This window comes from Bos grunniens, chromosome 7 (assembly GCF_055505025.1).
Source record: "Bos grunniens cultivar Pamir isolate PY7600 chromosome 7, Bosgru_T2T1.0, whole genome shotgun sequence".
NCBI classification, from domain to species: Eukaryota; Metazoa; Chordata; class Mammalia; order Artiodactyla; family Bovidae; genus Bos; species Bos grunniens.
Window position 1 is genome coordinate 11,044,460 of NC_141171.1, and position 72,089 is coordinate 11,116,548.

Sequence of the window (72,089 nt, forward strand, 5' to 3'; positions counted from 1 at the left end):
TTCCAAGTGCAGCTCAATACTAAAATAAAAGAAAACAAAAATGGGCAGAAGATCTACATAGATATTTCTCCAAAGAAGATATGTGTAGGTGTGTGCTCAGTCACTTCAGTTATGTAGGACTCTTTGCACCCCCATGGACTGCAGCCCACCAAGCTTCCTCTATCCATGGAATTCTCCAGGCAAGAATACTGCAATGGAATGCCCTCCTCCAGGGGATCTTCCCAAATCAGGGAGTGAACCTGGGTCGCCTGCATTGCAGGAGCATTCTTTTCCCACTGAGCCACCTGGGAAGCCTACCCCAAATACCCCACATCAGATCAGATCAGATCAGATGAGTCGCTCAGTCGTGTCCGACTCTTTGCGACCCCATGAATCGCAGCACGCCAGACCTCCCTGTCTATCACCAACTCCCGGAGTTCACTGAGACCCACATCCATCGAGTCAGTGATGCCATCCAGCCATCTCATCATCTGTCATCCCCTTCTCCTCCTACCCCCAATCCCTCCCAGCATCAGACTCTTTTCCAATGAGTCAACTCTTCGCATGAGGTGGCCAAAGTACTGGAGTTTCATGTTTAGCATCATTCCTTCCAAAGAAATCCCAGGGCTGATCTCTTTCAGAATGGCCTGGTGGGATCTCCTTGCAGTCCAAGGGACTCTCAAGAGTCTTCTCCAACACCACAGTTCAAAAGCATCAATTCTTCGGTGCTCAGCCTTCTTTACAGTCCAACTCTCAAATCCATATATGACCACAGGAAAAACCACAGCCTTGACTAGACGGACCTTTGTTGGCAAAGTAATGTCTCTGCCTTTGAATATGCTATCTAGGTTGGTCATAACTTTCCTTCCAAGGAGTAAGCGTCTTTTAATTTCATGGTTGCAGTCACCATCTGTAGAGATGGGCAAAAAGGATATGAATGATGCTCAACATCACTAATTATTAGAGACATGCAAATCAAAACTGTAAAGAAGTATCACCTCACACTGGTCAGGATGGCCATCACCAAAATTCTACAAACAACAAGTGCTGGGAGGATGTGGGGAAAAGGGACCCCTCCTACATGTTGGTGGGAATGTAAACTGGTACAGCCACTATGGACAACAGTATGGAGATTTTGCGGTGTCAGTGACACTAAGGAGCAGCACAGAAGCACTTCATCAGGGGAATGGAGGCCAAGGGAAGAGTGAGGGAATAGGACACCGGTGTTGTCATGTCCAAGAGATGTAGCACGAAGAGCTCAAGCTTTAGAACTAGAGGACACCAGTGATCACTGCCTTTCCACATAGATGGGAAAGGGTCATATGAGGACACAGTGAGAACAGGGCCAGGTACAAGCCCAGAGAGGGCTTTCATCAGAAACCAAGCCTACCAGCACTTGATCTTGGGCATCCAGCCCCAGAATTGTGAGAAAATAAATTTCAGCTCTTTGAGACACTCATTCTATATTTTGCTGTGGCAGCTCTAGCAGAACTGATAATCATAGCCACATAGAAAACAGTAAAAGTTTAAAAATGCAAACAAAGAAAATTATCATAATTCCATTACACAGACTTCCAGAAAATTTGAGGGATATATTTTTCTTATCTTTAAAAACATACCAGGAATATTTTCTTTCATCATCAAATATGAATCTCAGACTCTGTTGAGCTTTGTTGAAGAATAAAATCCTGAGTTTTAGACCTGCCAAGGTTTAGGGATGCTGGGGTGGCATGAGGGAAATCTTTGTGGTGATGGAATATTGATGGATCTTGATTGTGTGACAATTGCAGGAATCTACATATGTGATAAAACGACATGGAGTTACACACACACATCGTACCAATGTCAGTTTCTTCATTTAAATATTGGACTATCATTATATAAAAATATCATCTTTGTGGGAAAATGACTGAAGATTACACAAGACTGCTTGGTACTCTTTTGCAACTTCCTCTTAATCTATATTTCAAAATAAAAATTAAAAAGTCTGAGTTCTCTGAGCTTGCAGTACCGCTCTCCTCCCCTGGGAGGATTCTTGGCTTCTTTTTTTTTTTTTTTCCCAGCATGGCCATCAAACACCAGTCTTCACTTCCACCCCAAGCGAAGAAACCAAAGAAAGCGAGGCCGACTCCTGCCTCCAGGCCAGACCAGGCATGTGCTTCTTCAACTTTGCTGAAGGAAGAAAAAGAATAGCAAGAAGCAATTGAACATATTGATGAAGTGCAAAATGAGATAGACTTAATGAACAAGCCAGTGAGGAGATTTTAAAAGTAGAATAGAAATATAACAAAATTCACCAACCATTTTTTCAAAAGAGGTCAGAATTGATGGCAAAAATCCCAAAATTTGGGGTAACAATATTTGATAACCACCCACAAGTGTCTGCACAGCTTGGGGAGGAGGATGAAGACACACTACATTATTTGACAAGGGTCAAAGTGACAGAATTTGAAAACATTCAATCAGGCTTCAGAATAGATTTTTACTTTAATGAAAACCCTTACTTTGAAAACAAAATTCTCTCCAACCAATTTCATCTGAATGAGAGTGGTGACCCATCTTCAAAGTCCACTGAAATCAAATGGAAATCTGAAAAGGATTTGATGAAATAATCAGATCAAACACAGAATAAAGCCAGCAGGAAGAGACAGCATCAGGAACCAGAAAGCTTCTTCACCTGGTTTACTGATCATTCTGATGCAGGTGCAGATGAGTTAGGAGAGGTCATCAAAGATGATATTTGCCAAATCCATTACAGTACTACTTGGTTCCTGACATGGATGATGAGGAAGGGGAAGGAGACGAAGACAACAATGATAAAGAGGATGAAGGATTGGAAGATACTGATGAAAAAGGGAATGAGAATGAAGGTGAAGAAGATGAGGGGGAGGAAGGAGAGGAAGATGAAGGAGATAGATGACTAATGAAAGGAACGATGATGGATTCCAACCTTTTTTTAATTTTCTCCAGTCCCTGAGAGCAAGTAGCAGTCTTTTTTGTTCTCTCCTCTTGTTCTCCGTAGCCCTGCTTTTGAAGTCTCTTTTCTCTTTATACCATGGTTCAAACTTATTTGGGGGGTGGGGGGGGAATACCTTGAGCAGAATTCAGTGATGCTAGAAGAATACTAGATTCTTCAGTAAAGAATCTCTACCCATTTCTGTTCCAAATTCATTTTTATCCTTTCCTGTCTCAACAAAAATTTTATGGAATCAATACCACCATGCTCTGCGAGAAAAAAAAGAAAAACCTTCTGCTCTCTTAGCTCTGCTGGAAACTGGACGTTGCTAGGCCCCTGTGTAGTAGTGCATAGAATTCTAGCTTTTTTCCTCTCTTCTCTGTATATTGGGCTCAGAGAGTACACTGTGTCTCTATATGAATGTGGACAGTTAACATTTACCAACATGTATCTGTCCACTTTCTCTTGTTTAAAAAAAAAGAAAAAATACTTTTAAAATGGGGTTTATAGAAGGTTAGCAAAGGGTGGGTTTCAGATGTTTGAGTGGTTTAAGTGGGCATTTTGACAACATGGCTTCTCCTTTGGCATGTTTAATTGTGATGTTTAATGGAAATCCTTGCAGTTTAAGATGACATTTTAAAATAAAATTCTCTCCTAATGATGACTTGAGCCCTGCCGCTTGCTGGGAGAATCAGCAGAACCTGTAAGATCTTATTTGCTATCAAAGTTCTCTATTGTAATTTTGCTCCTGTTTATTCTTAAACTTTTCTTTTTGTTTCACTGGAAAGGAAAGATAATGCTCAGTTTTAAACGTTAAAAGTGTACAAGTTGCTTGGTTACAATAAAACTAAATGTGTACACAAAAATATTTTTTAATCTGTTAATATATAGCAAATAAATAATTCTATTCACTCTGAACCAAGGTCCTCATACATGCAAAAAGACCAGTAAAATGAGTCTTCATGTTTGATATAGGAGGTCTTCATATATCAAAACAATATAAAGACCACTTTTGAAGAGTCTTGCACTATAAATACCAGTAATGTTATGCAAATGCTTAGAAATTTCAGAGACGTAATCATCAGGCAAAACAGGAGGAAGAAACATCCAGACCAGTGATTTCCTGTTAAGTAATGAAAAGCAGCATGCATGTGCGCTAAGTCGCTTCAGTCATCTCTGACTCTTTGTGACCCTATGGGCCGTAGCCTGCCAGGCTCCTCTGTCCACAAGATTCTCCAGGCAAGAATACTGGAGTGGATCACCATGCCCTCGTCCAGGGGATCTTCCCAACACAGCTATCAAACCCATGTCTCTTCAGTCTCCTGTATTGGCAGATAGGTTCTTTACCACTAGCGCCACGTGGATGAGCCCCATGAAAAGCAGAAGTCATACTGAAAGCCAGAAGTCCCTCCCCGACACACAGAGAAAGATAAGACATCTTCTGTGGCTGGGCTTTCTGCACTCTGCACCATGAGAAAAAAGTATCTAAGTTTGCTTCCAGGTAAGTAGAATTATAACGATGGATTTAGACAACTAAAGCTGTCCGAGACTCATTGTCCAGTTTGAGAATTTCCTCTATTCTTTACTTTTAAAAGCTTTTGCTTTATTTCTGGTTTTCCCACTATCTTTACAAAGGAAAGCAGGGAAGGAAATTTAAGAGGGTATTAACTCAATTATGTTAAGTTCTCAAAGGAGAAGTTTGGTGAAACTTTTAATTAGTTAGTTAATTTATATTTTTGGTTGTGCTGGGTCCTGCTGTTGTATGTGGGCTTTCTCTGTTTGCCGTGCATGGGGGCTCCTCTTGGTTGCAGTGCAAGGGCTTCTCATTTTTTTGGCAACTCCCTCTTTTATTTTTTTAATATAAATTTATTTATATTAATTGGAGGCTAATTAATTTACAATATTATAGTGGTTTTGCCATACATTGACATGAATCCACCATGGGTGTACATGTGTTCCACATCCTGAACACGCCTCCCACCTCCCTCCCCATCCCATCCCTCTGGGTCATCCCAGTACACCAGCCCCGAGCACCTTGTCTCATGCATTGAACCTGGACTGGCGATCCATTTCACATATGATAATATACATGTTTCAATGCCATTCTCGCAAATGATCCCACCCTCAACCTCTCCCACAGAGTCCAAAAGACTGCTCTATACATCTATGTCTCTTCTTCTGTCTCGCATACCGGGTTATCGTTACCACCTTTCTAAATTCCATTTATATGCATTAGTATACTGTATTGGTGTTTTTCTTTCTGCCTTACTTCACTCTGTATAATAGGCTCCAGTTTCATCCACCTCATTAGAACTGATTCAAATGTATTCTTTTTAATGGCTGAGTAATATTGCATTGTGTATATGTACCACAGTTTTCTTATCCATTCATCTGCTGATGAACATCTAGGTTGCCTCCTTATCCTGGCTATTATGAACAGTGCTGTGATGAACATTGTGGTACATGTGCCTCTTTCAATTCTGGTTTCCTCAGTGTGTGTGCCCAGCAGTGGGATTGCTGGGTCATATGGCAGTTCTATTTCTAGTTTTTTAAGGAATCTCCACACTGTTCTCCATACTAGCCGTACTAGTCTGGATTCCCACCAACAGTGTAAGAGGGTTCCCTTTTCTCCACTCCCTCTCCAGCATTATTGCTCGTAGACTTTTGGATAGCAGCCATTCTGACTGGCATGAAATGGTACCTCATTGTGGTTTTGATTTGCATTTCTCTGATAATGAGTGATGTTGAGCATCTTCTCATGTGTTTGTTAGTCATCTGTATTTCTTCTTTGGAGAGATGTCTGTTTAGTTCTTTGGCCCATTTTTTGATTGGATCATTTATTTTTCTGGAATTGAGCTACAGGAGTTGCTTGTATATTTTTGAGATTAATTCTTTGTCCTGCAGAAGCTTTTAAGTTTAATTAGGTCCCATTTGTTTATTTTTGCTTTTATTTCCAATATTCTGGGAGGTGGGTCATAGAGGATCCTGCTGTGATGTATGTCGGAGAGTGTTTTGCCTATGTTCTCCTCTAGGAGTTGTATATTTTCTGATCTTACATTCATATCTTTAATCCATTTTGAGTTTATTTTTGTGTATGGTGTTAGAAAGTCTTCTAGTTTCATTCTTTTACAAGTGGTTGACCAGTTTTCCCAGCACCACCTGTTAAAGAGATTGTCTTTAATCCATTGTATATTCTTGCCTCCTTTGTCAAAGATAAGGTGTCCATAGGTGTGTGGATTTATCTCTGGGCTTTCTATTTTGTTCCATTGATCTATATTTCTGTCTTTGTGCCAGTACCATAGTGTCTTGATGACTGTGGCTTTGAAGTCAGGCAAGTTGATTCCTCCAGTTCCATTCTTCTTTCTCAAGATTGCTTTGGCTATTCGAGGTTTCTTGTATTTACATACAAATTGTGAAATTATTTGTTCTAGTTCTCTGAAAAATACCATTTGTAGCTTGATAAGGATTGCATAGAATCTACAGATTGCTTTGGGTAATATACTCATTTTCACTATGTTGATTCTTCTGATCCATGAACATGGTCTATTTCTCGATCTATTTATGTCCTATTTGATTTCTTTCACCAGTGTTTTATAGTTTTCTATATATAGATCTTTTATTTCTATAGATAGATATATTCCTAAGTATTTAATTCTTTTTGTTGCAATGGTGAATGGAATTGTTTCCTTAATTTCTCTTTCTGTTGTCTCATTGTTAGTGTATAGGAATGCAAGGGATTTTTGTGTGTTAGTTTTATATCCTGCAACTTTACTATATTCATTGATTAGCTCTAGTAATTTTCTGGTGGAGTCTTCAGGGTTCTCTATGTAAAGGATCATGTCATCTGAAAACAGTGAGTTTTACTTCTTCTTTTCCAATTTGGATTCCTTCCATTTCTCTTTCTGCTCTGATTGCTGTGGCCAAAACTTCCAAAACTATGTTGAATAGTAGTGGTGAGAGTGGGCACCCTTGTTGTTTTCCTAACTTTAGGGGAAATGCTTACAGTTTTTCACCATTGAGGATAATGTTTGCTGTGGGTTTGTCACATATAGCTTTTATTATGTTGAGGTATGTTCTTTCTATTCCTGTTTTCTGGGGAGTTTTTATCATAAATGGATGTTGAATTTTGTCAAAGGCTTTCTTTGCATCTATTGAGATAATCATATGATTTTTATCTTACAATTAGTTAATGTGGTGTATTACATTCATTGATTTGCGGATATTAAACAATCCTTGTATCCCTGGGATAAAGCCCACTGGTCATGATGTATGATCTTTTTCATATGTTGTTGAATTCTGATTGCTAGAATTTTGTTAAGGATTTTTGAATCTATGATCATCAGTGATATTGGCCTGTAGTTTTCTTTTTTGTGGCATCTTTGTCAAGTTTTGGTATTAGGGTGATGGTGGCCTAATAGAATGAGTTTGGAAGTGTACATTCCCCTGCAATTTTCTGGAAGAGTTTGAGTAGGATAGGTGTTCAGTTCAATTCAGTTCAGTTGCTCAGTCATGTCCGACTCTGCGATCCCATGAATCGCAACAAGCCAGGCCTCCCTGTCCATCACCAACTCCCGGAGTTCACTCAAACTCATGTCCATTGAGTCGGTAATGCCATCCAGCTATCTCATCCTCTGTCGTCCCCTTCTCTTCTTGCCCCCAATCCCTCCCAGCATCAGAGTCTTTTCCAATGAGTCAATTCTTTGCATGAGGTGGCCAAAGTATTGGAGTTTCAGCTTTAGCATCAGTCCTTCCAATGAACACCCAGGACTGATCTCCTTTAGAATGGACTGGTTGGATCTCCTTGCAGTCCCAGGGACTCTCAAGAGTCTTCTCCAGCACCACAGTTCAAAAGAATTAATTCTTTGGCCCTCAGCTTTCTTCACAATCCAACTCTCACATCCACACATGACCACTGGAAAAACCATAGCCTTGACTAGATGGACCTTTGTTGGCAAAGTAATGTCTCTGCATTTTAATATGCTATCTAGTTTGGTCATGACTTTCCTTCCAAGGAGTAAGCGTCTTTTAATTTCATGGCTGCAATCACCATCTGGAGTGATTTTGGAGCCCAAAAATTAAAGTCTGACACTGTTTCTTCTGTTTCCCCATCTATTTGCCATGAAGTGATGGGACCAGATGCCATGATCTTAGTTTTCTGAATGTTGAGCTTTAAGCCGACTTTTTCACTCTCCTCTTTCACTTTCATCAAGAGGCTTTTTAGTTCCTCTTCACTTTAACCCTTCCCTAAATTTTTGGTAAAATTCAGCTGTGAAGCCGTCTGGTCCTGGGCTTTTGTTTGCTGGAAGATTTCTGATTACAGTTTCAATTTCCGTGCTTGTGGTGCATCTGTTAAGATTTTTCTATTTCTTCCTGTTTCAGTTTTGGAAAGTTGTGCTTTTCTAAGAATTTGTCTATTTCTTCCAAGTTTTCCATTTTATTGGTATATAGTTGCTGATAGTATTCTCTTATGATCCTTTGTATTTTTTGTGTTGTCTGTTATGATCTCTCCATTTTCATTTCTAATTTAGTTGATTTCACTCTTCTCCCTTTGTTTCTTGATGAGTCTGTCTAATGGTTTGTCAACTGTATTTATCCTCTCAAAAAACCAGCTTCAGATCAGATCAGTCGCTCAGTCGTGTCCAACTCTTTGCGACCCCATGAATCGCAGCACGCCAGGCCTCCCTGTCCATCACCAACTCCCGGAGTTCACTCAGACTCACGTCCATCGAGTCAGTGATGCCATCCAGCCATCTCATCCTCTGTTGTCCCCTTCTCCTCCTGCCCCAATCCCTCCCAGCATCAGAGTCTTTTCCAATGAGTCAACTCTTCGCATGAGGTGGCCAAAGTACTGGAGTTTCAGCTTTAGCATCATTCCTTCCAAAGAAATCCCAGGGCTGATCTCCTTCAGAATGGACTGGTTGGATCTCCTTGCAGTCCAAGGGACTCTCAAGACTCTTCTCCAACAGCACAGTTTAAAAGCATCAATTTCTGCGCTCAGCCTTCTTCACAGTCCAACTGTCACATCCATACATGACCACAGGAAAAACCATAGCCTTGACTAGATGAACCTTTGTTGGCAAAGTAATGTCTCTGATTTTGAATATGCTGTCTAAGTTGGTCATAATTTTCCTTCCAAGGAGTAAGCGTCTTTTAATTTCTGGCTGCAGTCACCATCTGTAGTGATTTTGGAGCCCAGAAAAATAAAATCTGACCAGCTTGGCTTTGTTGGTTTTTGCTGTGGTCTCCTTTGTTTCTTTTGCATTTATTTCTACCTTAGTTTTTAAGATTTCTTTCCTTCTACTAACCCTGGGGTTCTTCATTTCTTCCTTTTCTAATTACTTTAGGTGTAGAGCTAGGTTATTTGTTTGACTTTTTTCTTGTTTATTGAGGTAAGCTTGTATTGCTATGAACCTTCCCCTTAGCACTGCTTTTACAGTGTCCCATAGGTTTTGAGTTGTTGTGTTTTCGTTTTCATTCATTTTTATCCATGTTTTGATTTCTCTTTTATTTCTTCTGTGATTTGTTGGTTATTCAGCAGCGTGTTGTTCAGCCTCCATATGTTGGAATTTTTAATAACTTTTCCCCTGTAATTGACATTTAATCTTACTGCATTGTGGTCAGAAAAGATGCTTGGAATGATTGAATTTTTTAAATTTACCAAGGCTAGATTTATGGCCCAGGATGTCATCAATCCTGGAGAAGGTTCCATGTGCACTTAAGAAAAAGGTGAAATTCACTGTCTTGGGGTAAAATGTCCTATAGATATCAATTATGTCTAACTGGCTATTGTATCATTTAAAGTTTGTGTTTCCTTGTTAATTTTCTGTTCAGTTGATCTATCCATAGGTGTGAGTGGTGTATTAAAGTCTCCCACTATTATTGTGTTACTGTTAATTTCCCCCTTTTTACTTGTTAGCATTTCCCTTACATATGTGATGCTCCTATGTTGGGTGCATATATATTTATAATTGTTATATATTCTTCTTGGATTGACCCTTTGATCATTATGTAGTATCCTTCTCTGTCTCTTTTCACAGCCTTTATTTCAAAGAGTATTTTATCTGACATGAGTGTTGCTGTTCCTGCTTTTTTTTTTTTTTTTTTTTTTTGGTCTCCAATTGCATGAAATATCTTTTTTCAGCCTTTCACTTTCAGTCTGTATGTTTCCCTTGTTTTGAGGTGGGTCTCTTGTAGACAGCATATATAGGGGTCTTGTTTTTGTATCCATTCAGCCAGTCTTTGTCTTTTGGTTGGGGCATTCAACCACTTTATGTTTAAGGTAATTATTGATAAGTATGATCCAGTTGCCATTTACTTTATTGTTTTGGGTTCGAGTTTATCCACTTTTCTGTGTTTTCTGTCTAGAGAAGATCCTTTAACATTTGTTGGAGAGCTGGTTTGGTGGTGCTGAATTCTCTCAGCTTCTGCTTGTCTGTAAAGCTTTTGATTTCTCCTTCATATTTGAATGAGATCCTTGCTGGGTACAGTAATTTGGGTTGTAGGTTTTTCTCTTTCATCACTTTAAGTATGTCCTGCCATTCCCTTCTGGCCTGAAGAGTTTCTATTGAAAGATCAGCTGTTATCCTTATGGGAATCCCCTTGTGTGTTATTTGTTGTTTTTCCCTTGCTGCTTTTAATATTTGTTCTTTATGTTTGATCTTTGTTAATTTGATTAACATGTGTTTTGGGATGTTTCGTCTTGGGTTTATCCTGTTTGGGACTCTGGGTTTTTTGGACTTAGGTGATTATTTCCTTCCCCATTTTAGGGAGGTTTTCAACTATTATCTCCTCAAGCATTTTCTCATGGTCTTTCTTTTCATCTTCTTCTTCTGGGACTCCTATGATTCGAATGTTGGGGCATTTAACATTGTCCTCGAGGTCTCTGAGATTGTCCTCATTTCTTTTAATTCTTTTTTCTTTTTTCCTCTCTGATTCATTTATTTCTCCCATTCTGTCTTCTACCTCATTTATCCTATCTTCTGCCTCTGTTATTCTACTTTTGGTTCCCACCAGAGTGTTTTTGGTCTCATTATTGCATTATTCATTATATATTGACTCTTTTTTATTTCTTCTAAGCCCTTGTTAAACATTTCTTGCACCTTTTCAATCCTTGTCTCCAGGCTATTTATCTGTAACTACATTTTGTTTTCAAGATTTTGAATCATTTTTACTATCATCATTCGGAATTCTTTGTCAGGTAGATATCCTATCTCTTCCTCTTTTGTTTGGTTTGGTGGGCATTTATCCTGTTCCTTTACTTGCTGAGTATTTCTCTGCCTTTGCATCTTGTTTATATTGCTCTGTTTTGGGTGGCCTTTCCATATTCTGGCAGTTTGTGGTTCCTCTTTATTGTGGAAGTTTCTTGCTGCGGGTGGGGCTGGAAGGGTGGCTTGTCAAGGTTTCTAGGTTAGGAAATCTTGTGTCGGTGTTCTGGTGGATGGAGCTGGATCTCTTCTCTCTGGAGTGCAATGAAGTGCCCAGTAATGAGTTTTGAGATATCTATGGGTTTGGTGTGACTTTGGGCAGCCTGTATATTGAAGTTCAGGGCTATGTCCCTGTGTTGCTGGAGAGTTTGCTTGGTATGTCTTGCTCTGGAACTGGTTGGCTCTTGGGTGATGCTTGGTTTCAGTGTAGGTATGGAGGCTTTTGATGAGCTGTTATCGATTAATGTTCCCTGGAGTCAGGAGTTCTCTGGTGTTCTCAGGTTTTGGACTTAAGCCTCCTGCCTCTGGTTTTCAGTCTTATTCTTACAGTAGCCTCAAGACTTCTCCATCTCTATAGCACCAATGATAAAACATCTTGGTTAATGATGAAAAGTTTCTCCACAGTGAGGGCCACCCAGAGAGGTTCACAGTGTTACATGGAGAAGAGAAGAGGGAGGAGGGAGATAAAGGTGACCAGGAGAAGAAGATGGGGGATCAAAAGAGGAGACAGCAATCTAGCTAGTAATCATTTCCCTATGTGCTCTCCACAGTCTGGGCTGCTTAGAGATGTTCATGGAGTTACACAGAGAAGAGACGAGGGAGAAAGGAGACAGAGGTGGCCAGGAGGATAAAAGGGAGAATCAAAAGGAGAGAGATCCAGCCAGTAATCAGTTCCCTAAGTGTTCTCCACAGCCTGGAACACACAAAGAGATTCACAGAGTTGGGTAGAGAAGAGAAGTGGGAGGGAGGAGATAGAGGCAACCTAGTGGAGAAAACGGAGAGTCAAAAGGGGGAGAGATCAGTCAAGCTAGTAATCTTGCTCCCAAGTAAAACTGGGTACTGAAGATTGGGTTCTTAAAGTTACAAAATTGATAACAAATACCGAAAAGCAAAGATTAAACATCTAGGGTAGAGGCTAGACTCTCAAAAATACAATATTAAAAAAAAACAGAACAAAGTCACAAATATAATAAAATATATATGTGAAGTTTGCTTAAAAATAGGGTCTTTTTTTTTTTCAAGGTAATAGTAGGTTATAAAAATGAAAATTAAAGGAGCAATAGAGACTTAAAATTTTTTAACATTTTTAATCTAAAAAATGATAATAGTAAAAATATATCTAGGAATTTCTCTGGAGCTGTTGCAGACAGTGTGGGGTCAATTCGTTTTCAGATAGTTCCTTGATCCAGCTTATACTTCTCAAGATCTATAGGCACCTTCCTATGTAGTCGGTGCTAACTACAGGGTTTTAACCTTTTGCACCTGTCACTTCCAAAGTGGTTCCCTCTGTTTATTTTAGCTTTTTCTGTTTGCTGGCCTCTTCAGTGTCTAATTTCTGCCCTGACACAAGGGGGCGATGGTGGTCACTTTTTTAGGCTCACTTGTTCAGTTGTGCTGTGGGGAGGGAGGAACACTGCAAACAAATATCACTGGCATGTGTGGGGAGTGCTCGCAGTGTCTCGGCCACACTGGGTTTGCCCCTGCTCACAGCGTGTGTGCTTTCATGGTCTACACTTCTCAGGCTCTAGATTTCTCTGCCGGGACTGTCTGAGGCGGGCCCTGGGTTGTGTGCACTTCCCAGGCTTAAGCCGCTCAGGTTCAGGTTCTCAGGTACTCCACAAAGGCACAGACTGGGTTGGGCCTGCATTCTGTGCCCTTCCCATGTCCAAGCAGCTCAGATGATCAGGTGCTTGGCAAGCACAGTCACACCTAGGTGGGGGGTGCGTCTTATCCCCTCCCCCATCCCAGCCACTCAGTTTTCTGGGTGCACAATGGGTGCACCTTCTCAGGTGTGCCGTGTGTCTCTTCTGGGGAGCTGATCTCTGGCTATGACCCTCCTGGTGAATGTCAACCATCCAGAATCCCAAGAAGTCTTGGCTAGCAATGAAGCCTGCTTTCAGTTTGGTAGAGATGCCTCTTTGGAGCCAGGATTGCCCCCTTCCAGCTCTGGCTGCTCCCGCCTGCCTGTCTCCTGCGGGGGATGGGCCAGTCCACAGCTGGCTAGCTCTGCTCAGTCCTTTGTTCTGTGAGCAGGCCTGGCAGTGTCTTAGGTTAGAGCTTTTCATGGGATAGTTCTCTCTCTCTCTCTCTCTCTCTCTCTCTCTCTGGCTATCCCCCAGTCTGGGTTGATATCTCATGTTAGTTCCCTCAGATTGTCCTTGGGGCATTCAGGCCAAGTCCTTACCCTAAGCAATGCAGTCCTCGCCTCCCTGCCCAGCCCCCGCTTGCTAGCGGTGGATGCTAGCATCTGGGCTGCTTTTCCGCTGGAAGTTGCTATTAGGCACGGAATCTGTGGGGTTTAATTAGGTATTTATTTAGTTTTCCTTCCACTTATGTTGCCCTCTGAGATTCCAAGACTTGCCACAGACCCGCAGGTGAGAGTGTTTCCTGGTGTTTGGAAATTTCTCTCTTTTTTAAGACTCCCTTCCTGGGACAGATCTCCGTCCCTACCTCTCTTGTCTCTCATATCTTTTATATTTCATCCCATCTCCTTTCAAAGACAATGGGCTGCCTTTCTGGTGCCTGATGTCCTCTACAAGCATTCAGAAGTTGTTTTGTGGAACTTGCTCAGTCTTCAAATGTTCTTTCCATGAATTTGTGGGGGGGAAAGTGGTCTCCCTGTCCTATTCCTCCACCATCTTAGGACCGCCCCCAACTCTCTCTTTTAAAAAAAACTTTGTGTTACATATTGGCATATAGGTGATTAAGGGATAGGCTAGCTACTCCAATATTCTTGGGCTTCCATTGTGGTTCAGCTGGTAAAGAATCGCAAGCAATGTGGGAGACCTGGGTTTGATCCCTAGGTTGGGAAGATTCCCGGGAGAAGGGAAAGGCTACCCACTCTACTATTCTGGCCTGAACAATTCCATGGACTGTATAGTCCATGGGGTCCAAAGAGCTGGACACAACTGAGCGACTTTCACTTTTACTTTTCATAGCCGATTAACAATGTTATGATAGTTTCAGATGGGCAGCAAAGGGACTCAGCCATACATCTATATGAACCCATTCTCCTCCAAACTCTGGTGGCTTCTCATTGCAGAGCATGGGCTCTATGTGTGTGGCTGTGGCTCATGGGGTTAAGTTGTTCTGCAGCATGTGGGACCATCCGGACCAGGAATTGAATTTGTGTCCCCTGCATTGGCAGGCAGATTCTTGCCCACTGGACTACCAGGAAAGTCCCAAGTTGGTGAAATACATTCCTAGTGAAACTTAACTAAGATTTCTCATTTTACCACCTATATTAGCCCAGGTTCTCAAGAGGAACAGAACCAATAGGATGAATCAATAGAGGTGAGAAAGGATTTTATTTAAGAAACTGATTCATGAAGTTGTGGAGGTTGGAAAGTCCAAAAATCTCAAGAACCAGCAGCACACTGGAAACCCAGGATGATCTGATGTTGCATCTCACATTCGAGGGTCACCAGAAGCTTTTTTTTCTTCTTCAAGGAGGTCCATTTTCTTTTTCCTCTTAGGCCTTCAACTGATTGGATGAGGTTCACCTAAATTATGGAGGGTAATGTGGTTTATTCAGAGTCTACTGATGTAAATCTTAAATCAGAAACAGACTCACTGACTTAGAAAATAAGCTTATGATTACAGGGGGGAAGTGAGGGATGAGAGATAGATTGGGAGTTTGGGATTCACATGTACCCACTTCTATATTTAAAATAGATAATCAACAAGCACCTATTGCATAGCACAGGGAACTCTATTCAATATCCTGTAATAACCTAAATGCAAAAACAATTTGGAAAAGAATAGATATATGTATATGTATAAAGAAGAGAAGCGAAAAGCAAAGGAGAAAAGGAAAGATATAAACATCTGAATGCAGAGTTCCAAAGAATAGCAGTAAGAGATAAGAAAGCCTTCTTCAGCGATCAATGCAAAGAAATAGAGGAAAACAACACAATGGGAAAGACTAGAGATCTCTTCAAGAAAATCAGAGATACCAAAGGAACATTTCATGTAAAGATGAGCTCGATAAACAACAGGAAATGGTATGTACCTAACAGAAGCAGAAGATATTAAGAAGAGATGGCAAGAATACACAGAAGAACTGTACAAAAAGACCTTCATGACCCAGATAATCATGATGGTGTGATCACTGACCTAGAGCCAGACATTCTGGAATGTGAAGTCAAGTGGGCCTTAGAAAGCATCACTACGAACAAAGCTAGTGGAGGTGATGGAATTCCAGTTGAGCTATTCCAAATCCTGAAAGATGATGCTATGAAAGTCCTGCACTCACTATGCCAGCAAATTTGGGAAACTCAGTAGTGGCCACAGGACTGGAAAAGGTCAGTTTGCATTCCAATCCCAAAGGCAATGCCAAAGAATGCTCAAACTACCGCACAATTGCACTCATCTCACATGCTAGTAAAGTAATGCTCAAAATTCTCCAAGCCAGGCTTCAGCAATATATGCACCGTGAACTTCCTGATGTTCAAGCTGGTTTTAGAAAAGGCTGAGGAACCAGAGATCAAATTGCCAACATCTGCTGGATCATGGAAAAAGCAAGAAAGTTCCAGAAAAACATCCATTTCTGCTTTATTGACTATGCCAAAGCCTTTGACTGTGTGGATCACAATAAACTGTGGAAAATTCTGAAAGAGATGGGAATACCAGACCACCTGATCGGGCCTGTTGAGCAATTTGTATGCAGGTCAGGAAGCAACAGTTAGAACTGGACATGGAACAACAGACTGGTTCCAATAGGAAAAGGAGTTCGTCAAGGCTGTATATTGTCCCCTGTTTATTTAACTTATATGCAGAGTACATCATGAGAAATGCTGGACTGGAAGAAACACAAGCTGGAATCAAGATTGCCGGGAGAAATATCAATAACCTCAGATATGCAGATGACACTACCCTTATGACAGAAAGTGAAGAGGAACTAAAAAGCCTCTTGAGAAAATGAAAGTGGAGAGTGAAAAAGTTTGCTTAAAGCTCACATTCAGAAAACGAAGATCATCGCATCCGGTCCCATCACTTCATGGGAAATAGATGGGGAAACAGTGAAAACAGTGTCAGATTTCATTTTTCTGGGCTCCAAAATCACTGCAGATGGTGATTGCAGCCATGAAATTAAAAGACGCTTACTCCTTGGAAGGAAAGTTATGACCAACCTAGATAGCATATTCAAAAGCAGAGACATTACTTTGCCAACAAAGGTTCGTCTAGTCAAGGCTATGGTTTTTCCTGTGGTCATGTATGGATGTGAGAGTTGGACTGTGAAGAAGGCTGAGCGCTGAAGAATTGATGCTTTTGAACTGTGGTGTTGGAGAAGACTCTTGAGAGTCCCTTGGACTGCAAGGAGATCCAACCAGTCCATTCTGAAGGAGATCAGCCCTGGGATTTCTTTGGAAGGAATGATGCTAAAGCTGAAACTCCAGTACTTTGGCCACCTCATGCAAAGAGTTGACTCATTGGAAAAGACTCTGATGCTGGGAGGGATTGAGGGCAGGAGAAGGGGACGACAGAGGATGAGATGGCTGGATGGCATCACTGACTCGATAGACGTAAGTCTGAGTGAACTCCAGGAGTTGATGATGGACAGGAAGGCCTGGCGTGCTGCGATTCATGAGGTCGCAGAGAGTCGGACACGACTGAGCGACTGATCTGATCTGATCTAATCCGATAATTGAATCTCTTTGCTATACACCTGAAACTAACACAAAATTGTTAATCAACTATGATCCACTATAAGATAAAGATGAAAGAAATTATTTTTCCTGCCAAACAATGCTAGTTCATGTAAAACCTTCACAGCAATATCTGGAATAGTGTGAGACCAAATATGTGGGTACAGTGGCCCAGCCACATTGCTACATAAAATTAACCATAATATCAACTAAACCTTATTAGTCTTCAGTCATCTACAACTGAAATAAAGCTCATGCTATTATGCTATTACTACCATTGCACTCATTTGATCAAACCAGTCAGTTCTAAAGAATATCAACTCTGAATATTCTTTGAAAGGACTGATGCTGAAGCTGAAGCTCCAATACTTAGGCTACCTGATGCAAAGAGCTGACACACTGGGAAAAAAAGTGCTGATGCTGGGAAAAGTCGAGGGCATGAGGAGAAGGCGGCAATAGAAGAAGAGATGTTTGGATAGCATCATTGACTCAAGGGACATGAGCTTGAGCAAAATCTGGGAGGTAGTGGAGGACAGAGGAGCCTGATGTGCTGCAGTCTATGGGGCCACAAAGAGTTGGACACGACTTAACAACTGAAGAACAACTCATTTTGCATTGGGGAAATTGTGCTTCAAAGGACAGGTGACATTTCCAAAGACAAGTGGCCACCAAGCGAAAGTTTGTATGCAGACTTGGGTCTTCAAATCCATTCTCCACCAGGATCCTCTGTCACATAACAGTGTTGAAGTGGCAGTACAGCCTGGAGGAGGAATTCTTTTTTATCTTTCCTAAGAAGAAAGATCCTGTAGGGCACACAGCTCTGAAAAGATTTTCTTAGGGTTCAATTTCTCACTTGGATGGGATGACAGACTGGGTACTGTTTGTAGGGAGACTTGATCCCTTTACACCCACAGTGGTTTCATATCACAAAGCCTACTGCTGTCAGTGATTCATTTCAGGCCTGGACTGAGATCAAGGAGAGGAGCTGTGACCTCAGTGCACTACAGAAAGGCTAGGAGCTCATCTGCAGGGAACCATAGCAGCCACAGCTGCTGAACCTAGAGAGGCCACTTATCCAGGGCAGACTGGATCTACCCGCAGATACCTTAGTTCTCATATCTACCTGTCCTCACCCTCTCCTGATCCCAGGGTTCCATGTCCTGCTGACATCATCATGAGGTAGGGCTTGGACTGTGTAACTCCAAACTTGGACCGCAATATCCATGCTCTTCCTATGTGTCCTGAAACATGTAATTTCAACAGAAGAAACCATCCTGGAGAGAAATCCAGAGAGATTTCGGCCACTGCCAGAGGACCAAGAACCTGAGTATGGGCAAAGGCACCAATCTGAGGACTTTCTTCCTCCTTCAAATATGCCCCCTCATCTGGGAGAGGTTGGGGTTTCTAAGATGTGTCCTTGTCATCAGCTCTCTGTGTATACTCTGTCCCTTTACATCTAGCACCTGAGGTTCCATGAGGGCTGTGCCTGTCAGTAACTGATTCCTTGGGGAGTCCCAGGAGATGCAGGGGAAAGGCAGAGTCCTCAGTTCTGTGCAAAGCACAGGAACCTTGGGGAGGCTGCTGGAAAGTGGTCGGCAGCGGAGACACCACCATCTCCCCAGGAGGCAGGGGCCACATGGAAAGGCTTGAAATTGAAGCTCCATTTTCCTATGTTTGTCATCTCTGTCTTTCTGCCCCAGGACTCTTGGTGCTGCTGCTGTTTCCAATGGGACCTACAGCCCAGAACAGTAAAGGTGAGTCTAGGAAAAACGGAGAATGCATGCCAGGGTCTGGGTTCTCTCACCGACAAGGGAGAGAAGGAGACTTATTTTTCAAGTGAGGTTCAGAAATGGTTTTCTGGGAACAAGAGAAGTTGTTTCTTCTACCCAAATGCCCAGAGTGTTCTGAGCTCTTCCCCTTGGATAGCATTGTCTCTTCCCCTTCCTCCCTCCCTTCCTCCCATTCATGCTTCCTTCCATTCTGCCCATGGACCCCCAGATGATAGCTTTCTTTCATTCTCTGGAACTTCTGATGATGGTCTCCATCCCCACTTCTTCCCCCCACAGCCTGCGCTCTGCAATGCCCTCCAAACTCCTCATGTGTCAATGGTACCGCCTGCAGCTGCACTCCAGGATTCATTTCTGTTTCTGGGGAGATCTTCACGGACCCCTTGGAGAGCTGTTATGGTATGAAGACTTGGGGTGGTGGCAGGACATGCGGAGAATGTGGGGTACAGCCCAGTACCCATGGGAGACATGGATATTTGGTGGGTGCCTCAGGCTTTGTCCTCAGAACTGTCAAGCACAGAAAAAAGAAAAACAAAATGATACAAAGGTGGAGAGATGAGACATGAATAATCCTGGCTTCCTGGAGAGGAGCTGGGTCTTCAGGAGTCTGGAATCTGAGCCTCAGTTTGTCCTTTCAGGACTGAGGAGGGAGATGCAGAACATCTACCCACTCCCCACTTCAGCACTGCCCACTGTGTCCCTATCTGGGCTGCCAGTCAGAGGGCTAGGAAGATCAGAGCTGACTGCACAAGCTTCAGGGATGGCTTGTTCCAGCTGCATCCTAGACTCAGCAGTATTGACCAAGAGTCTAAATTGTTCCAAAAAGACATGGATTACATATCAGGCCTAGTGCTGCCGAGTCAGGTAGGGGATCGGGATCTCTGTCTTGAGGGGACACACATCTTTGGGAGGTGACCCTTTGCCCTGTTGTGTTCCAGACATCAATGAGTGTGGACCGCCCTCACCAGTGTACTGTGGAATTTCAGCAGACTGCCAGAACCTGGAAGGAGGCTACTACTGCACATGCAGCCCAGGATATGAGCCTGTTTCTGGGGCAACAATCTTCAGGAATCAGAGTGAGAACACATGTCGAGGTAAGAATGAGGCTGCATTTCCTGCCTCTCATTTTTGACGTTTCAGGGCCGAAATGCTGAGTCATTTCTGAAGCATCCAGGGGACAGGACCTTGGTTACAGGTGTAGCACCCAGGTCTGAGTTGGGACAGTTTATGGGTACCTGTCCCACCCGCACAGAGAGGCAGATGGTACGAGCCAGGGACCCAGGTCCCGGCTTTGCCACCTGAGAGCTGCATGTGTGACACTGGCCAGGACTCTTTTTCAGAAATCACTGTTAACATGGGAGATGTGATAATATTATTGTGATTTTCTGTTTTCTTTTTTAAGTACCCCTATCTTGCACAAATAAAAACAAAAGCAACTTTGCCAAGATCACTACGTGACCTTGGACAAGTTAATTCACCTATCTCTGTGCCCCAGCTTACCTAACTATAAAAAATGGGGGCAGGAGGAATTATGATGTTTACCTCATAGAATTGCTGGAAAGGTATATGAGGTCAAAAAGCACAAAACACTGATGGCTGTTTGGATTTTAAATTATAGTCATCATGATCTAACATACCCTCTCCATGATGGACATCCTTGGGGGCTCTGCCCCAGGGTGGGTGCTCAGGAGCAGCTGTCCTGCCCACTCCCTCACCAGGACCAGGAGGAGCATGGCCTCCACACATCACCAGGCTTTGCCCCACTTCCAGGGGGAGCAGGCAGGTAGGGAAAGGGGCAAGAGGCCAGCAGTGGGTCAGACAGGACTCCAGAGAGGGGTCCATGAAGAGGGATAGACCTGAATACTGAGGGTGAGGAGGGGAGGAGAGAGAAGGTGGGAGGTGAGAAGAATGCTGAGCTCAGGGTACAGAGGACTCTGAAGAGGGTTCTTTGACCACCCTGCTACAGGGAGAAGAGCCAGCAACTGTGGGCCCAGTCCCTTCCCTCCTGCACTGCAGACAGAGGGCAGAAGAGCCTCCCCAGTGGGAGGGAAGAGGGGACCTGCATCTGTGTGGAGTCCCTGCTAGCCTATAGCAGCCTCGGTGGGTGGCTGTTGTGCTTGAACTCATGACCTGGTCAGAAGACAGAGCCTTCAGTAAATTAGTAATGGTCCCTCATCTCCAGGCCTACTGTGTGTTTGGGGAATGGAGACTGAGTTGACTTTCCACCCCCAATTTGCCTCATTGGCCAGATACTCTTGTGCAGTAAGCAACCTGCACAACTGCACATGGTGATCATTGATCCCACTCAGTGTGTCTGCACTAAGGGGGCTGCTCACTCATTGTTGTGAGACCCTCCAGAGACATAGATGTAGAAGACTGATGTGGGAGGGGACCTCAACAGACCTCAAGGTGGATGACAGGGAGAGAGCCACCTGCTGGTTTGCATCAAAACCTTCTGCCTGAAGACCTAGATCTGTGACAGGCTCAGCTGGATTGTCTTACACTCCCCACCTCAGCATTCCAGCCCTCACTGCACCCAAGTACATCTCCATCCATGTTCAGGCCATGAGGTCTGCCATGAGAAGAAGACCTGGGCTGGGTCCCTGGGCTCCTTGTTCAACTTTTCCAGGCATCAGATGGCTGCCCTGTGTGCCTATCTAGTCTCCCAACCCTCTCTGACCCCCAAGACTCAGAACCTCTGCAGAGGGTCTCTTCTGGATGTTCAGAACATCCCACTGTCACATGGCCTCTTATCTTCTTAAAACAAAAGAGGGAGTGACATTCAAGATACTCAGTGTGGTCACAGCACCGTGTGTTCCATAACACTATCTGTCCTCATTGCCACTGTTAGTGCTGTCTGGGAGAAGACCTGCCCCCACTGGGGCTTCTGAGACCCTGGGTCATGGTGGACTCTGGGGCCCCATCCAGAAATGTGAGAGGAGGAAGACTCAAGGAATGCTCCCCATTCCTTGAGTCCCCACCCATCACTGACCCTGCCGGCAAACTGCCTGGAGAAGATGTCTCCTGGCACCCTGATGCAACATCTCAACTGCTCAGCTTCCATTTATTTCCCCACACAAGGTTCCACCTGACCCTCTCCCGTAATTTCAGTTCATGGGCCTGAGGTAGCTCTGATGACTGCAGCCTGGGAGGATGTTGTGTCAGGGGTGTGGCAGGGTGACATCAACCCCCAACTCACTGGAAGAATCAGGTAAATGAAGAGGTTTCCATCTGGTCTCAGTGATAAGCTGTCACCAGGGACCATTTCCTCTGATCTGACCCTCTACTAAGGAGGTCAACCCAGACTGCACAATGACCCAGACCATGTGAGGAGAGAAGGTGGAGGCTGAGCCCCACCCAGCAGTGTGCACATGTCCACATCTCTAGTGGGAGGCCAAGTGTCAAGATGGCAGAAACACCTGCCACCCTTCGCCCATGAGCACCTTCTCCCTGCTCCAGCCACCCAGGCCTCGCCCATCATGAGCCTTGCTCAGCTGTGGATTCTCATCACTTCCTGCCAGTTTGGGGTATGCCTTCATGGGAATCAGATAAAGGCACCTTCACAGCCCTAAAGCTGACTAGCCAGACAACAAACCCAATGTCCAGCACAGCCTGGTGCCCACTGAGCTTCCCTGGTAGCTCAGAGGTTAAAGCGTCTGCCTGCAATGCAGGAGACCTGGGTTCGATCCCTGGGTCGGGAAAATCCCCTGGAGAAGGAAATGGCAACCCACTCCAGTATTCTTGCCTGGAGAATCCCATGGACAGAGGAGCCTGGTGGGCTACAGTCCACAGGGTCGAAAAGAGTCGGACACGACTGAACGACTTCACTTTCACTTTCATTTTCTGTGCAACTGCCCACAAGCCTCATCCTTGAGCTGCATGACTCAGGGGTGGATCTTCATCCATGTCCACAGAGCTGGAGTCTCAGAGTTAGCATGAAAGGAAAAGCGCTGTCCTGCCAGGGTCAGCAGGATCCAAGGAGAACTCAGTGGCAGCATTGCCCTGGGGAAGTCAGGACAAAGTGCATCACTGGGAACCAAGATGGGCCCTGCTCAAGGAACAAAGCTGTACTCAGTCACGAAGAAGACCCACCCAGGCCTTTGTCCAAATCTTTAGCCTTGGACACGGGCACCTGTGATGCCCCTATCCCAGCTGGGTTATTCCCCGGGAGGCTCACGAAGTCAGAGATAGCAGATTGGGTAACTGGGCCACTTACGGTCACTTCTAGACAACAGAACTTCCGGGTCACCATGCTCATCCATAGCATAATTCAATCTGAATGAGGAGAGGCCCCCACTCACCAAGGAAGAGAGAGCAGGCCCTTCTAGATGCTTCTATGCTGAGAAACGTGGCTGACATCCAGACCAGAAGGCTGTCCACAGCAGCAGGTATCCATCACACTCTCCTTCCCCTGCAGACGTGGACGAATGTCAGCACAGACCCCGAGTCTGTAAAGGCCTCAGCGTCTGCATCAACACCGAGGGCAGCTACACCTGCCAGTGCCCACCCGGCTTGGAGTTCACCCCAGAGGACCAGAGGCATTGCACATGTAGACCCTCGGAAGACAGTGTGAGGCAGGCCTGGAGCTGGGGAAGGAGCTGAGGTGGTTCAGGGACCCCAAGAATGAGGGAGATGAGACTCAGGCTCCTGTGACACCAAGGGCCTGCTGGGGCCCTGCCCAAGGATCACCTCCTCAAATGGTCCCACCACAGACCAGGGAGACAGCAGAGCCTTCTGGGCCTGGGGTTTCTTTGCAGAGTTCCCTGCCCCCCAAGAACATCCCCAGACCTCACCCCTTCCGCATCTGCTACATTCGAGCAGAGGGAGGTGTCACCTCTGGCTTTTAGAGGGGGAACCTTGGTCCAGGACTAAAGAGAACGTGAGTAAGAGCCTTGATGGGGAAGTCGAGCTTCCATGACTCAGTTTCTATCTTCGCCTCATTTTTCTTCTTAAAAATAGGAACAATGTCCCAGCTGGAGTCATCTTAAGGGAAGCTGCCATGACAAACTTTGGCAATGAAGAGGCAGCAGCACTATGAGGAGAGCTGTGTCCTCAGCACAGTGAGGAGCTAGGAGACCTGGGCTGCACAGGACTGGTCCTCTGGGTTCTGTTCTAATAAAGGCAGGGATGCAGCTCCAGATGGCAGTGGTGCCTCCCCCTCACCCACCACATCACACGTGGTCATGATCAGTGCTACAACCTCCCTGGTTAGAAGCCCACAGAGCCTCCTGCACCAGACGTGAAAGGATTCAGCTTGGTCTGAGATTACACCTGCACCCACAAAGTTGTCCCCATCCACCCTGCAGGGAGGATCTGAGCTTATGGAACTTTTGCATTAGAAAATGCTATCACACATTTGTAACCCAGCAGGCCAAGTAACTTGCAGACAGAGGGTGTCCTCAGAGCGCAGTGCTAAGAAATCTGAGAAGGGGCTTGAAGAATGGGTGCAGTGAGTGAAGGGGGGTAGCTCTGATCTTCTGGCTTTTTCCTCAGATGTGAATGAATGCACCTCTGGGAGAAACCCATGCCACAGCTCCGCCCACTGCCTCAACTCCGTGGGCAGCTTTGAGTGCTGCTGTCACACTGGCTGGAAGCCGATCCAATGGCCCAAACAGCACAGTCTGGTTTAGATTGTTTAAAGGTTTAGAGCTCAGGGGCTACACTCTTGGAGACCCTCACTCAAAACATCTAATTATATACTCACTGGTACCCACACAAATCAAACAGAAAGATCACTGGGGGTCCCCTGCTGTGTAAGGTGTTACACATTTTGAGGCTAAATGTGAAAAGATCTTGGAGGGGTGGGGGGTCCTAGAGAAGGAGCTGGGATACCAAGCAGAAGGCTCCCAGGGACCCCAGGCAACAGCGAATTACCAACTGGAAAGAGGATATTTCAGTATTTTCACAAGCTGTACTTGTCTCATCTGCTGTCTGTCAGAACTCTACACACTTCCTATATATATTTTCACAGCATCCACTACTCAAGGATGTGCTGTCCTTGATTCTAGGAGGTGGGGTCACCTACTGGGAAATTAATATGGGGAAAAAGAGGGGCACAAGGAGGACAGGGGCCTCACAGGACTGAGGCAGAGTCTGACCCCCTCCTTCTTGTCCCCAGATGTGGATGAGTGCAGCTCCCGGCAGCATCAGTGTCACAACTCCACCGTCTGTGTCAACACTGTGGGTTCATACAGGTGCCACTGCCGCCAAGGTTGGGAGCCTAAACCTGGATTATGGTATAAGCAAATGAACACCATCTGTAAAGGTACCTGTCCTACCCTGATCTAAGACCCACCCACAGCAAACACAGACACTGCCACACCTAATGAGTTGCTCACCTGTCCCCTGCAGAGATCTCCTTCCCCACCTGGACTGCTCCCTCTGGAATCAAGAGCCAGGTGAGTGGCCCCAAAGGGACAGGCAGCAGGAAATCTCTTCGCAAAGCCCGTTCATTTCCCCCAAGCTCCCACACTCACATGAGGCTCTGACCACCTTGTCTTCTCCCCTAGGCGCTCTCTCACTTCTTGAACAGAATCCAGGATCTGGGCAGAAACTTCAGTTCGGCCTCTGTCCTAAACACTGTTCGGGTAAGGGCCGGACCCAAGGGAGGCAGGCAGAAGCATCCCATAGAAGCCTTGGGAAAATTTGATCTGGAAAGGGACACCCCAACAACAATGGTGCACTCTCCCACAGGGTGGGTGGGAACAGTGGACACGTGTAGTGACTACTGAACACCATGGCACATCTACTAATGCCCTTTCCTTTCCCTATTTCTGGATATTGGGTTTACATCATCCTTGACACTAATGAAAAAGTTTGACCTCTGAGTGGCTGGATTGAAGGGGCAAAAATCACCCAGGGAATCCCATCCAGTACCATCTGTATCACCCAGACAGTCTCTTTAGTCTGTTCTCTGTGACTGGGTCATAACTTCATACGGCCTCTCAGATGCATGGGCTATTGGCTTTGTGTCCCAATCCCCCCAGGACCTCGTACAGGAGACGGGTGATTTGCTGGAGACCCCCGGGGACCTGAAAACCCTGCCCTTCTCAGAGCAGCACTTTGTGGTCCCTAACCTGCTCTTTGGCCTGGAAAATGTCCTGAGAGGGGTGAGCAAGGCACTGCCTAAAGGGTCGTTTACCTTCAATTCATCTGCAGGCATAGGTAAGTCAGTACCTGACTCTGACCGCAGGTTCCTGCTTCGCTTGTTCCCTGCCTCCTTGCTCTTCCAATCCCACTAGAGCAAAGTGACCATGCCTATATCTCCCTTTAATGTCATAAACAAATTAAAATAAAAGGTTAAGGGCAAAATCGTTGAGAGGGATTAATAGGTACAAACTTGTAGTTGTGAAATAAATAAAAGGATGTAAGGTACAGAATCTGGGGAAGGAAATGGCAACCTGCTCCAGTATTCTTGCGTGGGGAATCCATGGACAGAAGACCCTGGAGGGCTACAGTCCAGGGGTTTGCAGAAGTCAGACACGACGTAGTGACTAAACCACCACCAACGATGTTCAGCATAGGAAATGTAGTCAATAATATATGGAAATGAATGGTAACTAGAGTTAGTGTGGTGATCATGTTGTAATGTATGATAATATCAAATCATTGTATCGTACACCTGAAACTATTATAATATTCTAGTTCAATTGCACTTCAGTGAAAAACAGAGAGAAAAAGAGGTTAAAAATAAATGAAAAACTAAACTTTCATTGTAAAATGAAGTATCAGCAAAGGAAATAATTATACTGAAGAATTTATGATAAAATATAAATGGCTTCAAAACAAGACCACCTGCTGTCTCAGATGGTAAAGAATCTGCCTGCAATGCAGGATACCTGGGTTCAATCCCTGGGTCAGTAATATCCCCTAAAGAAGGAAGAGGTAATCCACTCCCAGTACTCCTGCCTGGAGAATTCCAAGGACAGAAGAGTCTGGTGGGCTACAGTCTATGGGATTGCGAAGAGTCAGACAAGAGTCACTAATACTTTCACTGTCTTTTCAAAAGAAAACAAGGTATTAAATTTGGAAGTGTATAAATTTAGTATTATTTGCTATTTAAGTCTGATTTGTTTTATTAAGTTGAAATGCACTTAATATAAATTCACCATTTTAACCAGAGTGTACAATTTGGAGACATGTAGTAGTGTATTCACAGAGGTGTATAACCTTCACCTCTATTTCTAAAACAGTTTCATAATCGTAAAGGTATTCTCTGTCCACTAAACAGTCACAAATTTCTCCTTTCCTTCAGCCCTGGCAATCAGTTATTGGTTTTCTGTCCCTATGGATTTCCATCCTGGATAGTTCCTATAAATAGAAATATATATATTATATTTCCTATAAACATTTGGGTTGTTTCTACCTTTTGACTGTTGTGAACAGTGTTACTGTGCATATTGATGTATAGGTATTGGCTTGAACATCTATTTTAATTCATTTGAGTCACAAATGAATTAAAAGCTAGGAGTGGTATTGCTGAGTTATGCAGTAGTTCTACTTTCAACTTTTTGAGAAACTACCTATTTTTGCAAAGCGGCTATTTTTCCATTTTCCATTGTCAACAGCAATGTACAAGAGTTCCAGTCTCCTTATTGTCAGTGACACCTGTTGCTTCCATTTTTTTTTCTGTCATTATAGCCATTCTAGTAGCTGTCAGGAGAGATTGCATCATGGTTTAATCTGCATTTCTCTAGTACCTAAGGATGTTTAATTTTTTTTTATGTCATTGTTGAGCATTTTTGTACCTTTCTTGGAAATATGTCTATCTACTCAAGTCCTTTTGCCTATTTTTTTTTTCTTTTGGCCATGGCATGCAGCATGCAGGACCTTAATTCCCTGACCAGGGACTGAACCCAGGTCACCACAGTTAAAGCCCAAGTTCTAACCACTAAATGGCCAGGAATTCTCCATCATAATAATTAAACAGATATACTATATAAACACATATAGTATATCTGTGTCTCATTGAAAAAGACCCTGATGCTGGGACAGATTGAAAGCAAAAGGAGAAAGAGGCAGCACAGCATGAGATGGTTAGATAGAAATCACTGACTCAATGGACATGAATTTGATCAAACTCCATGGGTTAGTGAAGCACTGGGAGCCTGACATGAAACAGTCCACGAGGTTGCAAAGAGTTGGACACGACTTAGCAACTGAACAGCATGGTGTTATAGTCATCAAAACAATCACAATTACTAATCTAACTCCCACAATTCATAGAACTGTCACTGGAGGTGCAGGCGCCAAGCTACAGGAATATCACCTTGATTCAGAAACAGACAAAGATGATGCTGACCTGGGATGCAGTGCGTGATTCTGGTGACTCAGGTAATGGCTGAGACAGTGGGTAAGTCTTCACTGTGTGTCAAGATGCCCAAGGATATGACAAATGGGATATTGAAGTTTAAAGGGAATTATGGGGTATGGTGGGGCAAAAGGAAATAGTCCATCTGTAGAAGAAGAGGTCCTTTCAGACACTGCAAGATGTCAACCTTAGCCTTGTCCTGCAGGTCTTGCTGTGGTGGGCCTCCTGTCCACTCCAGGGATGGACAGATTCCTGGTGGAGGCCCCTCTGGTCCTGGATGCTGAGGAACTGACAACTCTACATGAGACACACAGGGGTTTGCTGCAGGAAACCTCCCACATCCTGCTGTCGGATGTCATATCTGCCTTTATCACCAACAAGGACACTGAGAACCTCAGGTCCCCAGTCACCTTTGTCTTCCAACATGTGAGTCCAGATGGGATGGAGTGGTGGGTGTGGAACAGGCCTGAGTCCTGGGCCCAGCCTTGGGCTTCAGGGGGCTGTGCCATGGGTGCATAAACTGTTTAGGAAAGCCCTTCACAAGCTAGCTTTGGGTCAGCATTTCTGAGCAACAGAACCCCGAACTCACACCCACTTCCTCTTCCTGTTAACACAGTCAGTGACCCCTGGGCCAAGAGAGAAGGTGCACTGTGTGTATTGGGAGCATGGCCAGAATGGAAGTGGTCATTGGGACACCAGAGGCTGCTGGGTGACCAGCACCAGAGACAACAGCACCACCTGCCAGTGCAGCCACCTCAGCATCTTTGCTGTCCTCATGGCCCACTACAGTGTTCAGGTGAGAACTCTCACACAGGCAGCATCCAAGGGCTACTGCTGTGTAACAAATTCCCCCACACACAGCAGCTTTAGAAACATAGATTTATTACTATCTCATAGTTTCTTCAAGTTAGCAAATAGCCGTGGTTCAGATGAGCTTTCTGTTCAGGTTCCTACAAGTCTTATAAACCTTTCATCAGAAAATTGGGGTCGTCCCTTAACTCCCTGATTTATGGCAGATTTCAGTTCCTGGTGTTAGTAGGATTGAGGTAGTGTTTTCTTTATCTCTGGCAGCAGAGAACCAGGCTCAGTTCCCATGGCTGCCTGCATTCCTTCTCATCTGTTGCTGTTGTTCAGTTGCTAAGTCATGTCCCACACCTTGCGACCCCATATACTATAGCAGGACAGGTTCCCCTGTCCTTCAGTATCTCCCAGATTTTACTCAGATTCATATCCACTAAGGCATTGATGCCACCCAACCATCCCATCCTCTGCTGTCCCGTTCTCCTTTTGCCTTCATTCTTTCCCAGCATCAGGGTCTTCTCCAATGAGTGGACTCTGTGTGCATCAGGGGCCAAAGTATTGGAGCTTCAGCTCAGTCCTTCCAATGAATATTCAGGGTTGATTTCCTTTAGGACTGACTGGTTTGATCTCTTTGCTGTCCAAGGGACTCTCAGCAGTCTTCTACAGCACCACTATTCAAAAGCATCAATTCTTCAGTGCTCACCCTTCTTTCTGGTCCTAATTCTCCTCTGGGACCTCTCACAGTGCACCAGTGAATCTGTCTGGAGATCAGCAGCAGAAACTCCCTCATGTCAGAACTCTCTCAAACTCTGAATCGTTTTATCCAAGAAGAGCCTACCTCTTCTGAAGGCTCTTCTGGTTACAACAGGTCCAACCAGGATAAACTCTCTAAGTCAGTTGATGGAGGGCTTGAATTTCACCTGCAACACTCTCTTCACAGCAGCACCTGGGTTGGCTCTTGACTGAACATAGAGCAGAAGATGGAGATGAGGCTGTGGTTGCCAAATTAAAATTCTGTTTACCCCAGGGGTCTTCACAACAGGGTGCTCAGGGGCTGCAGAAAATATGAATTTTATGCTACCACCATTGTCAAAATATAGTAGACGTCCTCCATAAAGGGTTCAGTTCTAATCTATAATCATTAGTTCCCTTCTAAGAATGGATATTTCAGGGATGGGTGAGTGGCGTCCAAGGCAGGTGGTTAATACCTGGACAGAGAGTCTCAGGTACAGACTCTATCACACACCATCACATGGTGGGGATGGAGGGTGGTGTTCAGCATGAAGTTTCATGCCTCTGTGTACCTACTGTGGTAACTGGGAGGCTGAGTCATGCACAAAAGTCTATAGGAAAATAAACCCTTGTGAGTTCCAGAGTTTGTTCTTGACTAAAGATTCTCCTGTCCCTCTGTCCTTCCAGGGACAGAATTAATCATTCAGATCCCATAAAATTCTAACATTCAGAAGCTGGAGAAAGCTATCCACAAATATACCAAGTCTATCTAGGTCTTCTATTCTGATTTTTCTATTTCTAAAAAGAAAAATGGTGGAAGGGTCATTACCCAGAGCAGGAAAGCATGACTGTGGTCCCCTCTCTGCTGGGTCCCAGGAGGAGGATTCCACACTGACTGTGATCACCTACGTGGGGCTGAGCCTCTCTCTGCTCTGCCTCCTCCTGGCGGCCCTCACCTTCCTGCTGTGCAAAGCCATCCAGAACACCAGCACCTCGCTCCACCTGCAGCTCTCACTCTGCCTCTTCCTGGCCCACCTGCTCTTCCTCACAGCCATCGACAGAACTGAGAGCAAGGTTCGTATACTTTTCCAAAATACTCCTCCCCCAGGGGATTCTGAGTTTATGGAGCCACACTGCTTTGGACACTTTAATAAAATGACTTGGGTTTCAGGTAAGGTTAAATTGGTAAATAACCAGTCTCACATTGACTGCCATGACTAGAAGACAAACACTCTGTTGACAACTTCTTCATATACATCAAAGTTCTCCCTAGTGGAAAGTTATAGAAGTACCGGGGCCGTGCTCCACCCTGACAGTCCCTCCTCGTGACACCTTCCTCCTCCCGCAGGTGCTGTGCGCCATCATTGCAGGTGCCTTACACTATCTCTACCTGGCCTCCTTCACCTGGATGCTGCTGGTGGGCCTGCACCTCTTCCTCTCTGCACGCAACCTGACGGTGGTCAACTACTCCGGTATCAACAGGTTCATGAAGAAGGCCATGTTCCCTGTTGGCTATGGAGTCCCTGCTGTGATTGTGGCCATTTCTGCAGCATCCAGGCCTCATCTTTATGGGACTTCCACCAGGTAAATTAACTTCCAACTGTTCTTATCTCTCCAGCACAATCATGTGTTGTAGAACAAATGTAGTATTTGACTATGACAGATCCCAAATCATAGACACTAAGTAATAATCCCTAGGTCATCTTTGGTAGAGGATGATAATAATTAAGGAGAATGCCTTCAACCTCTGTTCGTGAAACAACAAAGAGGAAATCAAAAGAAGTGCTTAGGCAACCATTTAGAAAAATATAGCCTGCTTTTTTATCCTAATTCTATAGGATGTTTCAATTTTTCATTTGTAATAGTAGACGCTGTAATTCACCCCACTTTACAGATAAGTAAACTGAAGCACAAATAGTTTAAGTAAATGCAGAAACGTGCACAGTTTAATTCAGTTTAGTAGGTAGCCAAGCTTAATTCAAATTCAGAGTCAAGATTCTTAGCTTACACTTTTATTTTCAGCTTTTAATACTAAACTTACTGTTTTTGCATTTTTGTTGACATATGCTACATATATTGTAGGGCTTCCCCTATGGCTCAGCTGGTAAAGAATCTGCCTGAGATGTGGGAGACCTGGGTTTGATCCCTGGGTTGGGAAGAAACCCTGGAGAAGGGAAAGGCTACCACTCCAGTATTCTGGCCAGGAGAATTCCATGGATTGAATAGTCCAGGGGGTCACAAAGAGTCAGACGTGACTGAGCAACTTTCACTTGCTCACTGCAAAATTCACCCTTTAAAAGTGTACAAATCAGTGGTTTTTAGAATAGCCACAGGGTACTGCAGCTATCATCACAGTCTAATTTTACAACATTTTCAACTCCCCAAAGAAACCTCATACACAATAAAATTCACTTCTCATTCCTTCTACCCACTCCTCTGCCCCAACCCCTGACAAATGCTTATCTACTTTCTGTCTCTATTGGATATTTCACATAAATGCAATTATGCATGTGGTCTTTTGTGGATGTTTTTACTTAGCCTGAAGTTTTCAAGGTTCATTCATATCGTAGTATGTATCATGACCTCACTTTTTGTTGTTGTTTTTGTTGCTATCATTTTGCAAATAATATTCCATTATATGGATATGTCACATTTTATTTATCCAACCATCAGCTGATAGACATTTAGCTTATTTACCTTTTTGTAAAGCTATTATGAATGAGATCACTACAAACATAAATGTACAAGTTTCATTTCTCCTGGTTATATATCTACTCTACAAGTAGAACCTTGGGGTCAAAGGGAAGATCTGGTTAGCCTTCTGACAAACCACCACTTGTTTTCCAAAGCTTCTGGACCATTTTACAAGCCAACTAGCAATATATGAGGCTTTCAGTTTCTCCATGTCATTATCAATAGTTATATTCTATGTTTAAAAATTTAGCTATCCTAATGAGAATGGAGTCAAATTTCATTGTGTTTTCAATTTGTGATTTCTCCAATGACTATTGATGTTGAGCATCTTTTCACCTGCTTATTGACCATTTGCATATTTTCTTTGGAGAAACACATATTCAAATATTTTACCTTTTTTTGAAACTTTTGATTTTATTAATATTGCCATTGAAAATACCAGGTAATGCCTTTTCAGAAAAAAATGGCGTTGGATTATCATAAAATCGTGACATGAATCCAACTCTCAAGAAAGAAATGTCTACAGGGTCAAGATGATACTACAAAGCAGAACAAAGCAGGATGTTATTGCAGTCAACAGGCAAAAAGTTAGTAACTTCTAGAATCCACTCCTTGGGCTCCTTAGAACTATGTACATATTTCTACACATATTTGAAGATATCCACATATCCATCATCAACAGCAATATAGTTTTTGTTTCTACCTTATGGGATGCAGTCATCCATCTTAAGTGAAAATGATTTTCACTCTTCTCAGAATAAAAAGTCACATCCTCCCAAAGGGTATTATATTAATTACCAGCCTATATTAAGTATTTCATTATTTCTTTGGTTTATTTTTAAACTGAAATATAGTTGATTTACAATGTCATGTTAATTTCTTCTGTACAACAGACTGATTCAGTTATATATGAACATATGCATATATATTCTTTTCAATACTATTTTCAATTATGCATTTTTTAAAATTGGAGGATAATTGCTTTACAATGTTGTGTTGGTTTATGCCATACAACAGTGTGAATCAGCCATAATTACATATATATATACTGTGCCCCTTTGAGTCTCCCTCCCTTCCCACCATCCCACCCCTCCAGGTCATCACAGAGCACCAGGCTGGGCTCCCTGTATTAGACAACAACTTCTTATCAGCTATTTGTTGTGCACATGGTGGTGTATATATGTCAATGTTATTTTCTCAGTTCATCCTACCTTGTTCTTCCCTCACTGTATCCACAATTCTATTCTCCACATCTGCATCTCCATTCCTTCCCTGAAAATAGCTTCATCAGTATTATTTTTCTAGATGCTATATAACCACATTACTATATGATATTGGTTTTCCCTTTTTGACTTACTTCACTCTTGGTAACAGTCTCTAGGTTCATCCACCGCACTACACCTAATTCAAATTTGTTCTTTTTTACAGCTGAGTAAGATTCCATTATATATTTATACCACAACTTCTTTATCTATTCATCTGTCAGTGGATATCTAGGTTGCTTCCATGTCCTGGCTATTGTAAATAGCACTGCAGTGAACACTGCAATGGCACCCCACTCCAGTACTCTTGCCTGGAAAATCCCGTGGATGGAAGAGCCTGGAAGGCTGCAGTCCACGGGGTCGCTAAGAGTCAGACATGACTGAGCAACTTGACTTTCACTTTCACTTTCATGCATTGGAGAAGGAAATGGCAAGCCACTCCAGTGTTCTTGCGTGGAGAATCCCAGGGATGGGGGAGCCTGGTGGGCTGCCGTCTATGGAGTCGCACAGAGTCGGACACAACTGAAGCTACTTAGCAGCAGCAGAATACTGGGGTACATGTGTCTTTTTAAATTATGGTTTTCTCAGGGTAATTGCACAGTAGTGAGATTGCTGGGTCATATGTTTGTTTTAATTCTAGATTTTTAAGGAATCTCCATACCATTCTCCATAGTGTCTGTATCAATTTACATTCCCATCAACAGTGCACCCACAACCTCTCCAGCATTTTTGTTTGTACATTTTTTGATGATGGCTGTGAATTTAACACAGATGACCATTATATCTACTACTGTGGACAGGAATCCCTTAGAAGAAATGGAGTAGCCATCATGGTCAACAAAAGAGTCTGAAATGCAGCACTTGGATGCAATCTCAAAAACGACAGAATGATCTCTGTTCGTTTCCAAGGCAAACCATTCAATATCACAGTAATCCAAGCCTATGTCCCAACCAGTAATGCTGAAGAAGCTGAAGTTGAACAGTTCTGTGAAGACCTATAAGACCTTTCAGAACTAACACCCAAAAAAGATGTCCTTTTCATTATAGGGGACTGGAATGCAAAAGTAGGAACTCAAGAAACACCTGGGATAACAGGCAAATTTGGCCTTTGATTACGGAATGAAGCAGGGCAAAGACTAATAGAGTTTTGCCAGGAGAACGCACAGGTCATAGCAAACACCCTCTTCCAACAACAAGAGAAGACTCTATGTATGGACATCACCAGATGGTCAACACCAAAATCAGATTGATTATATTCTTTGCAGCCAAAGATGGAGAAACTCTATACAGTCAGCAAAAACAAGATTGAGAGCTGACTGCGGCTCAGATCATGAACTTCTTATTGCCAAATTCAGACTTAAGTTGACGAAAGTGGGGAAAACCACTAGGCCATTCAGGAATGACCTAAATCAAATCCCTTATGATTATACAGTGGAAGTGAAAAATAGTTTTAAGGGACCAGATCTGATAGATAGAGTGCCTGATGAACTGTGGACGGAGGTTCATGACATTGTACAGGAGACAGGAATCAAGACCATCCCCAAGAAAAAGAAATGCAAAAAAGCAAAATGGCTGTCTGGGGAGGCCTTACAAATAGCTATGAAAAGAAGAGAAGCGAAAAGCAAAGGAGAAAAGGAAAGGTATAAGCATCTAAATGCAGAGTTCCAAAGAACAGCAAGGAGAGATAAGAAAGCCTTCCTCAGAGATCAATGCAAACAAAGAGAGGAAAACAATAGAATGGGAAAGACTAGCTGCTACTGCTAAGTCACTTCAGTCGTGTCCAACTCTGTGTGACCCCAGAGACGGCAGCCCATCAGGCTCCAGCGTCCCTGGGATTCTCCAGGCAAGAACACTGAAGCGGGTTGCCATTTCCTTCTCCAATGCATGAAAGTGAAAAGTGAAAGTGAAGTCACTCAGTCGTGTCTGACTCTTAGCGACCCCATGGACTGGAGCCTATGAGGCTCCTCCATCCATGGGATTTTCCAGGCAAGAGTACTGGAGTGGGGTGCCATTACCTTCTCTGGGGAAAGACTAGAGATTTCTTCAAAAAAATTAGAGATACCAAGGGAACATTCCATGCAAATATGGGCTCAATAAAGGACAGAAATGGTATGGACCTAACACAAGCAGAAGATATTAGGAAGAGGTGTCAAGAATACACAGAACTGTACAAGATTTTCACGACCAAGATAATCACGATGGTGTGATCACTGACCTGGAGCCAGACATCCTGGAATGTGAAGTCAAGTGGGCCCTAGAAAGCATCACTATGAACAAAGCTAGTGAAGGTGATGGAATTCCAGTTGAGCTATTTCAAATCCTGAAAGATGATGCTGTGAAAGTGCTACACTCAATATGCCAACAAATTTGGGAAACTCAGCAGTGGCCACAGGACTGGAAATGGTCAGTTTTCATTCCAATCCCAAAGAAAGCAAATACCAAAGAATGCTCAAACTACCGCACAATTGCACTCATCTCACACACTAGTAAAGTAATGCTCAAAATTCTCCGAGCCAGGCTTCAGCAATACATGAACCGTGAACTCCCAGATGTTCAAGCTGGTTTTAGAAAAGGCAGAGGAACCAGAGACCAAATTGCCAACATCTGCTGGATCATCGAAAAAGCAATAGAAAAACATCTATTTCTGCTTTATTGACTACACCAATGTCTTTGACTGTGTGGATCACAGGAAACTGTGGAAAATTCTGAAAGAGATGGGAATACCAGACCACCTGACCTGCCTCTTGAGAAACCTATATGCAGGTCAGGAAGCAACAGTTAGAACTGGACATGGAACAACAGACTAGTTCCAAATAGGAAAAGGAGTACGTCAAGGCTGTATATTGTCACCCTGCTTATTTAACTTCTATGCAGAGTACATCATGAGAAACGCTGGACTGGAAGAAACACAAGTTGGAATCAAGATTGCCGAGAGAAATATCAATAACCTCAGATATGCAGATGACACCACCCTTATGGCAGAAAGTGAAGAGGAACTAAAAAACCTCTTGATGAAAGTGAAAGTGGAGAGTGAAAAAGTTGACTTAAAGCTCAACATTCAGAAAACTAAGATCATGGCATCTGGTCCCATCACTTCATGGAAAATATATGGGGAAATGGTGGAAACTGGCTGACTTTATTTTGAGGGGCTCCAAAGTCACCGCAGATGGTGATTGTAGCCATGAAATTAAAAGATGCTTACTCCTTGGAAAGGAAGTTATGACAAACCTAGATAGCATATTAAAAAGCAGAGACATTACTTTCCCAACAAAAGTCTGTCTAGTCAAGGCTGTTTTTCCAGTGGCCATGTATGGATGTGAGAGTTGGACTGTGAAGAAAGCTGAGCACCAAAGAATTGATACTTTTGAACTGTGGTGTTGGAATAGACTCTTGAGAGCCCCTTGTACTGCAAGGAGATCCAACCAGTCCATTCTAAAGGAAATCTGTCCTAGGGTTCATTGGAAATCTGTCCTAGGTGTTCAGCTAAAGCTGAAACCCCAATACTTTGGCCACCTCATGCGAAGAGTTGACTCATTGGAAAAGAAACTGATGCTGGGAGGGATTCGGGGCAGGAGGAGAAGGGGACGACAGAGGATGAGATTTCTGGATGGCATCACTGACTCGATGGACATGAGTTTGAGTGAACTCCAGAAGTTGGTGATGGATTCCTGGTATGCTGTGAATCATGGGGTCACAAAGAGTCAGACACAACTGAGCGACTGAACTGAACTGAAGTGAACTGAATTCTGACCAGTGTGAGTTGATACCTCACTGTAGTTTTGATTTGCGTTTCTCTAATAATGAGTGATGTTGAGCATCTTTTCATATGTTTATGCTGATAAACATATGAAATCCAATATTCGATAGGATATAGAACAGAATTCTCTGTACTATGCAACAGGGCCTTGTTGTTTATCCATTCCACATGTAATCACAACCCCCTCCCCCTTGGCAACCACAAGTCTGGCCACTACGTCCATGAGTCTGTATCCATTTCATAGATAGATTCATTTGTGTCATATTTTAGATTTCATAGATAAGTGATGTCATATGGTATTTATCTTTCTCTGTCTGACTGACTTCTCTAGTGTGATAATTGCTAGTTGCAGCCATGTTGCTGCTAATGGCACAGTTTCATTATATTTGTGGCAGGATAGTATTTCATTATATGTACCACATCCTCTTTATCTGTGCCTCTGAGAGACACTTCTCCTTTTTTTTTTCCTCTGTATGTAGCATATTTTCCTGTTTCTTTGTATGTTGCTTAGAAGTAAGTCTCAGTCATGTCCATCTCTTCACAACCCCATGGACTATAGAATACATGGAATTCTCCAGGCCAGAATACTGGGGTGGGTAGCAGTTCACTTCTCCAGGGGATCTCCCCAACCCAGGTATTGAACCCAGGTCTCCCAAATTGCAGGCAGATTCTTTACCAGCTGAGCCACCAGAGATATTATAATTATTGTTTAAAACTAGATGTTTTAGATAATACATTGTAACACTCCAGTTATCAGATCTCTCTGCCTTCGAAGATTTCTTGTTTTTAGTTTGCTGCTCTTTGTTTACTAGTTTAATGACATTCCTAGACTAGTTCTGTGTATTGATAATTGCCTGCAATGTGTGGCCTTTGAGTTCTAGTTTAGGTTCTTGTTTTTATTTTTTAGTTCTAGGTGCCTAGGATCTCATATTTGGTTCAGTATAATCTAGTGGCCAACCAGTGTTTGGCCATAAGATTTCCTTTTTTTTTTTTTTTTTATTAATTGGAGATTTCCTTAAATGCTTTGCCTGTATGTTTTGCACACTTCCACAAAGGCATCTGTGTGAGAAGCCACATCTTCAGACTTCAGGAAGATTATTTAACAGTGTGGGCTTTCACTTCCTGACTGCACAAGCCTCAAGATCAGCCAGAGATGAGAGACTGTTGTCTTCTTTCTCAGGTCTTCACTGAGCATGGGCATATCCTTGTGCATCCATGGATTTCTGGGAATATTTCAGAAGTTTTCAAAGTTCCCCATGTCCCTGATTTTCTCTAGTACTTCCTTTTAAATTCACAATCTAGTTGACTCCACCTGAGATCATATCTTTGGGAAACTGGAGATGTGACAGTAATTTGTATTATTTTGGTAATGTCCTAAAGGTGGGCTTTTATTATGTCCCTCACTAAGATGAGCTGTCACCCAAATCAAAAAACCACCAAAGTTGGAGACTAAAGAGTTCTCAAGGAGCCAAAATTGAAAAAAATAAATGTACCCCAATGTTCACTGCAGCACTATTTACAATAGCTAGAACATGGAAGCAATCTAGATGTCCATCGACAGATGAATGGACAAAGAAGCTGTGGTACATATACACAGTGGAATATTACTCAGTCATGATAAGGAATGTATTTGAGTCCGTGCTAGTGAGGTGGATGAACCTAGAACCCAGTATACAGAGTGAAGTAAGTCAGAGGAAACAAAAATCATATATTAACACATATACATGGAATCTAGAAAGGTGGTACCGCTGAACCTATTTTCAGGGCACCAATGGCTTCCCAGAATCTGCCTACCAATAAACGGGACACAGGTTCAATCCCTGAGTCAGGGAGATCCCCCAGAGAAGGAAACTGCAACCCTTTCCAGTATTCTTGCCTTCTAAATTGCATGGACAGAGGAGCCTGGTGGGCTACAGTCCAGAGCATCACAAACAGTCAGACATGACTGAGTGACTAAACAGCAGTCGGGACACAGATACAGAGAACAGACTTATGGATGGTGTTGTGGGGAAGGAGGTGAGGATGGAATGTATATAGAGTGCAATATGGAAACATATACATTACCATATGTAAAATAGATACTCAGTGGGAATTGGCTGTGTGGCTCAGGGATCTCAAATCGGGGGTCTGTAACAACCTAGAAGGGTGGGATGTGGTGGGAGAGAGGTTCAAGAGGGAAGGGTCTTAGGTATACCTATGGCTGTGTCAACTACAAATCGGCACTTACCAAGAGCATTGCTAATGGCTGAACAACAAAGGCATTTGCCATCTGCTTCTATGGAGATGGAACCCCATGCTGCTATAGTGTTGACCTTCAACAATCCCTGAGGGAGTTTAGGGTGGAGTGAGGCACTCTGTGCTCCAGGGAATCTGGTGGGACAGGTCTTCAGATAGTTGGATGTTTTTAGGAACAGATTTTATGATCTCAATCCTTGCATCTCCTTATTTAGTGCTTCTCCCTTCATGGTGACATCCTCATGACTAACAAAAGCCGTTTGTAAAATAAGTGCTTCATGGCGTTGAACTCCCCCTTCACCAAAACCTTATATATTGACTTTCCCCCACTGCCTCTTTGGAGCAGTCTCTCAGAGCTGTCTGAGATGCTGCCCCCACCCTCCTGGGCTGCAGTCCTCATTTTGCCCCAAATAAAACTAAACTCACAACTCTCAAGTTAAACATCTTTTTTTTTCAGTCGACAGCTGATTCATGTTGATATATGACAAAAACTAACACAATATTGTAAAGCAATTATCCTTCAATTAAAAATAAATTTAGTTAGTTTAAAAAAGAGTTCCCAGGGAGCTAAAGGGTCAGAAAAAGATATTGACTGTGCTCTGGGTATAATATGATGCTTTTAATGAAGCTCCAAAAACAGTCACACATCTTTACTGCCTGCAATGCTATTAGCGTTTGGCTGCTGCACCACTTAGCTGGGGAGAGATGGAATGGAAATAGTTCAAAGGGAAACATTACAGACTTTCCCCCCCCATCTTATTGGGGTTCCACAGTTTTTCTTGGATCAATGATTTTCAGTTTGTTCTGTGGCCTTGGATAACTGCCAGAGTTTTGAAATGGTTGGTTTTAGTTATTTTGCTTGTATTTTTGTTGTTTTTGGAGGAGTTCAAGTTTACCAAGGTCTTCAGTCTCCTGTTCAGGAAGTCATTCTCCCAGAACGTGCACCCTTAACCATACCATGCTGCTAAAGTTGATGCTTATCTGTGTCAACTGAGCTCTCTCCAGGAATCCTTGAACACTTCAGTTTTTTCAAGCTTAATGCAATGAAATGTACTTCACTTTTCTCAGTGGCTGCTATATTTTCCTGAAATGTCCTACCATGCTCTCTGTTATTCTAGAGTGTCTCACTCTCTAGTTTACCATACTGTAAGACCAAGAGTGATTTCTATCTGCAAAACCTTGGGCAATAGACTTCAGTTCTCTATACTTCAGTTTCTAATCAGTTACTCGATAAGAGAACTTCTGTTTTTCACTGTTGTTAAAATTAAATTGAATAACTCAACAAGAAAAGACAAATAACTCAATTTAACAATGGACACAGCATTCGGGAGTTGGGAGAGGAGAAAGTCCTAAGACTTCATAATACCCTCCACTGCCAAGTCATGACTCTCTACCCACATTCACCACACAATCTTTCCCAGGATGGGATCACTCTCCAGGCTCATAGTGGGAACAGCCTCTCACTCCAGACTTGGCAGTGCTGGAATCTAAGACAAATTAATCCATTAGTCTCTGTGGACATGCTCATTTTTAAATTTTACTTATTTTAAATGAAAGAAACATTAATATTTTAATGATAAAAGGTACAATTCACAAAGACAGTAGACATCATAAACCATTAAACACCTTTTCAACAAAGACAAAGACACATAAAGCAAGAATCAAAAGAAATATAAAGAAAAAGAAAAAATAAATAAATTCTCCACTGAAAGTGTTAGAAATTAGTTTGAAATTAGCCTCCAGCAATCAATCAATCTAGGAAAGGAGTGAAAATTTGAAAATGTGACTATTTAATATTCAGAGAGAATTGCTCTGTAAATCTGGAAAATACAAAATACTCTGTGAAAAGTTTGCCTTTTGTTGAGTTTCATGTAATCTGTCATGCAGTAGCTTAAAAAGCATCAGTTTGTTTTGTTCAATGGTATTATCTCATTGCACAGACTCATTGACTAAACTTTTTATTCATCAATAAAATTTTCCCTATCATTAAAAAAAAGAAAAAATATATAATTATAGTGAAACATATTAATATTTCTCTGAGAATATTTTATCAATTGTGTAAAAAATAATAGAGGAGCATCTTGAATGATGTCTTAATAACTTAAATAGTTCAGTTCAGTTCAGTCACTTAGTCGTGTCCGACTCTCTGCGACCCCATGAACTGCAGCACGCCCAGCCTCCCTGTCCATCACCAACTCCCAGAGTTCACCCAAACCCATATTCATCAAGTCAATGATGTCATCCAACCATCTCATCCTCTGTTGTCCCCTTCTCCTCCTGCCCTCAATCTCTCCAAGCATCAGGGTCTTTTCCAATGAGTCAGCTCTTTGCATCAGGTGGCCAAAGTATGGAGTTTCAGCTTCAACATCAGTCCTTCCAATGAACACCCAGGACTGATCTCCTTCAGGATGGACTGGTTGGATCTCTTTGCAGTTCAAGGGACTCTCAAGAGTCTTCTCCAACACCACAGTTAAAAAGCATCAATTATTCAACACTCTAAAGCTTTTTTATAGTCCAACTCTCACATCCATACATGACCACTGGAAAAACCATAGCTTTTTAATATACTATCTAGATTGGTCATAACTTTCCTTCCAAGGAGTAAGTACTTTTTAATTTCATTGCTGCAATCACTGTCTGCAGTGATTTGGGAGCCCAGAAATATAAAGTCAGCCACTGTTTCCACATCTATCTACCATGAAGTGATGGGACCAGATGCCATGATCTTAGTTTTCTGAATGTTGAGCTTTAAGCCAACTTTTTCACTCTCCTCTTTCACTTTCATCAAGAGGCTCTTTAGTTCTTCTTCACTTTCTGCCATAAGGGTGGTGTCATCTGCATACCTGAGGTTATTGATATTTCTCCTGCAATCTTGATTCCAGCTTGTGCTTCCTCCAGCCCAGCGTTTCTCATGATGTACTCTGCATAGAAGTTAAATAAGCAGGGTGACAATATACAGCCTTGACGTACTCCTTTTCCTTTTTGGAACCAGTCTGTTGTTCCATGGTCAGTTCTAACTGTTGCTTCCTGACCTGCATACAGATTTCTCAAGAAGCAGGTCAGGTGGTCTGGTATTCCCATCTCTTTCAGAATTTTCCACAGTTTCCTGTGATCCACACAGTCAAAGATATTGGTGTAGTCAATAAAGCAGAAATAGATGTTTTTCTGGAACTCCCTTGCTTTTTTGATGATCCATCAGATGTTGGCAATTTGATCTCTGGTTCCCCTGCCTTTTCTAAAACCAGATTGAACATCTGGAAGTTCATGGTTCACATATTGCTGAAGCCTGGCTTGGAGAATTTTGAGCATTACTTTACTAGCGTGTGAGATGAGTGCAATTGTGTGGTAGTTTGAGCGTATTGCCTTTCTTTGGGACTGGAGTAAAAACTGACCATTTCCAGTCCTGTGGCCACTGCTGAGTTTCCCAAATTTGCTGGCATATTGAGTGCAGCACTTTCACAGCATCATCTTTCAGGATTTGAAATAGCTCAACTGGAATTCCATCACCTCCACTAGCTTTGTTCGTAGTGATGCTTCCTAAGGCCCACTTTACTTCACATTCCAGGATGTCTAGCTCTAGGTGAGTGATCACACCATCACGATTATCTTGGTCATAAAGATCTTTTTTGTACAGTTCTTCTGTGTATTCTTGGCACCTCTTCTTACTATCTTCTGCTTGTGTTAGGTCCATACCATTTCTGTCCTTTATTGAGCCCATCTTTGCATGAAATGTTCCCTTGGTATCTCTAATTTTCTTGAAGAGATCTCTAGTCTTTCCCTATTGTTTCTCTATTGTTTTCCTCTATTTCTTTGCATTGATCACTGAGGAAAGCTTTCTTATCTCTTCTTACTATTCTTTGGAAATCTGCATTCAGATGGGTATACCTTTCCTTTTCTCCTTTGCTTTTCGCTTCCCGTCTTTTCACAGCTATTTGTAAGGCCTCCTCAGACAGCCATTTTGCTTTTATGCATTTCTTTTTCTTGGGGATGGTCTTGATTCCTGTCTCCTGTACAATGTTATGAACCTCCATCCATAGTTCATCAGGCACTCTATCATTCAGATCTACTCCCTTAAATCTATTTCTCATTTCCACTGTATAGTCATAAGGGATTTGATTTAGGTCATACCTGAATGGTCTAGTGGTTTTCTTCACTTTCTTCCATTTCAGTCTGAATTTGGCAATAAGGAGTTCATGATCCCAGCCATAGTCAGCTCCCAGTCTTGCTTTTGCTGACTGTGTAGAGCTTCTCCATCTTTGGCTGCAAAGAATATAATCAATCAGATTTTGGTGTCGACCTTCATATTTAATTCATTTATATTAAGCATATGCTACACACATATATTTAAAAGTTTGAATCTTATACATTGTTCTTAGATGTCCATAGGACATTTAGAAAAACTGGCAAAAGGATAAACATTACTAAATTTCAAGAGTAGAATTCTTTTTTGTGTGTGTGATTCAGTTATACATGTACACATATAATATTTTTTAAATTATTTTCCATTATAGGTCATTATACAAGATATTGACTACAGTTCCCTGTGCTATACAGTAAACCTTTGTTTCTTGTTGCATATCCTTTTTTTTAAATTAGAAATCTAGCATTCTCTTCATACTAAGTCAAGCAAGTGGAATCAAAATGTCATAAACTTTTTAGTTAGGCAAAAATTAATGTTTTTGAAAATACATATTACACATATTATTTATATGTGTATTGTTTATATGTGTATTATTTATATGTGTATGGGTTAGCTAAGAGTCAGACATGACTGAGTGACCTCACTTTCACTTTTCACTTTCATGGATTGGAAATGGCACCCCCTTCCAGTGTTCTTGCCTATAGAATCCCAGGGACGGGAGAGCCTGGTGGGCTGCCGTCTATAGGGTCACACAGAGTCAGACAGGACTGAAGTGAATTAGCAGCAGTAGCAGCATACCAAACCTTTTGAACTACACTTGAGAAAGGCCTGAGAAAGAATGTCAAAAAAAAGAAGAGATGAAGAAATTGGAAAACATAAACTAAATGAAATGGGAGCCATGAATATGAAATAGAAAAAGTGAAACAAAAGATAAAAGTAAAAGTTCCAGTTGTTTTTAAATGTGGCTGCTCATTAGAAACATATCTGGAGCTCTGGCCAAAAAAAAAGAAAGAAAGAAATGCAACACCTGGGAATTAGTATTTTCAAATATTCCAAGGTAATTCTGATATCAGTTCAGTTCATTTCAGTAGCTCAGTTGTGTTCGACTCTCTGCGATCCCATGGACTGCAGCCCACCAGGCTGCACGCCGGGCCTCCCTGTCCATCACCAACTCCCGGAGTTCACACAGACTCGCGTCCATTGAGTCAGTCATGCCATCCAGCCATCTCATCCTCTGTCGTTCCCTTCTCCTCCTGCCCCCAATCCCTCCTAGCATCAGAGTCTTTTCCAATGAGTCAACTCTTCACATGAGGTGGCCAAAGTACTGGAGTTTCAGCTTTAGCATCATTCCTTCCAAAGATATCCCAGGGCTGATCTCCTTCAGAATGGACTGGTTGGATCTCCTTGTAGTCCAAAGGACTCTCAAGAGTCTTCTCCAACACCACAGTTCAAAAGCATCAATTCTTTGGAGTTCAGCCTTCTTCACAATCCAACTTTCACATCCATACATGACTACAGGAAAAATCATAGCCTTGACTAGACAGACATTTGTTGGCAAAGTAATGTCTCTGCTTTTGAATATGCTATCTAGATTGATCATAACTTTTCTTCTAAGGAGTAAGTGTCTTTTAATTTCATGGCTGCAGTCACCATCTGCAGTGATTTTGGAGCCCAAAAAAATAAAGTCTGACACTGTTTCCACTGTTACCCGATCTATTTCCCATGAACTGATGGGACCCGATGCCATGATCTTAGTTTTCTGAATGTTGAATTTAAGCCAACTTTTTCACTCTCCTCTTTCACTTTCATCAAGAGGCTTTTTAGTTCTTCTTCACTTTCTGCCATAAGGGTGGTGTCATCTGCATGCCTAAGGTTATTGATATTTCTCCCAGCAATCTTGATTCCAGCTTGTGCTTCTTCCAGCCCAGCTTTTCTCATGATGTACTCTGCATAGAAGTTAAATAAGCACAGTGACAATATACAGCCTTGACATACTCCTTTTCCTATTTGGAACCAGTCTGTTGTTCCATGTCCAGTTCTAACTGTTGCTTCCTGATCTGCATACAGGTTTCTCAAAAGGCAGGTCGGGTGGTCTGGTATTCCCATCTCTTTCAGAATTTTCCACAGTTTATTGTGATCCACACAGTCAAAGGCTTTGGCTTAGTCAATAAAGCAGAAATAGATGTTTTTCTGGAACTCTCTTGCTTTTTCCATGATCCATCAGATGTTGGCAATTTGATCTCTGGTTCCTCTGCCTTTTCTAAAACCAGCTTGAACATCTGGAAGTTCATGGTTCATGTATTGCTGAAGCCTGGCTTGGAGAATTTTGACCATTACTTTACTAGCATGTGAGATGAGTGCAATTGTGCGGTAGTTTGAGCATTCTTTGGCATTGCCTTTCTTTGGGATTGGAATGAAAACTGACCTTTTCCAGTCCTGTGGCCACTGCTGAGTTTTCTAAATTTGCTTGCATGTTGAGTGCAGCACTTTCACAGCATCATCTTTCAGAATTTGAAATAGCTCAACTGGAATTCTATCACCTCCACTAGCTTTGTTCGTAGTGATGCTTTCTAAGGCCCACTTGACTTCTCATTCCAGGATGTCTGGCTCTAGGTCAGTGATCACACCATCATGATTATCTGGGTCTGAAGATCTTTTTTGTGCAGTTCTTCTGTGTATTCTTGGCACCTCTTCTTACTATCTTCTGCTTGTGTTAGGTCCATACCATTTCTGTCCTTTATCGAGCCCATCTTTGCATGAAATGTCCCCTTGGTATCTCTAATTTTCTTGAAGAGATCTCTAGTCTTTCCCATTCTGTTGTTTTCCTCTGTTTCTTTGCATTGATCACGGGGGAAACCTTTCTTATCTCTTCTTGCTATTCTTTGGAACTCTGCATTCAGATGCTTATGTCTTTCCTTTTCTCCTTTGCTTTTCACTTCTCTTCTTTTCACAGCTATTTGTAAGGCCTCCCCAGACAGCCATTTTGCTTTTTTGCATTTCTTTTCCATGGGGATGGTCTTGATCCCTGTGTCCTGTACAATGTCATGAACCTCAGTCCATAGTTCATCAAGCACTCTGTCTGATATACATATGGACTTTAAAAACTTATTACAGATTTTCTAATTAATACTAGTTTTGGTGATATAGAATTCTATAATTTTCTGTTGACCAATCATGATACAATAATACTAAGTGAGTAATCGTGTAGTTCAGTTCAGTCGCTCAGTCATGACTGACTCTGCACAACTTCAGGCTTCCTGTCCATCATCAACCCCTGGAGCTTGCTCAAATTCATGTCCATTGAGTCAGTGATGCCATTCAACTGTCTCATCCTCTGTCTTCCCCTTCTCTTCCTGCCTTCAATCTTTCCCAGCATCAGGGTCTTTTCCAATGAGTCAATTCTTAGCATCAGGTGGCCAAAGTATTGGAGTTTCAGCTTCAGCATCAGTCCTTCCAATGAATATTCAGCACTGATTTCCTTTAGGATGGACTCGTTGGATCTCCTTGCTGTCCAAGGGACTCTCAAGAGTCTTCTCCAACACCACAGTACAAAAGCATCAGTTCTTTGGCGCTCAGGTTTCTTTATGGTCCAACACTCACATCTACACATGACTACTGGAAAAAGCATAGCTTTGACTAGAGGGACCTTTGTTGACAAAGTAATGTCTCTGTTTTTTAATATGCTGTCTAGGTTGGTCATAGCTTTTCTTCTAAGGAGCAAGTGTCTTTTAATTTCATGGGTGCAGTCACATTCAGCAGTGGTTTTGAACCCTAGAAAATAAAGTCTGTCACTGTATCCATTGTTTTCCCACCTATTTGCAGTGAAGTGCTGGATCCAGATGCCATGATCTTAGTTTTTGAATGTTGAGTTTTAAGTCAGCTTTTCTCTCTCCTCTTTTCACTTTCATCAAGAGGCTCTTTAGCTCCCCCTTTGCCTTCTGCCTAAGGGTGGTGTCACCTGCATATCTGAGGTTATTGATTTCCCTGCAGTCTTGAATCCATCTTGTGCTTCATCCTGTCTGGCATTTCACTAGACGTACTCTGCATATAAGTTAAATAAGCAAGGTGACAATGTTCAGCCTTAAAATACTCCTTTTCCAACTTGGAACCAGTCAGTTGTACCATGTCTGGTTCTAACTGTTACTTCTTGACCTGCATACAGATTTTTCAGGAAGCAGGTAAGGTGGTCTGATAATCCCCTCTCTTTAAGAATTTTCCACAGTTTGTGTTGATCTACACAGTCAAAGGCTTTAGTGTAGTTAATGAAACAAAAGTAGATGTTTCTCTGGAATTCTCTTGTTTTTTCTATGATCCAACAGGTGTTGGCAATTTAATAGTTACAGAATCACAGAATGGATGCTCATAAGTTTTCACAATTGATAGCCAGACAAAAAATAAAAGGTGATTACAATTGCAAACCATAATGGGAACATGATTAATCTAACAATATAAAGTAATTACATACAATTGGAGGGGGGGGGGTCAAGCAGAGTGATGTGGTAAATGGAAGTACATACCTGGACATGTTTTCATCTGCTCAGCCAGTCTATGTCTTTTGGTTGGTGCACTTAATCCATTTACCCTTAAGATAATTACCGATATATATGATCCTATTATTTTCATAATTGTTTGGGGTGCATTTTCTCTATGTAGGGCTTTTCCTTTTCTGTTTCCAGCCTACAGAAGTTCCTTTACCATTTGTTATATAGCTGGTTTGGTGGTGCTGAATTCTCTTAACTTTGGTTGTCTGGAAAGCATTTGACTTCATCAAATCTGAAGGAGAGTCTTGCTGGATAGAGTATTCTTGGTTATAGATTCTTCTCTTTCATCACTCTAAATACTTCATACCATTTGCTTCTGGCTTGTAGAGTTTCTGTTGAGAAATCAACTGATAGCCTGATGGAAGTTCCCTTGTATGTCATTTGCTATTTTTCCCTTGTTGCTTTTAATATTTTATCTCTGTCTTTAATTTTTGCCAATTTGATTACCATGTGTCTCAGTGTGTTCCTCCTTGGATTTACCCTGCCTGGACTCAATGTGCTTCTTGGACTTGGTTGACTATTTTCTTTCCCATGTTAGGGAAGTTTTTAGCTATTATCTCTTCAAATATGTTCTCAGGTCATTTATCTCTCTCTTCTCCTTCTGGGACCCCTATAATGTGACTGTTTGCGCATTTAATATCCCAGAGTTCTCTTAGGCTGCCTGCATTTTTTTCATTCTTTCTTCATTCTTTCATTCTTTCTGCCTATATTCTGTTCTATGGCAGTGATTTCTACCATTCTGTCCTCCAGGTCATTTATCTGCCTCAGTTATTCTGTTATGGATTCCTTCTAGGGTATTATTCATCTCTGCTTCTTTGTTCTTTAGTTCTTGTAGGCCTTTGGTAAACATTTCTTGTATCTTCTCAATCTTTGCCTCCATACTTTTCCCAATATCCTGAATCATATTCATTATCATTATTCTGAACACTTTTTGTGGACTGTTGCCTACATCCACATCATTTAGCTGTTTTTCTGGGGTTTTATCGTGTCCCTTCATCTGAGATGTAACTTTCTGCTTTGTCATGCTGATTAACTCTGTGGTGTGGTTTTGTTTTGGTTGCTGTGGGATTGTGGTTCTTTCTTGCTTCTTCTCTTTGTGTAAGCTTCCTAATGGCAGGGACTGGTGGCTGGAAAACCTGGGTCATGCTTTGGTGGGCAGGGCCTTACTCAATAAAGCTTTAATCCAATTATCTGCTGATGGATGGGGTTGCACTTCCTCTCTGGTAGTTTTTTGGCTGAGGTGACCCAACCCTCAGGTCTATGGGCTCTGTGGTCAGGTTAATTTCTCCAAGAGGGTTTACACCAAAGGAGACATTCCCAGACAGCTGCTGCCAGTCCCCTCTGTCCCTGTGATGAGCCCCTGCTGACCCACACCTCCACAGGATACCCTCCAACATTGCAGGTAGTTTTGGTTCAGTTTCCTGTGGAGTCACTGCTCTTTTCCTTTGAGTCTTGGTGCATGCAAGGTTTTGTTTGTGCCCTCCAAGAGTAGAGTCTCTGTTTCCCCCAGTTCTGTGGAAGTCTTGTAATCAAACCCCACTAGCCTTCCCAGTCAGATTCCCTGAGGATTCCCAGTTCTTTTGTTGGGCTCCCAGGCTAGAAGTCTGACGTGTGGTTCCAAACCTTCACAATGGTGGGTGATCTTCTTTTGTATTATTGTTCTCCAGGTTGTGGGTTACCCACTCGGTGGGTATAGGATTTGATTTTATCGTGATTGTGCCCCTCCTACCATCTCCTGCCATTTCTTCTTTATCTTTGGGCGTGGAGTATCTTTCTTTGGTAGATTCCAGCGTCCTCCTGTCTGTGGTTGTTCAACAGCTAGTTGTGATTTTGGTGGTTTTGCAGGAGGAGATGAGCAGAATCCTTCTACTCCTCCATCTTGAACCAGAAGCCCTGGACATGCTCCCTTTCACTTGTAGGTCTCTTCTTGGTTGTGACTCAGAAAGGCCAAGTCCTCATTCCGTTTGACTCCAGGTCTATCTCTTCAATTTTTCTGCCTGTTTGCTAGTTATGACCCTCTCCTCAATCTGGTTAAGTATTCATGTCAAGTATTGTTCTTCTGAAAACAGAATTTCTGTCTCTAATACCAAGTTCAACAGTGATTCCTTGCCTGCTTGCTTAGTCACTAAGATGTATCCAACTCTTTGCAACCCCATGGACTGTAGCTTTCCAGGCTCCTCTGCCCATGGATTTCCCAGGCAAGAATATTGGAATGGGTTGGCATACCCAGGGAATCTGCCTGACCCTGGGTCAAACCTGAGTCGCTTGCATCTCCTGCATTGGAAATCAGATTCTTTACCACTCGCCACCATTCCCCAAAAAAGGACACTAATTTTGAATAAAGATTTCTCCAAAGATAAGTAAATGACAATAAGTGCATGAAAAGATGTTCAACATCATTAGTCATTAGGAAAATACAAATTAAAACCCACAAAAGAACACGTCACTTCATACTCATTCACTTAAATGATTAAAGGAAATAAAGACTGACAATTAGAAAAATGAAAAGTTATGGAACAATTAGAACCCTCATATACTGCTTGCTGAAATGAAATTAGTGCAACCACTTGTAGAAAACAATTTCTCAAAAGTTTTGATATGTAGGTACCAAATGACCCAGCAATTCCACTCTTAGGCATATATCCTAAACACATGAAAATCCACACAAAAAATCACATCAGTGTTCATTGCAGCATTATTCAGAATACCCAAAGCCTGAGAATGACATATGTCCATCAGCTGATGAAGGCATACCAAAATGTAGCATAGCCACATAATATAATATTATTCAGCTATGAAGAAAGACTAAAAATGAGTTTTCAGCCATAAAACCATGTTGCAACATGAATGAACCTTGAAAACATTAAGTGAAAGAATCTAGTCACAGAAGACCACGTACTGTATGATTCCATTTATGTGAGTATCCTAAACAGGCAGGTCCACAGTGACAGAAAGTTGATTAATGGTACCCGGGGGCTAGGATCAGGGTTGGATGCATGGAAGTGGGAATGAGGATTTCCTCATGCTATTGTGAATGCAGTTTCTGTTTGAGGAGTTGAAAGTGTTCTGAAGTTAGACTGTGGTGATGGTTGCACAACTCTGTGACTATCCAGAGATCACTCAACTGTACAGTTTTAATGGATAAATTTCATTGGATGTGAAATCATATCTCAATAAAACCATAATTTTAAAAAAAGCAGTGGATGAGTTTTACAGTAGACAAAAAATTAAATTGAATAATGCAAGAAAGGCTCTTAAAACTATGTTAGGTTCAGAGGATTCTCAAAAACGAACACATTTACAGACTTCCCTGCTTCAACCCTGATTATCTCAGAAACATCTATTCATCGGTCTTGTTTCTACTGAAACATGATTTCTTTGGGAATCTTCCTTAACCCATTCTATTTCCTTAGACCCAAAACTGAGCATTACATTCAAACATACATTGTCATAACCTCCCTTTTTTATCATTAAATTGTGTATCTCCTGCCAATACGGGATTTACATGTATAGTCTCTTCACCACTTTATTGTCAGAGAAAATCACAGAATCTATCAAAAAAGAGATGCTCAATACGTCTTGAATAAGGAGTGAATTATATAATTATTATAGATCCCTAAGGATAAATGCATTTTTTTAATTTTTTAAGGGAGTCACTTTTTAAATATCTGGGTTTTTTTATTTTTTATATATTATATTTTATTTTTTAACTTTACAATATTGTATTGGTTTTGCCATATATCAATATGAATCCACCACAGGTATACACGTGTTCCCCATCCTGTACCCTCCTCCCTCCTCCCTCCCCATACCATCCCACTGGGTCGTCCCAGTGCACCAGCCCCAAACATCCAGTATCGTGCATCAAACCTGGACTGGCGACTCATTTCGTATATGATATTACACATGTTTCAATGCCATTCTCCCAAATCATCCCATCTTCTACCTCTCCCACAGAGTCCAAAAGACTGTTCTATACATCTGCGTCTCTTTTGCTGTCTTGTATACATGGTTACTGTTACCATCTTTCTAAATTCCATATATATGCCTTAGTATACTGTATTGGTGTTTTTCTTTCTGGCTTACTTCACTCTGTATAATAGGCTCCAGTTTCATCCACCTCGTTAGAACTGATTCAAATGTATTCTTTTTAATGGCTGAGTAATACTCCATTGTGTATATGTACCACTGCTTTCTTATCCATTCATCTGCTGATGGACATCTAGGTTGCTTCCTTGTCCTGGCTATTATAAACAGTGCTGTGATGAACATTGGGGTACATGTGTCTCTTTCAATTCTGGTTTCCTTAGTGTGTATGCCCAGCAGTTGGATTGCTGGATCACAAGGCAGTTCTATTTCCAGTTTTTTAAGGAATCTCCACACTGTTCTCCATAGTGGCTGTACTAGTTTACATTCCCACCAACAGTGTAAGAGGATTCCCTTTTCTCCACACCCTCTCCAGCATTTATTGCTTGTAGACTTTTGGATCGCAGCCATTCTGACTGGTGTGAAATGGTACCTCACAGTGGTTTTGATTTGCATTTCTCTGATAATGAGTGATGTTGAGCATCTTTTCATGTGTTTGTTAGCCATCTGTATGTCTTCTTTGGAGAAATGTCTATTTAGTTCTTTGGCCCATTTTTTGATTGGGTCATTTATTTTTCTGGAATTGAGCTGTAGGAGTTGCTTGTATATTTTTGAGATTAGTTGTTTGTCAGTTGATTCATTTGCTATTATTTTCTCCCATTCTGAAGGCTGTCTTTTCACCTTGCTTATAGTTTCCTTTGTTGTGCAGAAGCTTTAAAGTTTAATTAGGTCCCATTTGTTTATTTTTGCTTTTATTTCCAATATTCTGGGAGGTGGGTCATAGAAGATCCTGCTGTGATGTATATTGGAGAGTGTTTTGCCTATGTTCTCCTCTAGGAGTTCTATAGTTTCTGGTCTTACGTTTAGATCTTTAATCCATTTTGAGTTTATTTTTGTGTATGGTGTTAGAAAGTGTTCTAGTTTCATTCTTTTACAAGTTAAAGATCATACACCATGACCAAGTGGGCTTTATCCCAGGGATGCAAGGATTCTTCAATATCCGCAAATCAATCAATGTAATACACCACATTAACAAATTGAAAAATAAAAACCATATGATTATCTCAATAGATGCAGAGAAAGCCTTTGACAAAATTCAACATCCATTTATGATAAAAACTCTCCATAAAGCAGGAATAGAAGGAACATACCTCAACATAATAAAAGCTATATATGACAAACCCACAGCAAACATTATCCTCAAGGGTGAAATATAGAAAGCATTTCCTCTAAAGTCAGGAACAAGACAAGGGTGCCCACTTTCACCATTACTATTCAACATAGTTTTGGAAGTTTTGGCCACAGCAATCAGAGCAGAAAAAGAAATAAAAGGAATCCAAAATGGAAAAGAAGAAGTAAAACTCTCACTGTTTGTAGATGATATGATCCTCTACATAGAAAACCCTAAAGACTCCACCAGAAAATTACTAGAACTAATCAATGAATATAGTAAAATTGCAGGATATAAAATCAACACACAGAAATCCCTTGCATTCCTATACACTAATAATGAGAAAACAGAAAGAGAAATTAAGGAAACAATTCCATTCACCATTGCAACGAAAAGAATAAAATACTTAGGAATATATCTACCTAAAGAAACTAAAGACCTATATATATAAAACTATAAAACACTAGGAGAAGGCAATGGCACCCCACTCCAGCACTCTCACCTGGAAAATCCCATGGACGGAGGAGCCTGGTGGGCCACAGTCCATGGGGTCGCTAAGAGTCAGACAAGACTCAGCGACTTCACTTTCACTTTTCACTTTCATGCATTGGAGAAGGAAATGGCAACCCACTCCAGTGTTCTTGCCTGGAGAATCCCAGGGATGGGGGAGCCATGCGGGCTGCCGTCAGTGGGGTTGCACAGAGTCGGACATGACTGAAGTGACTTAGCAGCAGGAGCAGCAGCATAAAACACTGGTGAAAGAAATCAAAGAGGACACTAATAGATGGAGAAATATACCATGTTCATGGATTGGAAGAATCAATGTAGTGAAAATGAGTATACTACCCAAAGCAATTTATAGATTCAATGCAATCCCTATCAAGATACCAACGGTATTTTTCAGAGAGCCAGAACAAACAATTTCACTATTTGTATGGAAATACAAAAAACCTCGAATAGCCAAAGCAATCTTGAGAAAGAAGAATGGAACGGGAGGAATCAACCTGCCTGACTTCAGGCTCTACTACAAAGCCACAGTCATCAAGACAGTATGGTATTGGCACAAAGACAGAAATATTGATCAATGGAACAAAATAGAAAGCCCAGAGATAAATCCACGCACCTAGGGACACCTTATCTTTGACAAAGGAGGCAGGAATATACAATGGATTAAAGACAATCTCTTTAACAAGTGGTGCTGGGAAAACTGGTCAACCACTTGTTAAAAAAATGAAACTAAATATCTGTTTTTAATTGGAGGATAATTGCCTTGCAGTGTCCTATTTGTTTCGGCCATACAACAATGTGAATCACCCGTAAATATGCATACATTTCCCCTTCTTGATACTCCCTCCCACCCACCCCCATCCCATGCCTCTAGGTTGTCACAGGGCATTGGGTTGAGTTCCCTGTGTTATGCAACAATTTCCCACTAACTATTTTACACATGGTAATGTACACATTTCAATGCTGCTCTCTCAATTCACCCCACATTCTCCCCTCATTGTGTCCACAAGTCTGTTCTCTATGTCTGTGCCTCTCTTCCTGATCTACAAATAAATTCACCAGTACCATTTTTCTAGATTCCATATATATGCACTAATATGCAATGCAAATTCACTTTTTTTTTAAAACTTTACATAATTGTATTAGTTTTGCCAAATATCAAAATGAATCTGCCACAGGTATACATGTGTTCCTTCATTGGAATATAGTTGATTTACAATGTTGTGTTAGTTTTTGCTGTACAGCAAAGTGAATCAATTATCCATATACATATATTCAGCCCCTTTTCAGATTCTTTTTGCATATAGGTCATTACAAAGTATTGAGTACAGTACCATGAGCTCTATAGTAGGTACTTATTAGTTATCTGTTTTAAATATAATAGCGTGTATATGTCAATCCCAGTCACCCAATTTGTTCCCTCCTTTCCCCCTTTGTAACTATAAGCTTGTTTTCTACATCTGTGACTTTATTTCCGTTTTGTAAATAGGCTCATTTATATACTTTTTTTAAGATACTGCATATAAGCAATATCATATGATATTTGTCTTTCTCTATCTGACTTACTTCACTTAGTATGACAATCTCTAGGTCCATTCATGTCACTGCAGATGGCATTATTTAGTTCCTTCTGACTGAGTAATATTCCACCGTAAATATGTACCACATCTTCTTGACCACAAATGCATTTTTTATTCTCTCCCTTCTCAGCTGCTGGCTCCACTCAGAAAAGGGATTTAAATGGGGTTTCCTTGGACCAGTCTGTGCCATCTTCTCTGTGAGTGATGACATCAAAGCATCTTTAATACTCAGCTAAGCATCATTTAAAGAGAACTAAAAGTGGGGGGCATGGGTTGGTGACAGAGGTGACAAGAACAGGAGTGTTCCTGGGTTATCATGGGTTTGGTTGCATTTTCTAAGACCATTCTTAAAACTTAACACACTAATATGGTTAAAAATAGAAACTACTTAAGTGTGGAAATGATGTTGGACAGGCTAGACAAGGGACTGAAATTTTACTCAATAAATCTTTTCTGGTTTCCTGAAGGTCAATTTAGCCTTCTTTCTGATGACCCTTTGGATTTTGAAAAGAAAACTCTGTTCCCTCAATAGTGAGGTGTCCACCCTCCAGAACACGAGGTAAGATGGAGAAGAGACTGACAGCCCTGCAGATGTGTGGTTGCAAAAGTGAAGGCATGTGCCTGAACAGGTCCTTGTGTCCATTCTCAGGTTTTCTAAGGAAAGCCAGAGTAAAATGAATGGAGGTATCCTAAGGCAGCAAATTCAGACCCAGTGGTGTTCTCTATCCATCTCTAATTCCAGTTTGTGACCTTGTGACTCCCTCAGCAACATTCTCTGGACTTTGTCAGCAGTCCTATGACAAATGTGCAGAGAACAATTATGTTCCCATGAAGCACTTAGAGGAATATGTGACCACTTCCACATATTCTAGTACACTTTCACACCCCACATTTCAAGCTCGTTCTCACCTCTCTCCCACTCCTCTTCCTGGTAAAAATCCCAGTGAACATTAAATCTTCTAAGAGGTTTAGGCAGACCTTTGTTCCAGGAAATCTTGTGCATATCTGAGGCTCTTTCTTTTGCATTTCTACCATTATCTTTTCTGAATTATGCATCTTACTGTTTTGTTGTATTAGTCATTTGAGTAGATCATGAGCTTTATGAAAATAGATATCTCACCTTTGTGATGTTTAATGCCCAGGACCCAACACAGAGTGTGATGCATGGTACTTCCTCAGGAACATTGGTTGAATGAAATTAGGTATCTCCACAGAGGATCATAAAGATTTTGCAACTTATGAAGTGTCGCTTCCCTTTCCATCCAAATCAAAATGTCATTCTAGACCTCAGTGGCATTTCTATTGTGGAGCATCATTGACAGCAAAGAATAAAATGAATCACAACCCAGTCTGAGAAGTCATTACCAACAGGGAAAGGAAGGAGCATCCATGAGTGAAGATGAGAATGGCTCTGGTTGTATCAGGAACTTACTTTCTCCTCCTACTCAGGATGCTGACATTTAAAGCCACAGCTCAGCTCTTCATCTTGGGATGCACGTGGTTTCTGGGAATCCTGCAGGTGGGACTGGCTGCCCGCGTCATGGCCTACCTCTTCACCATCATCAACAGCCTGCAGGGCATCTTCATCTTCCTGGTGTACTGCCTCCTCAGCCAGCAGGTATCACTGTCTTGACTCCCTGTCAGGACCCATCCCACCCTCACTCCTCTCAGGTGAGCTGACTCAGAGCATGCTTTGCAGGTCCGTGAGCAATACAGGAAGTGGTTGAAAAGAATCAGGAAAAGCAAAGCTGAGTCTGAGAAGTACACACTCTCCAGCAGGACCATGTCTGAAGGTTGCAAACACAGTGAGGTAAGATCATGAACTGCCCCCAGAGCACTTCACTAACCAATTCATTGATCAGCACATGCCTAGCACACTGGACAGCTGCATATGAGCTGTTGTTGTCTTAGGATGGCTTACCCTTTGTTTACTGTTTCACTCATTCTCAAGTGGCATTGGTGGTAAAGAATCTGCCTGTCAATGCAGGAGATGCCAGATACCTGGGTTTGAACTCTGAGTCAGGAAGATCCCCTAGGTAGAAAATGGCAATGAACTCCAGAATTCTTGCCTGGAAAATTCCATGCACAAAGGAGCCTGGCAGGTACAGTCCATTGGGTTGCACACAATTGGACACTACTGAGCATGCACGCGTGTGTGCACGCGCACACACACACACACACACACACTAACCATTAGCAGTGGTCTCAGTTTGTTTACAAAATGTATTTCACTTGTATTCCTTCGAGGAACTGTGTCCATCTTGACTCATATCAGTATTCCTAATGAAAACTTACTATGTGCCATGCATGGTCAACTAAATAAGCAACTATCAATGATCTGAAATGGTGAGGTACATTCTATTCAGAGTCACATTATCCTACCATTTTGCTGTACACCTGTCTCTATGTAACACTCAGCAACACCCCTCAAAAATGCAGAAAATGGGGGGAGATTATGTACTTATCTGTGCACCAAAGAGAAAGCTGTTAGCTGGAATTTTAGACTTTCTTAACAAGACTGCCTGATATTGGGGCCCTCTCTGTGCTATGCTGTGCTGTGCTGTGCTGTGCTGTGCTGTGCTCCGTTGCTTCAGTCGTGTCTGATTCCGTGCTTTTCTATGGACTACAGCACGCCAGGATCCTCTGTCCATGGGATTCTCCAGCAAGAATACTGGAGTGGGTTGTCATGCACTCCTCCGGGGAATCTTCCCAATCCAGGGATTAAATGCGGGTCTCCTGCACTGCAGACAGATTCTTTACCCCTGAGACACTGGGAAAGCCCCTTGGTTCCCTCTACCCACCACAGAACCGAAAAAGATAAGCAGTAGTGACACAAGATAATTCATGGCAGTGATGACCAAGAAACAACACTTACTGGTTTAGACTTACAAACTTATTTTCCTTATATTTTCTGACCTCTTCCCTCTTCTATTTAATGCCTTCAATCTTCCATCTCACTGAAAGGAAACTACAATTTGCCTGGAAGCCCTTCTGCATTTCTCACATTACCTGTCCCCCCAACTTCCATAAGCACTGCTTCCACCATTGAATCTTCTACCACTTTGCCCTTTCTCAACAAATGTTCTCAGCACTTATTTCACAAAGAAAATCAACCTTGTGGTGATGATACTTTGTGAACTCTATGCCATAAAAAATATCAGTGTGCATCCTCTTGTATCATTGAGACAATGAACCTTCTCCTCTCTGAAGACAATTATTCCACCTATGCTTTGAATACCATTATTAGTGCTTATCAATTTTCCTTATATTCTTTTTCACACATATTCTCTCATTCTCTCTTCCCCTTACCCTTCTTCCCTCACTTTTTCCTCTCATTTTCAACAGTATTTTCCCCATAGCCATGGATACATGTTTGGTTCTCTTCTGTCTTACAAACATGTACTACTTGGCCATCTTCTAGCTACCAGCCAAGAGTTGACATTTCTGTCTTTATTTCCCTGCCTTAAACTCATGCCTTCAGCCTACCGGGGTCCAGCCCTGGTTGGATCCAGGGATTCCCTCTGGAGGACAGCGTTGGCGAAAGAATAGCAAAAGGGGAAAGACAAAGGCTTGATCTAACTGATTTACCCAGAAAGCCAATAAAACCTGTGACATCAGGTTTGCACTGACCACGGAGGCCACAGGCGCCCTCTCAAATCGTGGAAAGTGCCCCACCTTAGGCACCTTCTCGAGTGGGTCTTAGAAGCCCGGGCAAATAAGTGGTCTCAGAGGGCCCCCACGCTCCAAGTTAGTCATCCTGAAGGAAGAACAGAGAAGAAAACGAGAGAAAAGGAAACAAGAAAGAATGACACAGGGAGACCAAGCCTGATGAGCAAGGCCCACAACTTTATTTTCCAAAGTAGCTTTTATACCTTAAGTTGTGCACAGAGGATAATAGGGGGTAGAGAGTCATGCAAGGTCAGCAGTCCTTGACCCTTATCGAAGCCAGGCTTTCTTTCTGCAAACTTATCATATGGCTTTAGATGATTTACATCATCTTCTGGCCAGGAGGCCTGTTAACATTTTATGACCCTTTCTTCTGAATAATGGTTAGTCAATCAGAAAACTTATTTTCTCTAAAGGTGATTATTCTGAAGTCAGGCGCCACCCTCCGAAAGCATTAAAGTTGCATTCCTATAGGGCAAAAGAGTGGTGGGCTATAACAATAAAAGAATTAACTCAAGGGTCCAAGGTCATTAACACCAAGGTTACTACTTATTTTCCCTATATACCAACTATATCAATTAATATACTCCCAAGGACACAATACAGGGGATGTGGAAACTTGGCAGCAAGTATTGGCTCAACAATAAAACCCTCCACCAGTGCTATTCTAATCATTTCTTAACTCTCCGAGAAGCTCTGCATTGTTAGAATATCTTAAGCTTCCCGTGCCAATCACATTCATAGCTGCAGGAATCTGAACAAACCTGTCAGGCAAGCTAAAAGGTCATCACAGGGGTTTGAATTGGAACACACCTATTATACCTTGGAGACTTATTAACTAGAACTCTAAGTTGATTTTCTTCAGAGAAAGGTGGTCGGGGATAGCCCCCACCCCCACCCCACCCCACCCCCCCGTTAATGTCAGAAAAGTTGGTGAAAGTCATGAAATAGTAAAACAGACAGATTTTGGTTTGGGGGTAGATGCTTGGGCAGGTCCAGGCGGCCTCTCGAGTCCTGATTCGCCTTTGCATGTCAGGTCCTCTCCGCATGACCTTTGTCATGGGTGGGAACTCCCATGCTGGCTCCCATGCAAATTATAGTTTCTTTCCCCTATAGTTCACCAAAACAAATATCTCTTAGATTTACAATGATCTCCATCTCCTAGAAAGTCTTTCACAATTTCTGATCATTCTCTGCTGTTTTCTCATAAAACACTCCATCCTTATCCTCACTAGATTCTACTTATACATTCCTCTTTGTCTTTCTTCCATTCTCTCTTGCTAATCTCTGTCTCCTTTGTAGTTCCATACAAGTGATTGGTTCCAGAACAACTTTAATTCCTGTTTTATTCTTTTCTCCTAGACAATATTTATCCCTAGATTCAGTCACAATAGCTGCAAATGGTGACCATTAGTTTCTTTATCTCTTACTTCTCCTCTTAAATCTAAAGGAGTATGGAGTATTTGACATTTTTGGTATCTCAAAGTCTTCATCAACTCAGCTTTCCAATTTAAGGCTTGCAGTCTTTACCCTAATCCAGTTCTTTCTCATGGTGTCCTTCTCAATCTTCATGATACCACATTCATCCTTTGGCACAAGTTTGGATCCTGAAAGTTACTCTCAACAGCTATCTTATTACCATCACAACATACCACCTTTGATCTTTTTGTTCTTATCTTTTCAATATGTCCACAATCTCTCCTGCTATCTCAACTTCCATCACCTCCTCCTTAGCCAGGCTGCCAGCTTGCCTAAACACCTGCTATGCTCACCTCACTGATTATTCTTTCCATCCTTGTCACCTCCCAATACATCCTTTACCCAGAAATCAGAAAGATCTTTTCAAAACACAAATAAAATCATTGCACTCTTTGGTAAAAACATTACATATAGGGTCAAAACCAAGAGCCATACATCAGTGAGAATTTGTTTGATTCATCTCCTGCTTTCCTCTCCAGCTTCATATACCATGTACTCACCATTATTCCAGCCACATCAAATTTCTTTCAGTTTTGAAAATTCAGTGTGCCTCTTTGGGACAAAGGCTTTGCACATATTCCTTCTCTTTAAAACACTCTTTTTTATTCCTTGACTCAAAACTATGTACTCCTTCAGACATATCTCTATATGTTGATTCCTCCATGAAGGCTGTACCTGCTCAGGTTAGATCAGATTCTTCCATGTTTCTCTCCAATAGCCCCTAGAGAGTTTTGTCAGAGTCACTTTGCTCTTGATTTTCTCTATTTGATTAATATCTGTTTCCTTCTAGATTTACCATCTGCAGGCACCATTTTGCTTTTCCTGTCCGTATATCTTCAATATTTCACACAGTGCCAGACATGTAGAACTACTCAATGCATAATTGCTACATGATTGGTTAAATTAATGAGTGAATAATCTGCACCTGAAAGAAGGGGTAGAAACTGTATTATTCATCAATCTCTCTCTCCAGTGTTTAACATTTTCCAAATGATCAGAAATTACTAAACAAAAATGAATGAATGAATAACTGATCATTAAGGGGGTAAAATATCAGACAAAATTATTGATTATTTTATGGTGCCTCTTTCCTTTGGAAATATCAAGGTAATTCTCTCTCCTACTATATTTTTTTATTATTAACCATCCTGTCTACCAATTAAACCCAAGTATTTCCTTATGATCCCAGAGCATTGTGTAGATCCTAGTTCCCAGGCCGAAAGAAATCTGGAATGAAATATTAGCTCAACCAAGTGTTTACTGTGTGAACTAGGTCAAATTGCTTTTGAAATTGTTTCAAAATTGTGAAACATTTTAAACTCTCAATTGTCTCATTTGTCTCCTCTCTCCAAATTAAGACCATTTTCTTAGATTAACTCAATCAGGACTAACCACATGCTTCCCTTTGCAGACTCTAAGTGGGTCAAGTCTTGGTGGGAGGGGCTGAACATCCTCCTCACACTAAATTCTGATTCAGCCAAGGTTGCAGAGTGTAACCTAGTGGGAGTTAATGTGGCTTCCCTCATACAATTGATGCTGTCCACATGGGGAGGACCCCACAGATCTAAGAGATTCAATGACTTGCTCTACCACAGCCCTGTCCCATTCATGGATTACACTCATTCAGAGAGAATAGAACAAATAACTCATGAGCCTCTGCTTAAGGGAATGCTAACGGTGTGTGACTCTCCATGTTCTTGAGTCAACTCAGCCTCAGCAAGGGCATAACCCTGTCCCTGGGACACACAGAACAGAATCTGAGCTTCCCTCACTTTAGAATCCAAGAAAACTTACGCTTCCATAGTGTAGTTTTCTACCGTTGCTGTAACAGGTTACCACACACTTGCTGCTAAAAACAAACAAATTTATCCTACAGATCTAGAAGTCAAAAGTTCAAAATGGATCTTATGGAACTAAAATCAAAATGTCTGTATCCCTTCTGGAGACTTTAGGGAAATACACATTTCTTCACCTTTTTTTAACTTCTTGGTGATCCCTGCATTCCATGGTTAGTGGCCTCGTAATTCACTCAGTCTTCAAAGTCTGTTTAGTGTAGCTTTTCAGATCAGTCAGCTCACCTCTATCCTCCTCCTCCTTCTTCCCCTTCTTCTTTTCCTCCTCTTTCATCTCTCTCTCTCTTCCTCACCTCCATCATTATATCTTTTCCCGCGTCTTACTCTCTTACTTCCCTCTCTCCTTTATGAAGACCCAGATCATTACATTGGCTCATCAGGGTAATCCAGGATAAATTTTCCACCTCAAGATCATAAAAATTCATTTTTCCATGTAAGCTCATATATTTGCAGCTTCCAGAGTTAAGATGTTGACATCTTTGTGGGATCATTATTCTGCTAGCACATCTATTGTATGTGGGTTAGGTTTATAGTTCAGTTCAGTTGTTCAGGCATGTCCAGCTCTTTGCAGCCCCATGGACTGCAGCACACCAGGCCTCCCTGTCCATCACCAATTCCTGGAGTTTACTCAAACTCATCTCCATTGACTCAGTGATGCCATCCAACCATCTCATCCTGTGTCATCCCCTTCTCCTCCTGCCTTCAATCTTTCCCAGCATCAGGGTATTTTCCAATGAGTCAGCTCCTCGCATCAGGTGGCCAAAGTACTGGAGTTTTGGCTTCAACATCAGTCCCTCAGATGAACACTTAGGACTGATCTCCTTTAGGATGGACTAGTTGGATCTCCTTGCTGTCCAAGGGACTCTCAAGAGTCTTCTCCAACACCACAGTTCAAAAGCATCAATTCTTTGGTGCTCAGCTTTCTTTATAGTCCAACTCTCACATGCATACATGACTACTGCAAAAACCAAGCTTTGACTAGACGGACCTTTGTTGGCAAAGTAATATCTCTGCTTTTTAATATGCTGTCTAGGTTAGTTGTAACTTTCCTTCCAAGGAGTAAGCATCTTTTAATCTCATGATTTATAGTAGAAATACTGAATCTTCTTCATATTATATATATATATATATGAATAAATATTTGCCACTGTCCCCTACTTCCTGCAGAGATGATATACATGGTAAAGAAACGAAATATACTTTCTCTATAGAGAAACACAGTAATGGCATCAGATAGCCATTGAAGGATTCTAAACTTCAAGTAATCTGGTCAGCTATTTCTACTATCTATGGGCAAAGGACCAAACAAATCCATGGCTTAATGAAATTACATCTTCTACTTTCTCCTAAAATTTGGTGTCTCTTGTGCTTTAAAGTGGAGAAGGCAATGGCAACCCACTCCAGTACTCTTGCCTGGAAAATCCCATGGACGGAGGGGCCTGGTGGGCTGCAGTCCGTGGGGTCGCTAACAGTCGGACACGACTGAGCAACTTCACTTTATTTTTTCACTTTCATGCATTGGAGAAGGAAATGGCAACCCACTCTAGTGTTCTTGCCTGAAGAATCCCAGGGATGGGGGAGCCTGGTGGGCTGCTGTCTATGGGGTCGCACAGAGTTGGACACGACTGAAGAGACTTAGCAGTAGCAGCAGTGCTTAAAAGTTAGGGATATCTTTCTTTCATTCTGGAATTTTCTTCTATGGCTTCCTGTCGTCTTGTTCAAGAAAAACAAAATTAATCTGTGTTCCATTGTGCATAATTTCCTGGAGCACAATATTTGAAACCTTCTTGAGTGAAGTTGTCCATCCCAAACACCAGAATTTTCCCTGAGCTTTCTATAGACCTAGGAATAAATAACTCATACTGGGGATAGTAAGGATTGTCCAAAAGGACTTCAGTGACTTTTCCTTTACATCTCAGGCAATTAACAACAGATAACTTTTCTAGACTTTTATCAATTTTCAAACTGCCATTTTATGACTCCATGAAGAAAACATTTCCTAAACTCTGATTAGAGGAATCAAGACATACAATTAGAAACAGATAGATTTTTTTTGAAGGACATTTAACTGTTATTATATTCTATAACTTCAGAGTTAGGAAACGTAGGGAGATGGGACTTCTGAGAAAGACCAGGCTCAACCAAATTTCATCCAGTCTGATAGGTATTTTGATCTTATCCTGACAAGTCCATCTGACAAGGAGATTTTTTTTTAACTAAAAAATTCTTAAATTTCTTTTCTTTCTTTCAAAGAAAATATTTATCTTTCTATGGTCTCATGTATCATTTCTAAAATATTACCTTTCCAAGTTACTTTAAAAGATCTTTGATTTTTCACAGAGCTAGGACAAATAATTTCACAATTTGTATGGAAACATAACAAACTTTGAGTAGCCAAAATAATCTTGAGAAAGAAGAATGGAACTGGAGGAATCAACCTTCCTGACTTCAGACTATGCTATAAAGCTACAGTCATCAACACAGTATGGTACTGGCACAAAGACAGAAATAAAGATCAATGGAATAAAATAGAAAGCCCAGAGATAAATTCATTCACCTATGGACACCTTATCTTTGACTAAGGAGGCAAAAATATATAATGGAGAAAAGACAATCTCTTTAACAAGTGGTGTTGGGAAAACTGGCTGACCACCCATACAAGAATGAAACTAGAGCACTTTCTAACACCGTGCACAAAAATAAACTCAAAATGGATTAAAGATCTAAACATAAGACCAGAAACTATAAAACTCTTAGAAGAAAACATAGGTAGAACAGTCTCTGACATAAATCACAGCAGGATCCTCTATGACCCACCTCCCAGAGTAAAGGAAATAAAAACAAAATAAACAAATTGGGCCTAATTAAACTTAAAAGCTTTCACACAATGAAGGAAACTATAAACAAGGTGAAAAGGCAGCCTTCAGAATGGGAGAAAATAATAGCAAATGAAGCAACTGACAACAAAGAATTAAACTCCAAAATATACAAACAGCTCATGCAGCTCAATACCAGAAAAACAAATGACACAATCAAAAACTGGGCCAAAGAACTAAACAGACATTTCTCCAAAGAAGACCTATAGATGGTTAACAAACACAGAAAAAGATACTCAGTATTGCTCATTATCAGAAAATGCTAATCAAAACCTCAATGAGATACCATCTCACACCTTTCAGCATGGCTGCCATCAGAAAGTCTACAAACAATAAGTGCTGGAGAGGGTGTGAAGAAAAGGGAACCCTCTTATACTGTTGGTGGTAATGCAAACTAGTATGGCCACTGTTCTCTATGGAGAACAGTGTGGAGATTCCTTAAAAAGCTGGAAATAGAACTGCCATATGACCCAGCAATCCCACTGCTGGGCATAAACACCAAAGAAACCAGAATTGAAAGAAACACGTGTACCCCAGTGTTCATTGCTGCACTGTTTACAATAGCTAGGGCATGGAAATAACCTAGATATCCATCGGCAGATGAATGGATAAGGAAGTTGTGGTACATATACTGAATGGAAAATTACTCAGCTATAAAAAAGAATGCATTTGTGTCAGTTCTAATGAGGGGGATGAAGTTGGAGCCTATTATATAGAGTGAAATAAGTCAGAAAGAGAAACACCAATATAGGATATTAATGCATATATATAGAATGTAGCAGAGAAGGCAATGGCACCTCACTCCAGCACTCTTGCCTGGAAAATCCCATGGACAGAGGAGCCCAATAGGCTGTAGTCCATGGGGTCGCTAAGAGTCGGACACGACCGAGCGACTTAACTTTCACTTTTCACTTTCACGCATTGGAGAAGGAAATGGCAACCCACTCCAGTGTTCTTGCCTGGAAAATCCCAGGGATGGAGGAGCCTGGTAGGCTACCGTCTATGGGGTCACATAGAGTCAGACACGACTGAAGTGACTTAGCATAGCATGGCAGCATAGCATAGAATGTAGAAAGATGGTAATGATGACCCTATTTGCAAGACAGCTAAAGAGAGGCAGAGGTAAAGAACAGACTTTTGGACTATGTGGGAGAAGGTGAAAGTGGGATGATTTGAGAGACTAGCATTGAAACATGTATATTACATATGTAAAATAGATGACCAGTGCAAGTCTGATGCATGAAACAGGGCACTCAGAACCAGTGCTCTGGGACAACCCAGAGGGATGCGGAAGGGAGAGATGGGAGTGGGGTTCAGGATGGGGGGACCTATGTACACCCATGGCTGATTCATGTTAATGTATGACAAAAGCCACCCCAATACTGTAAAGTAATTAGCCTCCAATTAAAATGAATTAATTAATTTTAAAAAGATCTTTGGAGGGATTCCCTGGCAGTCCAGTGGTTAAGACTTGGCACTTTCACTGCTCTGCGCCCAGCTTCAGTCCCTGCTCAGGAAATTAAGATCCCTCAAGCTGTGCAGAGTGGCAGAAAAAAAATCATTTGAATTGTATCTTCTTATTGCATGGTAAACCTGAAGTGTTATTCGTTGAGCCATTAAGTGAGAACAAAAGATACTTTGTGTGTGTTTCAAGAAATTCATCATGTCATCAGTGTGAAAGAAGTCATGGTGGTGGACTTATTGGTTACTCAATTCCTGCAAATCTGGAATTTTACTGTGTCCCAAGGACTGATGTTGAAGCTGAAACTCCAATACTTTGGGCACCTGATGCGAAGAGCTGACTCATTTGAAAAGACCCTGATTCTAGGAAAGATTGAGAGCAGGAGAAGAAGGGGACGACCGAGGATAAGATAGTTGGATGGTATCACCGACTCAGTGGACATGGGTTTAGGTGGACTCCGGGAGTTGGTGATGGACAAGGAGGCCTGGCGTACTTCAGTTCATGAGGTCACAAAGAGTCGGACATGACTGAGCAACTGAACTGAACTGAACAGTGCATTCAAAAAAACTGTAAACACCTAAGACAAATCATAATGGAAAATAATATAAAAAGAATGTATATATGTGCATAACTGAGTCACCTTGCTGTATCTAATTATTAGAGAAACCTTGCCCCACTAAGAGCAGCCTCTTGTGGCCACTAACCATGAAACAAAATTAAAGTTTAAAAGGAATTGCAGGTTATGATGGGGCTACAAAGAAAGTCCATCTAAAAGAGGGGTCATGTTGGGCACTCCCAGAGTCAATCTTGTCCCTGTCCTGCAGGTCCTATAGTGGTAGGGCTTATCTCCACACCTGGGATGGGAAAGTTGCTGGATAAAGTCCCCCTGGTCCTGGATACTGAGGAACAGGCAATTGCACATGAGACACACAGGGGTTTGCTGTGGGAAGTCTCCCCCATCCTGATGTCAGATGGCATATCCACCTTTATCAGCAACAATAACACCCAGAACCTCAGCTCCCCTGTCACCTTGGTCTTCCAATATGTGAGTCCTGCTGGGATGGGGCTGTGGATGTGGAAGAGTCCTGAGTCCTGGGCAGAGCCTTGGGTTTCAGAGGGCTCCCCCACAAGTGCATCATATCCCCAGGAAAGCCCAGCATAAGCTAGCTTTGGGTCAGCATTTCTGAGCAATAGACCCACCAGCTCACACCTACTTCCTGTCCCTATAGTCAGTGATCCTTGGGCCAAAGAAGAAGGCATACTGCATCTTCTGGGAGTGTGGCCAGAATGTAAGTGGTCACCAGGCCACCAGAGGCTGCAAGATGGTGGGAACCACCTGCCAGTGCACCCACCTCAGCAGCTTTGCTGTCCTCATGGCCCACTATGATGTGCAGAGGAGAACCCTCAGAGTGGCTACAGTCAATGTGTGCTGCTGGGTAACAAATTCCCACCCATGTAAAACCAGAAAAAAATTAAACCTTGCATAGTACAACTGGGATGGATGCTCAGATTTTTACAATGCTGAAATCATTCTGTCCACCTGGACTGCATTCTTATTGAGGCTTGGAGTCCTCATCCAACCCTCTGACTTCTGGCAAGGTTCAGTTCCTTGTGGTTGTCGGACTGAGGTCTCATTGTCTTCCTATCTGTCAGCAAGGGAGCTGGTATAGCTCTCAGGGCCTATATGTGTTCCTTCTCAGGTGGCCTCTCCTGGACCCTCTCACAGTGTCTGTATCTGGAGGCCACCAGGAGAAGCTCCCTTACATGAAAACTCTCTAAACTTTGAATGTTTTCTCCAAAAACAAAGAAAGCTCAGTTTGTGTTTTTGCTTTTTTTTGTAGAGGAAGTTCTTTTTTTGTTTGTTTGTTTGTTTGTTTTTCTCAAACTGGAGGATAATCGCTTTACAATGTTGTTTTGGTTTCAGTGATAAAATAATGTGAATTAGCCATGGTGGTTTAGTCTCTAAGTCATTTCCAACTCTTGCAACCCAATAGGCTGTAGCCCCCAAGACTGCTTTTCCATGGACTTTCCCAGGAAAGAATACTGGAGTGGGTAGCCATTCTCTTCTCCATGGGATCTTCGCAACCCTGGGATGAAACCTGTGTCTCATGTCTCCTGTGTTCTTTACTGCATTCTTTATCACCACCTTGGAAGCCCACCCAGATTCGCATTTGACTTCAAACCTGGAAGTGGTTATGTATACCACAGGGGACAGTGATATGGTTGTCAACAGAATTCTCAATACCATGAGAGTCTTCTGGAATTGAGTGCACAGGGGCTGTAGAAAGAAAGATTTGATGATGGCAGAGGTCAGAGGGGACCAGAGGAACCAGTGAGTACAGGTGAGTCAGGAGCAATCTTTGCCTCTTCACCTGACCAAGTGAGCTGCTTACTTTCTCTGGTTCATCAAAACCAACACTCTCTGGCAACCTGAAACAATGGGGAATTTACTGAAATAAAAGTGGCACTCACATGAAAGTAAGCATGAAATGACTAGCACAAAATGCTTAAAAATCACAGGAGCCCCCAGAAGTTTGAACAAGAATCCAAGGCCATGTTTCCTACAGCCATGTGACTAGATGTCAAAATATCCATACTTAATACACAATTTTACATTTATTGAAGAGTTAAAATGTTGGGGCTTTGAATGCCAAGACAATAAGAAAGGAACCATCTCCATCTCACTTCGAACTCCAGACACTGAATTCCTCTTGGTCCAAAAACCAAAGTTGGCTTCTCCTGCACGTGTCAATAGATGTTTTACACAGTAAATACAATCTATGTATTTCTTATTTGATCCTTCTTTTTTCACACATCTGATAGATTATACTCTTGAGTCTACAAAGAGATTCTCCATTATTTTTGACCATGTGGCATTCTGTTGGATAAACTACATATCAAGGCTCTTATAGTGAGTGTTTTTGTTAGATCATTTGCTAATACAAATAATGTTGCAACTGTTTAAACTTACTTCATTGATCTCATTTTTGATTATGCAGTTAGGTTGGATACTGCGTCAAATTCACAACTGCATGTTTGTAGATACTTCCATATTTCAACATCTTGAGGTCACTCCATCGACCCTGACAACAGTAGTATGTGTGTGTGTGTGCTCAGTTTTGGTGAACTCTGTTGTGATTCCATGTACTGTAGCCTGCAAGCTCCTCTATCCATGGGATTTTCTGGGCAAGAACACTAGAGTGCATTGCCATGTCCACTTCCAGGATCTTGCCAACCTAGGGGTCAAACTCACATCTCTTGCATTTCTTGCATTGGCAGGCAGATTTTTTTATCCTGAGCCACATGTTTCCCTACAGCCTCACCACAAGGTTATTATCCAATTTTGTACTTTTACCTATCTGAGAGGAAAATAGCATATCTAGGGAAAGATGTGTATCTTTGTATCCTTTTTATTATTAGTGAAAGGGAACATCTTTCTTTATGAGTCAGTAATATTTCAATCTCTGGAAACAATTTGTTCATATCCTTGGTATATTTTTCTATTAGCTTGTAGTACTTTTCTTATGGGTTGGGGGACACTTTTTAGATATGCTGTTGGTGAAACTAAAGACTCTCAAGTCTTACAGTACATGAAAAATCATCTGGAGGGCTTGTTATTTATTTGACATTTTACTGATAAATGTCATACCTAACCTAGGACCCAGCATACCAATTCATGCCCATATCTTTATTCATGAACTTCCCACTACCCTCATCCACACTACTGTACCTGGTGAAATCAGGTTCACTGATTTCCACTTATCACATCTTTTAAGAAGCCAGGGAGGTCCGTTGTTTTCTTTTCATTAACACAGAGAGAATCATCTGGACAGAGAATGCTCTAGGTCATTTCATGGAGAGCAAAAAGATAGGGACATCATTGGAGGGACCAGGCCAGAGGGACCTCCCGTTTCACAAATATAATTGACCATTTGTATTTGTCTTCCCACTAGATGGTAAGGTTTGTGAAATCAGAAATCTTGCCTGTGTTATTTTTAATGCACAGGGTCAGCACAAAGCCATGTGCACAAAACATCCACAGTAATATCAGTTGATTGAAACTGGGGATATTTATTCAACATCATAAGGTTACTGAGATGTTGATAAGGATTGCATTGAATCTATAGGTCAATTTGCTGCAATGCTACCATTTTAACAGTATTGTCTTCTGATCCATGAATGTGGCATGTTGATCCATTTCTTTGGGTCTTCTTTGACTTCTTTTGACAACCTTCTTTAGTTTTTGGTGTAAAAGTTTTGCAGTTTCTAACAAAGTGTCATTTTTACATATTCCTTCTCAGGAGACTTAAAGTAACGGCTAAATCAGATGATCTTGTATCCTGTTCGGAAAGGAAAATTCTGAACCGTCATCTTTGGGCAAAACTTTTAAAATATGTTTTCATGTTTGTTACAGGAACTCTTCACAGAACCATTGTGTAAGGAAGTATGATGGGAATTGTTGATATTTAGATTGCTAGGAGAATTTTGCTTTTCTACTCCATATGGTATGCTCACCTCACTCTTGGCATAGTCAAAGGGCTCTGATGTAATTCCCCAGTTGCCTTAGATTAAATCACCTGCTTCAACCTTTTTCTACAAAGTTCCTCAAGTTTTTAGGTATATGAAGATATTTGAAGGTATATGACAAGGAAAATGAGCTTCAGAAAACTGACTTAAAATACCATAAGACAGGAAAGTAAGATTCAAATACATACATGGAGGGTAAACAATTGCTATGGTGTCCCAAATTTTTCCTGGATTATGTCCTAAAAACACTTGAGTTACAAGCAAGCAGGACAGTTGGTTTCAATACATACATGCTTCAACTTCTTCATCCTCAAACTTATGCATGAGAAAAATATATTTTACTACTCACCATATGTGTGGATGTTTGTAAGTCGCTCCATAGTGTCTGACTCTTTGTGACCCCATAGTCCATAGCCCACCAGGCTCTTCTGTCTATGGAATTCTCCAGGCAAGAATACTGGAGTGGATAGCTATTTCTTCAGGGGATCTTCCTGACCCATGGATTGACGTCAGGCCTCCTGCATTACAGGCAGATTCTTTACCATCTGAGCCACCATAGAAGCTCAGTACACACCATGTACTGCACTAAATTAAGAGATCTAGTTTCTAATTTAAC

General features: G+C 42.0%; 1 protein-coding gene and 1 pseudogene across 1 annotated transcript; both read left to right on the forward strand.

Moving 5' to 3' along the window:
* Positions 1-2,043: 2,043 nt before the first annotated feature.
* Positions 2,044-2,958, forward strand: LOC147368363 (protein SET-like; annotated as a pseudogene).
* A 1,105-nt stretch (positions 2,959-4,063) lies between these two features.
* LOC147368364 (adhesion G protein-coupled receptor E2-like) lies at positions 4,064-58,276 on the forward strand. The gene is made up of 17 exons (XM_086408801.1): positions 4,064-4,436; positions 18,707-18,760; positions 19,073-19,192; positions 19,732-19,887; positions 24,912-25,058; positions 25,145-25,191; positions 25,303-25,380; positions 25,780-25,957; positions 28,019-28,126; positions 28,309-28,529; positions 28,720-28,899; positions 30,513-30,710; positions 30,985-31,220; positions 55,741-55,807; positions 56,078-56,169; positions 57,060-57,228; positions 57,310-58,276. The coding sequence occupies exons 1-17, from the start codon at positions 4,406-4,408 to the stop codon at positions 57,430-57,432; spliced, it is 2,205 nt and encodes a 734-aa protein (XP_086264927.1). The 5' UTR covers positions 4,064-4,405; the 3' UTR covers positions 57,433-58,276.
* Positions 58,277-72,089: the final 13,813 nt, after the last annotated feature.

Coding starts and splice junctions, on each gene's coding strand:
- LOC147368364 (XM_086408801.1), top strand. CDS start 4,406: ATGAGAAAAAAGTATCTAAGTTTGCTTCCAG. Junction 25,958..28,018: donor CAATTCATCTGCAGGCATAG/GTAAGTCAGTAC, acceptor CACAATTCATAG/AACTGTCACTGGAGGTGCAG. Junction 30,711..30,984: donor TCGACAGAACTGAGAGCAAG/GTTCGTATACTT, acceptor CTCCTCCCGCAG/GTGCTGTGCGCCATCATTGC.